General features: G+C 44.7%; 3 protein-coding genes and 1 pseudogene across 9 annotated transcripts in view; 2 read left to right on the forward strand and 2 right to left on the reverse strand.

Moving 5' to 3' along the window:
• The window catches only part of LOC4345201 (disease resistance protein RGA2), a 9,165-nt gene extending 9,054 nt beyond the window's left edge, over positions 1 to 111 (reverse strand). Inside the window, exon 1 of the mRNA XM_015795636.2 lies at positions 1 to 111. This exon is cut by the window's left edge and continues 266 nt beyond it. Coding sequence (XP_015651122.1) covers positions 1 to 34 — 34 coding nt within the window. The 5' untranslated portion in view covers positions 35 to 111.
• A 3,806-nt stretch (positions 112 to 3,917) lies between these two features.
• LOC136351541 (uncharacterized) lies at positions 3,918 to 6,756 on the forward strand (annotated as a pseudogene).
• A 2,240-nt stretch (positions 6,757 to 8,996) lies between these two features.
• LOC4345202 (putative disease resistance protein RGA3) lies at positions 8,997 to 16,206 on the forward strand. Of its 4 annotated transcripts, none has more exons than XM_066303663.1 (4): positions 8,997 to 9,427; positions 11,335 to 11,809; positions 11,929 to 15,646; positions 15,818 to 16,206. In XM_066303663.1, exons 1-3 carry the CDS (start codon positions 9,128 to 9,130, stop codon positions 11,955 to 11,957), a joined length of 804 nt encoding a protein of 267 aa, XP_066159760.1. In that variant the 5' UTR covers positions 8,997 to 9,127; the 3' UTR covers positions 11,958 to 15,646; positions 15,818 to 16,206. The 4 variants fall into 4 exon arrangements, with proteins under 4 accessions (XP_066159760.1, XP_066159758.1, XP_015650904.2 ...); XM_066303661.1 differs by having other exon boundaries at positions 11,335 to 11,481; positions 11,586 to 15,646; XM_015795418.3 differs by having other exon boundaries at positions 11,335 to 15,646.
• Positions 16,207 to 18,931: 2,725 nt separating this feature from the next.
• Positions 18,932 to 24,029, reverse strand: LOC4345203 (HSP-interacting protein). 4 transcript variants are annotated; one of them, XM_015795132.3, is made up of 4 exons: positions 21,534 to 24,029; positions 20,954 to 21,176; positions 20,367 to 20,446; positions 18,932 to 19,465 (listed from the first exon to the last, which is right to left on the reverse strand). In XM_015795132.3, the coding sequence occupies exons 1-2, from the start codon at positions 23,698 to 23,700 to the stop codon at positions 21,019 to 21,021; spliced, it is 2,325 nt and encodes a 774-aa protein (XP_015650618.1). In that variant the 5' UTR covers positions 23,701 to 24,029; the 3' UTR covers positions 18,932 to 19,465; positions 20,367 to 20,446; positions 20,954 to 21,018. The 4 variants fall into 4 exon arrangements, with proteins under 4 accessions (XP_015650618.1, XP_015650616.1, XP_025883357.1 ...); XM_015795130.3 differs by having other exon boundaries at positions 20,348 to 20,446; XM_026027572.2 differs by having other exon boundaries at positions 20,335 to 20,446.
• Positions 24,030 to 71,884: the final 47,855 nt, after the last annotated feature.

The following is a 71,884-nucleotide window of genomic DNA, read 5'->3' on the forward strand; positions in this document are numbered from 1 at the left end:
ATGTCGCCGCCGCAGAAGCAAGAGCGATATCCATCGCCGACGATTCACCAAGGAGAAGGAGGGGAGAAGGGGCAGCAGGCCTGGGCAATGATAACGCGTCGCCAACCTTCCGGCAATCCGGCGTGCTGGAGTTGGACTAATTATGGGTATTGTCGGCAGGACCAAATCCTAAATTTAATTCCAAGATGATACAGAGTGAAATCAGGAAGCAGCCTAAATTCGGTATATTATTTCATACAGCTGGAAAAGCAAAAAGTTCAACATGTCAGGTTTTATTGGATAATATCCTTTTTCGATTCTTCGACAAAAGAAAAGAGCGTACCCAAGTTACAGGTTAGACTAAGTATATTAGACATAACAAGCGAGTTATTTTACGAGAGCATTTTAGTTGGCATTTTTTTAAGTTTAGATAGAGTTAAAACTATTTAGTTGGGCTTTAGAGGTAGAGTTGAAGCTATACATCTACCAAACAGATAATAAAACAGCCACTTATCTTAATTGTCTGTGTTAGTCGTATTTTATTTGTACATTATTTTAATATTATTTTTTATAATGTTACATTTTTTGTTAAAGATTGTGTATTACCTAGTCTATGTGGGAAAATATTTTATATTTTAGAGGCATATAGTATTTGATCAGCATCCAAAGTATGTTTATCCTACCAGAGTTGTATCACTTATAAAGAATTACACAGAAATTTATGGTGTGTATATATATCTATCTTACTTTACTGAAGCCGGCGGTTTTTACCGCCAGCCGCTTGTTCCACGTGGCGCAATAATTAAATTTTTCAAATAAATCTCCAAGTTATTCATAAGAGAAAAAAGCGAATCTAGAAAAAAATATTAGCCTATTAGACATCAGAACGTTCCAAATCATACTTCTCCTTCCATTAGTCTTTCCATCTGAAGAATAGTTAGAAAGGAGATCGATTGGTGGATGTTGTGTTCAACCAGCAAGGACGACATCATAAGTATCTTCCTTCATGACCTAATTAATATATCTTTTGATTTTCATGAATTTGATGAAAAGCTATGAAAATTTGAAAAAACAAACGTGAATGGAAAATGTGATGTTTTTCATTTTCTTAAGTGCAAAAACTTTCTTGCAATGATCATTGATAAAAGAAAATCCTTTCAATTATGGGTTAAACTTTCCAACGCAATCATCATAGTATAATTATAGTATAATTATAGTGTATCTATAATATGTTATCTATATGTAACTCAGGTTTGCCATTTACGACGTGAATCTGATGGCTGACAAATCGTCCGTTTCAAAAAAAAAAAACATGCCAACAATTATTTAGCTAATCGGTTCAAATATTATGTCTTTCATGCATTCTAAAGTTAGTCTAACCAGCACACACGGGCTAAATAGTTGGCACGCCAACGTGCGTGACCAATTTTCTAGTAGAATATAAGAATAAAGGTAACTTTAAATAAATCAATCATATCCTCATATTCCTATAACTATTATATTTTATATATACTTTAACATACCATTTAACATACTAATAGTCCAAACATGATCAGCATGCCTAGACTGGAAAAATAAATCAACGAGAGAATCTGACAGCCATTTATGTTGTTGCCGAGATAGCCAAAAATAAAGGACACAATAGAGTCATACTGAAGTAACAGTGCTTAGAGTAGTCGTCGCCAATATAGCCGATGATAAGCAAGCTAGCTAAGCCGTGAGGCGTCCAAAATGCACCATGGCATGGTCGCAGGCGCGCAGGGTGGTGCCACGGATCATATTTGCACACGGACGTGCTAAGGCTGAAAACAATGATACGATCATGATAGTCATTTAGAAATATGATTTCGAAGAGCCAATGTTGTCAAACCATGGAGGACAAGATCATGTAATAGGTTTACTAGGCCTGGCAACAACACAGGATGAACACGCGTAACGATGTTTCTAATATATAGCTGGCAGGCGAGGTAGGAGACCACCATGGCAATGAGTTGTAGTAGTTGAATACGAAGGTGTAGTAGGACCAATAGTCTAGAACAACTACCACTACTGGAGAACTGATCTTTGCTGGGTCGGCCGAAAAGCACAATAGTCCCGATTCTATAAAGAACCGGTACTAAAGAGGTTTCTTTAGTCCCGGTTTATTACTCCAATGGGACTAAGTGATCTTTAGTCCCGGTTGGTAACACCAATCGTCTTTAGTCCCAGTTCGCCCCCTAACAGGGCATGCTAGACCCCTGTCAGGCGAAAAGTCTAATGCGCGATCGATCGCGGAGCGATCGGGTAGCGATCACCACCTCTCCCCCCCTCCCTCCCTCCACGTTTCCTTTTTTTGGCACCGCATTACTTTCCTATTTTAGTAAATTTATGCACCTAAAGTTTATAGACCCAAAGTTTATAAATCGAAAGTTTATATATCCTATTCAAATTTAAATTTGAATTCAAATATTTTTATAGTATTTCTATACATCTAAAGTTTATAGACCTAAATTTTATAAGTCAAAAGTTTATACACCCGTTTCAAATTTGAATTTGAATTATATCCGATTCAAATTTGAATTTGAATTGAAATATTTTCTATATATAGTATTTCTATACATCTAAAGTTTATACACCTAAAGTTTATAGATCCAAAGTTTATAAATCAAAAGTTTACATACCCGATTCAAATTTGAATTTTAATTATATCCGATTCAAATTTGAATTTGAATTCAAATATTTTCTATATATAGTATTTCTATACATCTAAAGTTTATACACCTAAAGTTTATAGACCTGAAGTTTATAAGTCAAAAGTTTACATACCCGATTCAAATTTGAATTTGAATTCAATTTTTTTATACATAGTATTTCTATACATAAATTTTTCTAACTTTTTGTATTTTAGATTTTTTTTTGTGGTTTACTGTAGTAAGAAGAGAAGAAGGGGAGGAGGAAGCGGGGAGAGAGAGGGGGGAGTAGGGGGACAGATGGGTGATCGCTGCCCGCCCATTAGGCGTGCCCCCTGTCAGGGGGCCAAGGAACCGGGACTAAAGACATTAGAGATCTTTAGACCCAACTTTATATATCCCTTCTTCCTCCTCTAGCTCGAGCCATTGCTGCAAAATGGAGCTTTGAGGGAGGGAGGTGCTACCAAAATTTTTAATGAAATTTTTATTGATAATATACAAATCGGAGGAATCGAAAAGGTTAGCAACACCATCTAATGATGTATGTTTAGCATGTTACATTTATGGCTTTGTTTGTATTCAATATTGTCTCCAATAAGGTATATGGTGGGAAATGATGAGAGAGAAAACTTGTAGAGGGAAAATTAGGTTAAAATAATTTGGATAAATATGTTATAGGAAAAAAGGAAAAATATATATAAATATTGAAAAACAATGAAAGTATGTTTAGAAATTTTAAAATAATGAAAAAATGAATACTATGTGGAATTATTATATGATTATTTATATAAAATAATTGAAAACTAAGTTAATTGGAAAATAGTTAAATCAGCTAGAAATAATTACAATAAATTAAAAATGACAAAGTAAAAAACTAGTATAGAAAATTAAGATAAAAGAATACAAATGTAAGTTAATTTAAAAATCGGCGCCTTCTTCCGTATCATACCAAATCCATTAAAAATGTGTAACGAACGTCGGTTTTGATTTTAAGGATGATGTTTTAAATTATTGTATGATTATTTAATTAGTTTGACTTTCATGGATTTTATTTTTATGATTTATATGCATTTCAGGTAGATGGATCAGCAATGGATGTGCGCGGACCGGCGGTCGAAAGAGTTTATTGACGGCATGCATTATTTTTTGAGTGTGGCCAATGCTAACAAGCGTAACGGTTTTATATGTTGTCCATGCAACAAGTGCAAAAACCAGAAGGAGTATTCCACAGCACGAACTATTCATTCCTACCTGTTTCAGTGGGGGTTCATGCGTAGCTATAATTGTTGGATCTCTCACAGAGAGCTAGGGGTTGCAAGAGAAGAAGATGAAGTAGAAGACGAGAACATTCCGGGCTGGGCTCAGTATTGGGGATTTGAAGAAAACACAACGGGCGAGGCGGACGTGGATGTTGAAGATAATGACGGTGCAGATGATCTTGGTCAAATGTTGTGGGACGTACAGGAGGACCGCGAAAGTGAAAAGGAGGTGCAGAAACAAGAGCGCATGTTAGCGGACCACATAACATCGTTGTACCCAGGTTGCGAGCAGAGGCACAAAAAGTTGGGTACCACGCTGGAATTCTAGCAATGGAAGGCTAAAAATGGTGTGAGTGACAAGGCATTTGGCGAGTTATTGAAATTCGTAAAGAACATTCTTCCGGAGGGGAATGAATTGCCCGAAACAACGTACGAAGGTAAGAAGGCAGTGTGCCCTCTAGGACCGGAAGTACAGAAGATACACGCATGTCTGAACAATTGTATCCTCTATCGCGGTGAGGAGTACGAAAACCTAGAAGCATGCCATGTTTGCAAAGCACTACGATACAAGATTAGACGAGATGATCCAGGTGATGTTGACGGATAGCCTTCAAAGAAGAGAGTTCCTGCTAAGGTGATGTGGTATTTCCCTATAATACCACGGCTGAAGCGGTTTTTCAGGAACAAATCACATGCTAGAATGATGCGGTGGCATGCAGAAGAACGTAAACAAGGCGGGATGCTAAGACACCTCACCTACGGGTCGCAGTGGTGAAATATCGACACAACATTTAAAGACTTCGGAGAGGATGCATGAACCGTGAGGTTCGATTTAAGTACAGATGGAATTAATCCTTTTGGAGAGATGAGCAGCGGCCATAGCACTTGGCCGGTCACCATGTGCATCTACAACCTCCCCCCTTGGCTATGCATGAAGCGGAAGTACATCATGATGCCGATTATTATTCAAGGCCCAAAGCAACCTGGTAACGACATTGATTTGTACCTAAGACCATTGGTTGATTTATACCTAAGGCTATTGGTTGATGATCTGAAAGTGATGTGGAGGAAAGAGGGCGTCCCTGTGTGGGATGAGGACAAACATGAGAAATTTAACCTACGAGCGTTGCTGTTCGTTACCATTAACGATTGGTCTGCACTTAGTAACCTATCCGGATAGTCAAACAAGGGGCTTACACTCACTGTATGGATGAAACTGAAAGTACGTATCTGAAGCATTGCAGGAAGGTTGTGTACATGGGCCATTGTCAATTCCTTGTTACAAACCACCCTGTACAGAAGAAAGGCAAGCACTTCAAACAGAAGGCAGACCACCGTACTAAGCCTAAACATCACAACGGGAAATCAATGTTTGCAATGGTGAAAAATCTGAAAGTAGTATTTGGAGCCAACCTACAGAGAGCGAAGATGGCTACATGGCGATGTGGAAGAAGAACTCTATTTTTTGGGAGTTACCCTATTGGGGTTTTGGGAGTTACCCTATTGGGAAATTTTGGATGTCCGCCATGCAATCAGCGTGATGCACCTCACTAAGAACTTTTTGCATAAACCTGCTGGGCTTCTTAGGTATATATGGGAAGTCCAAAGATACACTCGAAGCACGTAATGATATCAAGCATATGGAACAACGCGATGTCCTTCATTCGGAACCGATTGAGAAAGGAAGCCATTACTTGAGTCCAGCGAGCTACACCCTAAGCAAGAAAGAGAAGGAAATTATGTTTGAATGCCTAGAGAGCATCAAGGTACCGTCTAGATACTCCTCAAATATAAAGAGTATAATAAGCACAAAGGATAAGAAGTTCATAAACCTAAAATCTCATGACTACCACGTGTTGATGACACAATTGCTTCCTGTTATAACTCGTGGTTTCCTTGCTGATAATGTCCGGGCAACAACAACGAAGCTTTGTGTTTTCTTGAACGCAATTTCACAGAAGATCATCGATCTAGACAGTTTAGCAGCCCTTCAGGAGGACGTGGTGCAATGCCTTGTCAGCTTTGAGTTGATCTTTCCACTGTCATTCTTCAATATAATGACGCATATTCTATGTCACGTTGTGAAAGAGATCGATATTATTGATCCTGTGTACCTACACAACATGTTTCCTTTCGAGAGGTACATGGGCGTTCTAAAGAAGTACGTTCGTAACCGTTCTCGTCCGGAAGCAAGCATCGCCAACGGGAATGGAACAGAGGAGGTCATTGAGTTATGCATAGATTTTATTGAAGACCTCCGTCCAATCAGGGTACCCGAATCAAGCCATGAGGGGAGACTATAGGGAAAGGGCACTCTTGGAAGGAGAGCAATTATGACTACAGACAACGATTTATTCCGTAAAGTACATTTCACGGTTTTGCAACAATCTTCGTTGGTTGCTCCTTACATCGAGGAGCACCAGGCGATTGTTCGCTCAGAAAACATTGGCAAGTCCGATGCCTGGATTACATGCTATCATATTGATACTTTCCCCGCTTGGCTGCGACAACACCTCATGGGTAACGAGATGATTGACCGACAACTAGCCTTCTTGGCTAGGGGACCATCTTGCTCGGTCTCGACATTCCAAGGATATGAAATCAATGGAAACACATTTTACACAAGAGCCAAAGACAAAAAGAGCACGAACCAAAACAATGATGTTCGTATCAATGCCATAAGATATGATAGTACAACTAGCATGTATTACGGTGTCATCGACAACATATGGGAACTAGACTATGGACCCCTGAAGGTCCCTCTGTTTCGGTGCCAATGGGTTAGGCTGACTGGTGGAGGCGTAACGATTGATGACAGCGGGAGCAGTGTAGTAGGACCAATGGTCTAGAACAACTACACGTAGGTAGCCAATGCGGGAGCAGTGTTGATATTTCTTATGCCCTCACAAAAATGTTCCGCGAGTGCACATAATCATAAATATGTTTCACCTCGAAGTATTCTGGAGTATCGTATTTATATTTTCCGTAAAGGACATACTGATGGCATAAAACATTTCATTTGTTTTACCTTACATGTCTATGAAATTTATACTAAGAAAGAATGGGGCATAAAAGATCCTATATTGTCCTCAGAGATTCGTCACTTTCAATTGTTGAAAACATTGAAGATCCTACATTGTCCACGTATAACCTCACTACCGGAGGAAGGCATGCCGTCTTCGCTAGAGGAAATGGACATATATCGGTGCAGCAGTGAGTTAACTGAACTGCGCAGGAGTATGAGTGAAAATAAAACGTTCCGTATATATAATAATGCTAATTTTGAATTATAGGTTACATCATATCTGGCCTATTGATCAAGATCGATGCTAGCTACTTTCCCTTTTGTCTCTAAGTTTCGAGCTGGTAGCTAGACAACTTTTATGTTTTATTAAGATTATGTTTTTGTGCTGTTGGGCTTGGTTTCCAAGCTGGGTAATGGAAGTTGCCTGTTGTAAAAAAAAAATGCTAGCTACTTGACCAAATTAACTAGCCTTTACCGATTTGATTTACCTTTCTCATTAACTGAAAGCTGGTTCCATCAAATATAAGAAATGTCATGTCCTTTTCACCCTTGAGTTTTGCCATGCCCTGAGGAGATTAAAAATGAAAAATGAAGGACATATATAATGAAATTTTTGTACTTGAGGTACTTTCCGGTATAAATTTGGTATCTCAAGCTACTTAGTATCTGAGGTACCAAAATTCTGTGTACAAAACATGGTACCTGTAGATACCAAATGTTGGATGGTAAAATAAATCTAATATTGTATGGTAAAATTGCTCTATAAAGCTTAAGTTTGTATTGAAGGAATACTACTAAATTAAAATGCACATAAGGAATTTTCTTTTTTATTTCTGTCTGTTCCTCCGTTTAAGGGGAGCTCCAATGTCATACTAAAACCGAACACATTTTGGGAGTCGAATAGTGTGTCATTGAAAAATTGACATTCAAAAAGAAAAAAAAGGAAATATCTAAATACCCCCTACAACTCACTAGTGTTTTGTCTATTTCCCCCCTACACCTCAATCTCATACACTTCCCTGCAAATCAATTTATCTTATAACTTTCTAATACCCCGTTTTCATCTATTTTGTCTAGTTACTTCAATTTGTAAGGACCGATGGGCCTCCCGCGTCATGGGACAATAAGAACTCATATCACCTCGAGAGATTGGTATAGTATAAATTATAGCTAGCTCACAACTTAGCAAGTTGAGCCATCATGTTTTGCCATCATTACCTCGCTTGTACGGGATTTGTGAAAGGTTTCCAAAGACCCACCACAAAGGTATATGGGGTATGAAAAGTTGAAATAAGAAAGTTAAACAATGAGAATAAATCAACGAAAGCAAGATAGGGGGAAAGCTAGAAGAGAAAATGACTTGCATGGAAGAAATTAAAGTGGAAACACAAGAGATGTAGAGGATATTTGGATCTTTTTCACAAGACCCAATAAAATATTCTAGGTTCGGTTGTGCACGAGAGAGGTAGACGCGGGCGAGACTAATAGTTTCTCTGCGTGGATCCCACATATCGATTTCCACATGGACGAAGATCAAACTGAAATTTGTGCGCTTGCCAACAGTATTAGAGTTCCCCAAGAAGATATGGTAGTTAGTGCTGGGTGGATTGGCGAGTCTTCACCTTCACTTATCAACTATGCTAGCAACAGCTAGCAGCCACTACTAGCTGTAGCTAGCATGAAAAGAAACGTGACAACACGCGCGTATGTAGCTATGTGCAAGTTGGCGCATAATTTAACGTGACTACCTCTCGGCTGTGTGTTTGACCTGTCAATGCCTCACAGACCTACAGTACTCCTGTCGTAGTATCTCTCTATGGCCTTGTGTTTTCTGTACATCGCTGTCGTCTCCTCAGTCACTAGCCGCGCTCTGTGTTCTTCGGTGAGTATTCCTCAGCTTCTATACGGAAAATATAGCGATGAATTAGTGTAGGATTAATTATATATTAGTTAAAGAAACTTAATAAGTAGGTTAGTTTAATTGTTTAAAGTAATTTTTCTACAGATTTTTTTTAAGAAAATACACGGTTTAAAAACGTGCGTAGGGAAAAGGAGGAGAGGATTGTAAGTTTGCAACCAGCAGAGCTTTGCCCCGGGGCGTCGGCACGCACTGCCACCTCGCCCTCGAGGCCTCGACGGCGCCACAGTGCCACACCCATTCTCTGTTGATCCCTAGCTGTAGTTGTAGCTGGCAGATGGACAAGGCGGCGGTTGTTCCACTTCCAATCACCGGAGGAGTCAACGACGATCGTACTGCTGCGCTGCAGCAGTGGGCTTCCACCGTCGGCTTCGGAGGCGAGGTGGGGCGCCTCGTCGAAGCCCACCGACGCCTCGACTCGGTGCTCGCGGAGACGCAGGGGAAGGAGATCCGGAACAAGGAGCTCCAGCGGCGCCTCAGGGAGGCCTCGCATGATGCTGCCCGCGCCCGTGACCTCCTCGGCGAGCTCGAGTACTACCGCATCCGCGAGGAGGTGGAGCGCGACGACCACGATAAGGTCAGCGCAGGTTTTGTTTTCTGGATTTTTTTTTATTCACCTGAGGTCCTGGTTGTTTTGTTCCCCAATCCTCCTATGTACTTGTACTACAAATCGAAGGCAAATTACTGCATATTTCAACCATCACAATCCCACTAAATTTTGGCAATTTCAGAGCTTTCAACTGTTAAAATAGCAACAAATTTGATAATTGCTCAAGTCAAACATCGCCTTACCAAAATTTTTGCGGGAATGCCAAAAATTGGCTTTAGTGAAGTTTGATAAGATTTACTTTCGCAATACAAACCAAACATGCCCATGGTACCTTCGTGCACGAAGCAGGCTGTGGCATGTTCGTGGGCTCGATATGCTTTCTTTCATTTCTCACCCAATCAGAATGCAGTATCCATACTTTGGTTTTGATGTGACTAGTGAAAAATGTTATGCCGGTTACGGTGGATTACAAACCTATGCCATGAATCCATGATGAATGATCATAAGTACATGCCTCTTTTTGCGATAATTGAAATTAATCCAGCATCTGCATCAAAAGATGCATCTGACCCTAGTTTATTACAGCTTTGCAACATGAGTTGCTAAACATAACTACTGACTATATGAGAATATGAAAATCAAACACAAATCCTACTACTAAATCTCCAACCATGTGTAGAGTTTTGATGACGACCATCTCAATTTTGCTACATGCCATGATGATATCTGATTTGTCATCTTCATTTTGCAGTAGATAACAGCAATCATAATGGCACATAATCTTCGATAAAGCCTCCTCATCCTTAAAAAGGCCCTTCCTATATTTACCTCGATATTTTGTATCAAAAAATAGTCAGATTTTTCAACATGCATATGTATGAAGTAAACCACAATCAATCTTCCAGCCAACAGCACACCTGCTTGCAATCAAAATGGAACAAGGCAAAAAGATTTGAGCTCACAGGCCTGGAACCAAATGAGAAAATGGCTGGTTGGAAAACACATGTTCACACAAAATTAGCAAAACTGTCCTAAGAATGCACTAACTCACCAAATTGGTTCACTAGATTGCTCAGTGTTTAGATTCTTGTACTAAATACCCATTTGCAAATTGCTTTTGTGATGTACTCCCTCCGTTTCACAATGTAAGTCACTCTAGCATTTCCCACGTTCATATTGATATTAATGAATCTAGATAGATATAATCTAGATTCATTAATATTAATATGAACGTGGGAAATGCTAGAATGACTTACATTTTGAAACGGAGGAAGTATTGGTTAGTCCTCAAGCTCTTGCACTAAACCGTAAGCCACCTGCCATACTTGAGGCACAATTTACTCAAGTAAATTTGAAACAAATTTTAATGACAGTGTAAAACACTGATTTACTTTTTAGATACTAGAACTAATATCCTGGCCTGTGTGCCTGGAGATACACACAGCTAAAACACTGATTAACTAATTGGGGAACTTATAATTTTGTTGAGAATGATACTGCAGGGGAGGCCCTTGCAGTTAAAACTATTATTAAAACAAATAAGATACAGAATTACAACAGTTCAAGCCAGTAATCTGTATCTTTTTACCAGTAATAGGAATTGGTATTTATCCATATTTTGTTCTCTCGCTATCCGTTTACTTCAACGACTGGATTTGCAAAGTGCTGTCTTGTGCAAATGCTCTGTTTCATACATTATGATATAATAATGTATGTATTCAATGCAGACAAATTTCTATTATATGTGAAATACTTGACACTACTTTGTAGTGGACTCTTCAACTGTGACGTGTCAAACCAAAATATAAATACAACTTCTTTTAGTGACATGCTTTACAGAATTATCGTTTCTTGTGGGTACAGAGTTATACTAAATTATGATGCATAGCAACTTTTGATAGTTGTTTAAATCCACTTTTGCCCCTTTTTTTCAGCTATTGCATGACAATGCAAATGGAAATTTGCTTCTCTCCATGCCTCAAAGGGATGTTGAGTTCTTTAACAATGATGCAGCAAAAGATGACAAAGACACCACAGAAAGTTCTCTTAGCAACACAGATTCATCTGCATCTGCTCTTCAGGTTACTACGTACATTGCTAGTAGCAGTAGTCCAGTACCCTATCTGGAGACTCTTAACAAGTGCATCTCGAATGAGATAAGTAAATACACTGAAAAATGCTACAGGATAGCCAAACAGGTGAGTGAAGCTCTTGAGCTTGAAAGTCTGGATTACCTTTACGCGCACAAATACCAGAGAACAAGAACAGATCATCGGGAGACATCACCATGCCAAAGTGAACCCAAAGTTCATGGGAGGGACCAACAGCGTGACTTGATAATAAGCAAGTTAACAAGTGAGGAATGTGCTAGGAAGAAACTCTCTATCCTTGCCATCATCGGTGATGGAGGTATTGGGAAAACTACTCTGGCTAAGCTAGTCTTCAACAACTCAACAGTGTCAAAGCATTTTGACGTTCTGTTATGGGTTTATGTATCTGTTCACTTTGATCAAAATAAGATTATGCAGGAAATGTTGGACTCCTTTTGCGGGGATGAGCATGATGAAATCAAGAAATCGAAGGAGCTTCAACTCCAAGACAAACTTGACTACTTATTGAAGTCAAAACGAGTGCTACTTGTTATGGATGACATGTGGGAGGATAGCACAAAGGAAAAATGGGATGAGCTGTTAAATCCATTGCTTAAAAACGATGTTATGGGGAACAGTGTTCTTGTCACAACTCGTAAACCATCTGTGGCAACAATGATAGAAGCAGCAGATCACATCAACCTGGATGGTTTGAAAAAAGATGACTTTTGGTGTTTGTTCAAGGAATGTGTATTTGGACATGAGAACTATAAAGGAGAACCAAGACTGGAAAAAATTGGGCAGCAGATAGTTGACAAGTTAAAGGGCAATCCTTTAGCAGCAAAGACTGTAAGCAAAGTATTGAGAAGGAGCTTTGACGTTGATTACTGGAGGAGAATTCTGCATACCGGTGAATGGAAGTACAAAAATGATGAGAATGATATCATGCCGGCCTTGATGATCAGCTACAAATATCTTCCAGCTCACCTTCAAAGTTGTTTCTCGTACTGTGCTGTGTTCCCAAAGTATCATAGGTATGAGAAAGAGCGTCTGATCGATATGTGGATAGCGCAAGATTTGCTATGTTCCGCTGATATTCACACACGACCTGAGGACATTGGAAATGAATACTTTGATGATCTACTTGATTGGGGATTTTTCGAAAAACAGTTTGAGCACTCAACCTTACTCATCATGCATGATCTAATTCATGATCTGGCACAGAAGGTTTCATCTGACGAAAGCTTTACCATAGAGGGCAATGAGCCTAGGAATGCACCGCCATGTGTTCGTCATGTCAGTGTAATAACAGAGTGGGAGTACAAAACAAAATTGAATGGCACTGTGTATCCTAATGATTCTTTCCTCCAAGAGTTCTCTAATTCCTTCCGTGAGTTGCAACAAAGGAGCTTAAGCACATTGATGCTGTTTGGGCCACATGACTTGGATTTTGCAGACACGTTTCGGCAAGAACTCAATGAGGTAAGGTCAATCCGTGTGTTGAAACTGGAGATGGTCTTCTTTGACTTGGATTCATTGATAGGCAACATCTCAGCATTTGTCAATCTTCGCTATCTAGAACTGGGCTGCTTCTACAAGGGCCCCAGGCTGGAGCTACCAGAAGCTATATGCAGGCTGTATCACCTTAAAGTCCTGGATATAAAGAAGAACTGGGGTCCTAGCACATCTTTGCCAAGAGAAATGAGCAAGCTTGTTAACTTGCGGCATTTTATTGCTGAAAAGGAGTTACATGCAAAAATAGCTGGCATCGGAAAGATGGTTTCCCTGCAGGAGCTAAAGGCATTTGATGTCAAAAAGGACCATGAGTTCAGCATATCACAGCTGAGAGGACTGAATCAGCTAAGGGGATCAATAAGCATTTCTAGTCTTTACAATGCAGGGCATGAAGAGGCTAGCCAAGCAAGGCTCTGTGACAAGGATAACCTAACTTGTTTGCACCTGTCATGGCTGACTTTATCTAGGAACCGTGTTGCACGGCGTACTCTTCCTATCCTGGAGGATCTTAAACCACATTCTGGCCTTAAAAATCTGCAAGTTGTTGGATACAGGCATTCTTTACCATCATGGCTTTGCAGCACTGTCCATCTCACCTCTTTGCGGTCACTCCACCTGGATAGATGCATACGTTGGCAAACAATTCCACATCCCCAGCAGTTGCCTCTTCTCCAGGAGCTGCATTTGATTCAACTGCCTCGTGTTTACAAAATAGAGATTGGTCCTCTGAAGGTCCTTGAAATACGCTGGTTGCAAAATCTGAGGCAGTGCATACTTTTAGATAAGGAACAGTCATATGCTACCCTACAGATCCTTGAAGTGGAGGGATGCCCCAAATTGGATGAATTTCTATTGCAGATTTTCATGTCTTCGGGTGTACAAAGCACATACCAATTTCTTGGTATTCACAGGCTTAAGATACACAATGACTTCCTTCGTGCTAGCATCCCGCTCCTGCTCCTAAATTCTTTATCAGACATAGATCTGTGTGGTGAGCACTCAAAATTTACGAGGTTTCGACTAAAACCATTTGGCACATCAGATGGGTTGAGTCTACAAATCAAAGGAGATAGATATATTCAGAAGATAGAGGAAAGATTGTTCACATTAGAGAAACTCAAGGATCTGCGGGAACTTGAAATCCGGGACTATCAATCAGTGATATTCCAACGTCAATTCTGGGAAGGCTTCGAACAGTTGACATCATTGAAAAAGTTTAGAGTGATCAAGTGCCCAGAAATATTTTCTACCAACTTTGAGCTATTTCTGCCTCCGTCAGTTGAGGAACTTGAGTTGAGTGGATGCAACATTACATTGATACAACTATCACAACTCCTCGTGAACCTTCATTTACTTAAGAGTTTCAAGTTAACTAATTGCCAAGGGGTAACATCCTTACCTGTAGGGTTGTTTACAGATGAACAGAACACAATGTCAGAAGGCTCATGGCACATTCCTCCCAGATGCTTCACGAGTCTGGAAAGTTTGCAAATCTCTTTCACAACAGCTCCATCTGATGCAAATTCAATTATGCACTTTACGAGCAAGAAAGGCCTAGGAAGATTTGTATCTCTTAAGAAAATTGTTATAGAAAATTGCCCTACTCTGCTATCTAGAGCGCTTTCAGGAGGAGCATCTCATATATCTCCATCATCTTTGGATAAACTCTGCATGACTGGTATCCAAGACAGCACTCTGCAGTTCTCAGATGTCTCTTCCATCGCGGATTTAGATGTGTCTGGATGCCCGAAGTTGGCATGTCTCGACCTGAGTTCTTGTACCGCGCTAGAAAAGTTGTGTGTTATAGATTGCCGTTTGTTACAGTCAATTGAAGGTTTGCCGTCATGCTCAGCACTGAGGGATTTGAAAATTCGAAACTGTGCATTGCTGCCTTCGCTCAGCGCATCACTCCACACCCTGAAAACACTGAGCATAGAGAATAACACAAATCTAGCATCTCTGGAACTGAAATCATGCACATCATTGCAGAAACTATGCATCAAAGACTGCCCGGCACTGACATCATGGGAAGGTTTGAAATCCCTTGTTTCTCTTGAGATCTTGAAAGTTGAAGCGTCTCCTGGGTTCATAACGAGATGGATATCAGCAGCAGCTGAAGTTAATATCGAGGAGAAGAATTTCTCACTACCACTTGAAAAGCTCAACGTTGATAACATTGATGTCCTTTGTGTGCCCATATGCAGCCAGTTAACTTCTCTCAAGATATTATCCATTGAAGAGGATCGTCACGATCCAGATGGTCATGTGGAGTTTTTGACAGACAACCATGTCAAAGGACTGTCATTTCTCACCTGCTTGAGATTTCTTGATCTGGAAAACCTTGAGCAACTCCGGTCACTGCCTGCAGAACTTGGATCCCTTGCATCCCTGCAGAGACTACATGTTGGCAACTGTGGACATATTACTTCCCTGCCGGTAGGGGGTCTCCCAGCTTCGCTCAAGGACATGGAACTCTATAATTGCAGCAAAGAACTAAACGTACTGTGCCGAGATATGCTTAGACTTCGAAGAAACTTACATTTGTGGGTGGATGGCGACGAGGAGGATTTCTTTTCACAGAATTGCTCTGACGAAGAAATAAGTGAGCTTATGTTCGCATATCGTATAGCCTTTACACCAGGTATCCTTTTGTACACAGATAAACTGGTTTTCAAACTTTACTTGTGCTTCAGAATTACAATGTATGCTTGTCCTCTCTATTGATTGATGTTATTCTGGAAAAAAAACTCAGAATCTTTTTTTTTTTTTGAGAAACATCAATCACAATCTTACTCGTTCATTTTTGCACTAGGTTCTTTTTTGGAAGAACAGAACAATACGAGAACACCTTCTATTTTCGATGAAGGGAGCAAAAGAAACAAAATATCAAAATACAAGAGAAGAAAAAAGGCTACAGCCTACAGATGAAAGACTATTCTTGGAAGTGTTGAATCTAAATTGCCTACGTAACAAGAAGCTACGATTCCGGCTGACACTCTGGATTTTTTAGACAATGGAATCTTTATTATAAGACACAGCCAAATACTGTTACTGTGGATTGGTGTTGAAATACTGTCCAGTTTCAAGTGTTAAGGAAATAGAGCAGAACTTCAGACATCTTTCCTTTAAATAATGGAATTTTACACGGACATCTACCACTTTATTCATGCCAACCATTTAACAAAGGGTTAATTGGATCTATGCCATTATATTTTTTACAGTTTTGAAATATGCCACTACTATTTTTCTATTTAGATTCATGCCATTACAATTTAGGAATAAAAACGGAGCGGATACGGACAAATAATACTCATACCATATTTGTTTTCATATTTTTTTACCGGATACGAAAACGAATACGGATAGCTCGAATACGGAAACAAATACGGATTATCTCACATACGAATAAGAATCGAATATGATCGGACACGAATACAGAAACAATTTTTTCTCGGAACACGAAAACCAATTCAACTTCTAATAGAAACAAATATCAACATATATAATTAGCTCATTTTATATAAAATGAAGTATAATTTATAAATATTTTTAAAATTTTAAATAATATTAATAGTATGGACTAGTGTTATGAGATAAACTACTATTAAAATCTATAAAGGTATATTGAAGGTTATAGAGTTAGAAAGAAATGTAGTATGTCTCATGGCTTATACGGATATCCTAATAGCATTGTTCATCGGATATCCGAATTATTATCTGTATTTGACGGAAACCCCGATACCATATGCATATTCGTATCCAGGAGAAAGTATACGTATTCATATCCGTATCCAAACTATCCGAGAATTATCCGATCCGAAAGGTATCCGTATCCGTTTTTGTCCGGAGGGGTTGGAATCTATCCGCTCCGTTTTCATCCCTTTACTAACTAATATGTGAGATGTGCCACTGCTTACTCCTTCCATGCACTGAAATTTGTTTGTTTTCGGACCAAATTGACCCCATCTTCCTCCATCCCCTTCTCTCTTCGTTCCCCTTCCTCCTATCTATCTCTGTATTTGGTGCTAGACCTAGCATTGGATCCAGCGATGACCCGACTATCTATCTCCTATATATTCGTGAGGGGTGTGACCGGCGGTGGTATTGCATCACGTGAGAAACCCTAACTGCCACTCCCCTCCCCCGAGCAAAACCCTTGCCGCACGCAGACGCTAGCATGTCTGCGCGTGGCGTTTCATCCCTGTACGTGTGGATACTGGTAGAGGTGCCGCTGGTTTGCGGTACTGATCGGTGTGAGAGCACGGTGAGGAGAACACACGAGGAGGAGAATGTCGAGTTGCTGCGATCGACTACTTCCTCTATACCGATGCGTCCTATGTCCCCGACGTTCCTTCGGCTACTTAGCACTTACTTCCGCTGCACAGCGCGTTGAGTAGGGGTGGGCGTTCGGTCTACCCGAAAATTTCGGTCTCAGTCTTCGGTTTTTGAAAAGTCAGGACCAAATTTCGTCCCAAAAAAATCAGGACCGATGAATTCGGTCTCGGTTTTTTTGTCTCGGTCTCGGTCAGACCGAATTTGGAGGAGCCGAGGCGGAGTGCGGAGACGACGCCGGTGAGATGTGGAGGCGGAGGGCGGAGGTGGCGGCACGGTGCAATGGATCTGGTGGCCGGTGGCCCGCGCGACCGGCGAGGCAGCGTGGAGGCAGAGGGCGGAGACGACGCCGGCGATGTGGAGGCGAAGGGCGGAGGTGGCGGTGCGGCCCGATGGATCTGGCGGCCGGCGGCCCACGCTACCGGCGAGACGGCGTGGAGGCGGAGGGCGGAGGTGGCAGCGCGGCACGATGGACCCGGCGGCCGGCGGCCCGCGTGACCGGCGAGGAGGCGTGGAGGCGGAGACGGCGCCGGCGATATGGAGGGCGGAGGGCGGAGGTGGTGGCGCGGCGCGATGGATCCAGCGGCCGGCAGCCCGGTGCGACCGGCGAGGTGGAGTGGAGGTGGAGGGCGGAGACGGTGCCGGCGATGTGGAGGCGGCGGCGCGACGCGATGGAGGCAGCGGTGGTAGTGCGGCGCGATAGGGATGGGATGGGGATGCAGCCTGGATGGATGAGGGTGGCCTCTAGGGTTCAGTGGTGTATTAGGCTTATTGGGCCTCCTGGATCTATTGGGCCACAATTCGGTTTTCTCGGTTAATTCGGTTAACCGAGCCCAATAACCGAATTACCTGAACAAATTTTGGTCTTTGACATGCTGAGACCGAATTACTACCCGAATTTCTCGGTCTCGGTCTTTTTGGTCTCGGTCTCGGTCTTTTCGGTTCGGTTCTTCGGTTCGGTCTTATTTTGCCCACCCCTAGCGTCGAGTGATAACGATCTATGATCTAATACTTGCATGGTTCCTGGTTTACGCGGTAGAAAAATTTTGATTTATGCTATCGTAGCCTACGTGTAACCCAACAGAGAGAGAAGTGGGATGGAGGAAGAAGACGATGGGCAATTTGGTCCAAAAATATATTTAAGTGCATGGAAGGGGTATGTAGTGGCATTTCGTAAATTTCTACTCCAAATTACAATGGCGTGACTCCAAATAAGTAAATAATAATGGTATATTTCAAAACCATAAAATTTCCAATAGCATGAATCCAATTAACCTATTTTGAATAGGTATGAGATTGTAATGGCATAGATCCAAATAGGTAAATAGTAATGGCATTTTATAAAACTAGCAAATTTATAATGGCATGAATCTAATTAACCCAAATATTAAATGATGAGTTTTTTTACAAAATATCCTGACACCCATTAGGTTCCTACGGAGAAAAAGAATTGCGAACAATGAGAAATCCGTTCCCTGAGAAGAAAAACAATTGTGAAAAATGAGAAATCCAAAAACCCCTCGAGGTTTTATGAACGAAGTATTCTTCAAACCTCATTTCATGAAAGCCGATCCCGAGTAGGCAACAAACTGAATGACCAACAATCACTAGTATCTGATAACTTCTTCAATAAAAGCATCTGTTTCACACAATTAGACTACAAGCATTCTGTGCCTGCTACTTCAGCTACATGTTACACGAACTGTATTCAGCTTTCTTCATGTGTGACCTGGAGTAAAAGTGTAAAACACAGCTGGGGTGATCTTCTACACAAGTGAAATACAATTAGTGTATCCTCAGAAATTTCCTATGATGACCTAACAACTTGAAGCACTTCCATGACTGAAATATGAGGAAGTGCAACATCAAAATATCCACAGTATCTCTTGAAAGGAAATATAGCATCAAGCAGAAGGTTGCGTGAAGCACCAAATATAACAGCAAACGCAAGCCACATTGTTAGCACTTTCTTTTTGTCTTTTCAGTTGAGGAAACCCCTACACACTACTCTCAACCAATCTGTAGCTTGAAGTTGAAGAGAATATTTCCTTTTCTTTTCCTCTTTTTCTTATATTTTTTTCTTTTGGCGGGACGAGTAAGTGCAGTACAGCTCCCAGAATAAACAAACCTGCAACCATTAGAGAGAAGGTCAGAAAAATAAAATAGGATCCAAGGGGATAAAATACTGGTATTGCACATGGAGATATGTAAGCAGAGACAGTAAACAATAGCAGTAAGGAAACAAAAATGACTACTGCCTGTATCATTTGTTGGTCACTGTATTTCTCCTAATGACAGAGGGCTATATTTCCTAATGTTACAGTTCCGCAAAATATTCAATTAAATGTTTAGTGACAAGCATAATCATTCTCCAGAAATTACAACTGTATTTCAATACAAATTATATTACTATGTAGAAGAACTGCATAGAAATTAGACAAGTTAATGCTATCTCACAGTGTAGATCAGGAGCAAAAGCAATTAAAGCGGATGAGATTACATTGAGTGCAATATTGTACAATATAAGCTAGTGGTCCTTCAAACCAATCAGGTTAAATTTGTATTCCTAATAAAAAGAAAAATTAGAGACCTAAAAAATAGTTATGTATAAATTGGTTTTTTACATCTTCAAAAAATTGCAATCGTTTCCTCGAAAAAAAACAAAATCATTTATAATGCCATATCATGCAGAAAATATATTATATAACAGTGCAAATAATATTCCAAATTCTTCTTTGTTCATGTTTTTTTTCTCCTGATATGAAGAAAAAGAGCACCTGGTAGAGGTGTAATCTGGAGGAGTTTTTCCTAGTTGTCACTGTATGCAAGTTATGTTGGAATTTTAATGCATATGTTGGACCTTTTCTAAAGTATTCCTCCATTAGGTCATGTTACTGGATGCAAATATCCATGACTTCACAGCTAAGGATTTACTTTGTCACTAATAGTCTGATGATTGAAATTCGACAAAATATGACAACAATCTAGTTTCAGTACATTCAATCAACACCTGAGGGGTGGCTGACTACCGTTAGCTCCTTTAGTTCAACAGCTGTAGGAGTAACAGATAAAAACAACTGAGTATAAGATCCCTTGATACCCTAGTGCCCTGCATTTGTATTTCACAGATGGTGTATTAGGTGAAGCTGTAATGTTGTGTAAACGGACTGTGCTTTCTGAGAGAAGGGAGACACACACACACACAAGATGTAGTAGTTGTAGAACATGAGTGCTTTAATATATCATACTTTGGCACTTGCATTCCTCATTTAACAAATTATTAGACATTTATTTTCTATTATTCTATCAAAGTAAGTTTTAACCAATTCACAAGGATAAAAGTACAGGTTGAAGTAAAAATCCTGGACACCAACTGATAACAAGTCAATTTCCAGGTACATAAGGATAGACATTTTTTCCCGCTTACTTGTTCTAAGCTAATATTTTTAGTTTTCACCTTGACATGAAAAGTAGTCTAAGATACTAAATTACTTCAAACCAGGACCAATTATCTAAAAAGAGGGACATCATCATAAATTTTCTGGTATAATTGGCCTTGGTGAAGCTCTGTTTGCAGCCTGTCAATGCCGATAATATTTGCAAGGCAAGACATTACCTGATAAAATCATGAAATAACTTCTCCATGATGACAAACCAGAGCCTCTTATATATATTAGAGGGTCAAGCATAGTGTATATGCTCCAGCATATGATGCAACTTTGGAGCTCTACGTCGGAATATTGGCTCAAGTCGGAAAGATGGCACTCCATTTCTCCACTTCTTTGCATCATACATTTCATTCCATGCTTGAACTATTTCTTCAACCTTAAAACTCAGTCCTAAATATAAAAGAGGTAAATCTTGTAAGAACTTGGTATCAAAACTATGTTCTTAGGATCGGCACACACAAAAAACACAATGTTCTATACACAGTTCACACGAAATCTGAAGCTTATCACAGCGGCTACTAGTTAGCAGCTAAATACTGGTACATCAACATTTATTAAGCATACGGCATACCATATTTCTTTATCTATATAGGAGAACGACCTTGTCCTAATAGAGGGCTCTAAGTGTTAAAAAAATTGCATCTTGCTTTTCGAAGTTGCAAAATAGAACAAAAAAATTGGGCAAATAAACAATATAAAGCAAACTGAGAAATTGCAAACAAAATGCTGCAGGAAAGTTATTCTAACCTTCTTGAGTAGTTTCATTAGCAGAATGGTTTTTTACCATCACATTGATGTCTGCGGGAGAAGCACCTCCAGTCTTAAATTTTTCTATAGCAACCGTTAGAGACTCCTCCCAACTAGGAAGTCCCAAGATAAATTCCACTACAGAACGTTCATAAAGAATGGTGCCCCACAAAATATTTACATGCGATCGGATACTAGAAGCCTGTTCAAATGCTTCATCGGAAGACATATCCTTCATGTACCCATCTATGCCCATCTTCTCAAATATGATCTTCTCCTTACTTGGTTTTGAGAGCCCCCTCAAGCGTGTATTTTCCATTCCCTCCCACATCCCCATTCCCTTTTCCATATTATCCTCTGCATGGTTAAATAATCCCAAAACCTCAGTTCCCATGTCTATCTTACATGCAAGAGCATAATACCAACAGAGCTTGGCCTGCTCAAACTGCTGCTGCCCAAGTGCAATAAGACCTTCAAAAAAATCTGGTTTTGTTTTCACAGCTTCTCCATACTTCGCGCCCGCTTTGGCATATTCCGCACAAGCCCATTCATAAGCAACCTTAACCTGCTCAAGTATACATTCCATTGAAGCATCGTCTGACAAGGGAGGCCTTTTTCTCGCAGAAGCCATGTGAACATTGCCCCAGTTGAACAGAGCCAATGCTGCCATTTCCTGGAATTTTAGCTCTGCAACTTGAAATATTTCCTGTGCTTCTTCACTTGCAACAGTGTCTTCCATAGCTTCATAGTACAATCTCATGCCAAGGTCGTGGAGATCCAAATACGAGTCGGAATCAAAACCAAGATGGTTCTTGAATAGCCGAGCAAATTGTATCATCCAGTCATCAATAGAGCAGTTGTGATCATCATCATGCCTACTGCTCCCATTCTCCGACATGCTATAATAAGCTTTCTCTAATGAGGCAAATGAAGAGCGTCTCCTGACCACATCCACACCTAGCTCTTGTGCAGGATCAACCGCTACAATGTACAGTCGAATTGGCCCTTCCAGATCTGCCAAGCTGTAGGCCCATCTAAGCTCATCCGATGAAGTGATCGTCACCAAGTCACCTTCCTTGTCCTTATATTTAATAAGCAACGCTTTCAACGATGGAAACTTGTTTTGAACTATGTCTCTCAATTGTGACAGATTGCAGTTAGCTGGCATTTGAGCACATCTAATGTCCTCCCCAAAGACCAGCTTCAGATCCTTCATTGCTTCCTTGACATGGACACTGGTCTCCGTGTAACGCTCATGACGATTTTCCTCAGCATGATGCACTGGCTCCATAGCGGAATGCTTTTGCTTCTTGGCGTCAGCACGCCTAATTTTCTTTCCTGCACTGTGCTTCCCTGGTTTGCCATTCTTTCCTTCCTTATCTAAACCCTTGTTTTCCTTATCGTCCATATGATATTGATGTTTTCCTACTCCATTTGCTTCCGGCTGGTCGGTTCGAATTTCTTGCTTGACAGGTACATTACAATCAAATTGCTCCTTCCCGGCACGATTTTCTCCATTCTCCTGACCATTAATCTTCAGCTCTGTTTTCTCACTTTGCTCATAATCTTCGACATGAATCAGCTCCTGCCCCTCAATAGCAGAATCACACTGTTTATGAGATTTCTTCAACTTCCCCTGTCCCTTCGCACTAACAGCCTTGTGCTCCGGCGGCGGCGGCACGGGTTCCTTCTCCAAGACAAGAACGCCCTTCTCCTCCAATGCCGCCCTGACCTTGTCGGAGATCTCCCGCGCGGCGCGGTTAGCCGGCTCCCAGGCAAGCACGGTCCGGACGTCCTCCCAAGCCAGGTCCGGCCGGTCCAGCGCCTGGAAGCAGGCGGCCCGCCGCAGCAGCGCCCTGCTGTACCTGGGCGCCGCCTCCAGCGCGAGGTTGCACTCGTGGATGGCGCGGTGGTGCTCGGCGGGGGCCATCCGCATGTAGCACTGCGCGACGCAGGTCCGGAGGTGTGCCGCCGCGTCGGCATGGCCGCCGCTGGGGAGGAGCTGGACCGCCTTGTCGTACTTGAAGGCGGCGCCCTCGTAGTCCCTCCGGTTGAACAGCCTGCCGCCCTCCTCCTTGAGCTCCCGCGACAGCTCCAGGAACACCTCCTCGTCGCCGTCGACCGCCGCGCTCGCCGGCGGCTTCTTGGCTGCCGCCGGCTTCCCCATGGGCCCCGGCGCCCAGGCCCGGCCGCCCCGCGGCTTCCCCTTCAAATCCCGCACCTCTCGCTCCCTGATGAACCCAAGAACTACTTCCTCAGCAAATCTGCACGGACAGAGAACCAGAAATGGAGAAACAGGGGCTTGACCAAAGGACTCCTCCTCTCCCCCTTGCGAATCTCACAAAGAAACTCCAATGAGGCGCCCGAGAAGTTACAAAGCTGTTGGCAAGAACCGAATCAAGAACGGGGGCAAAGGTATGGTATAAGGAACCGATGCTTCGACCGCACGGAAAAAACCGAGAAGACGAGGCGGGGAAGCAAACAGCGGAGGAGAGCAAGGGAAAAAGAAAAAAAAAAGGAGGGATAAGCCGCGGGTGGAGTCGGACAAATGGCGGAAAAGTGCGAGGCGGTGGTGGTGTACGCGGCAACCAAGGTCACGCTCACGCACGAAATGGAGGAAAAGACGAGGCGCGATGGTTTTTTTTTCTGGTGGTGGGTTGGTGACGGCAGCAACGAGGCGGTGGTGTGGTGGTGGCGGCGACAGGCGGCAGCGGCTGGCTGTGTGGGCCGTGCAGATTCGTGCTCCTTTTGAGGGGGAGTAGAGATGGCAATGGGGCTGTTCACCGTTTCCCCGTAGTGAATTCACCTATTAGGTGACGGGGATGGTTAATATCTACTCACCATGGGGAATAAAATGGTTAAAAACCTCTCACCATCGGGGATGATGGGGGCGGGGACGGTGAACCATTCACCGTCCCCGCCCCCCACGGTGACCCGACTGTACTGTACAAGGGAGGAATTCTAGACTTTTTAGATGTATTGGCCCATAATATTGAAGCCCATTTAACAGACATATATAATCTAACCCTAAGTCAACAGGTCAATCTCCAAATTTTCCACCCATCCAGATCTAGATCCACACTAGCCACCCGACCGAGTCATGCGCGCCGCCGGTCGCCAGTCCACCGGGAGCCGCGCCGCCGTTCGCCAGCCACCTCCGGCGCCGTTCGCCAGCCACCACGCGCACCGCCACTCGCTGCCTTCTCGCCAGGAGACTGAAGCTGCCCGTCACCGGCCGCCTTCGTCGACGCGGCGCCGGGCCGCGCGGCGCCTGAAGCCGTCTTTACCAGGAGCGGCCGGCAGGCTCCGTCGATGCACCGCCAGCCTGCAGCCATCTTCAACGGGAGCCGTCATCGCCGTGCCGTCGGGAGTCGCCGCCGCCATCTGTCGTCGCCGCCGCCATCTGCCGACCATGGCTTCAACCTTCGGCCACCTCCCTCCTAAAGCTACAACAGTGACGATGCAAGGTGAGCATACTACAATCTGTGACTGTGAATATATTGTTTAACTGGGGACGGGTTCACCACGGGGAAAAATTCACCGCGTGGTGATCGGGGTTGGAGAAATTATAGCCTCGTCGTGGTTGACGGGGGCGGGGACAGTGAAATATTTTCACCGCGGTGACGGGGACGCGGGCATGACCCCCAACGGTGAATTCACCGTTGCCATCTCTAGGGGGGAGGTGGTGGTGGTGGGCCGGGTGGGCGTCATCCAATCCAATCCAACGGCCAGCAAGCGAGGTTGGTGTGGGCGCAGTAACGCTTTTTTGTTGTTTGTCGGTTGGGCATTCATGGGGGGCTAGGCGTACCCGGAGTTTCACGTGGTACTACACCGTAACATAAATCAATGCGTCGTTTTGGTACAGGAAGACTCGTGAGCACGGAGCAGCTGCAGAATCGTTGAATGTTCTCCCTTCGGTTAAAATTAAACCATCAACAATTTTAAAAATATTTATAGCATGTTTTATTCTCTAAGGCTGTGTCTGCCATTCCATGTTCCCAACCGAAACAATATACACGGAAAATGGAGCGGTTAATTAGTATATAATTAATTAAGTATTAGCTATTTTTTTATCAAAAATGGATTAGTTTCATTTTTAAGCAACTTTTATATAGAAACTTTTTGCAAAAAACACACCGTTTAACAGTTTCTAAAGTGTGCGCGTGAAAAATAAGAGATAGGGGTTGGGAAAAGGGGTGCCGAACACAGCCTAGTGTCTTTGATATCGATTTGGTTTCCAATATATATTTCTAATCATTACTATTTGTTAGCACTATGTTTTAAACTATGAATATCATAATTAGATAAAATTATTTTCTCAAAGCAAATTTACCTAGCAACTCTATGACCCAATTATCGTTGTTCTTAGTCGGATCGGTTGCATTAGTTGTTTTGTCTGGTCACAACTCACAAGCTTATGGTCACAACTACTTTTGCTATCTCTAAGATGGAAACATAAACATAATTATTTCTACAATTGATGGATATCGTTTATAATGTTTGTGCTACTGTTATCATGGAGGACTATGATAATCTTCTTTGGTATATCTGTCATTGGAGATCTTGATATGTGTCAGATTGGGAAGGATCCCCGTCTAAAACTCAGCTAATATGACCAAAAATTTCAGCTGGCTGTCCTATAGAAAGTCCTTAAAAATATTTAAACACTAGTGAATTTAATAAACTTAATTTGCACCAGTGAATTTGAATAAAATTAATTTGATGTTATAGATGTTGTCACATTTTTTCTATAAATTTGATCAAACTCTAAAAAAAATTAACTTATGATATCCTAAAATGTCTCGCGATATGTATTTGAGCTAATACATATGACAAGGAAGATTAAAAGCATACAGCTCTACGAGAATAATACGATAATCGGGCAAATGAGCATGTGCTGAAATGCAAACATTATTTTTAATCATACAATGCAGACTCATTTCGAGGAAAATTATGTGCTGCATTTTTTCTTTCTCCTAATGCCGAATACCACCTAGGTACCCAATTTGTAGCTGGAAGGTTCGTGGTGCAACTTAAGTGTAGATGTAGCATTGCGATAATTGTTTCACGTGAATGGAGGGATCCATGAGCGGGAGCGTTACCAAAATGACAAGGAGTGGACGATTTTCCTTGTACTTTTATTACAAAATCCTGGTGCTTAGGAAACATAATAAAAAAAAGCCAAAGAAGTTAGGACAAACAGGAAAACGGTTGGTGTCTCCACACCGAACTAGATGGCCTTTTCCTTTCCTGGACGCCCTTTCTCGTGACAAACTGCAATCTGTTGGGCCTAGGAGTTTCCTCTCACATATCTTTTTTTTTTTAGGAAAAACCTCTCGCATATCCTTCGCAGCGGAAGGATAAGATATTTTAGTAAAACCTATTTTAGCATCCAAAATTCCATCTGCTGACATAAGACCCAACAACTATCCCCTTCTATAGTTCTATTGACACAAAACATCAAAGACCCAAAAATTCAGAACTTGCAGTCTATTTTAAGGAGTTGTGATGCTGGCCGTGCAAAGGAAGTGGCTCCTCAGTGGCTTGGCTGATGTCCATTGTTGGATGTTCGAGCTGTTTTTCGCTTTGGCGACTTTCGTGGCTTCAGTGTCGCTGCGATTGTGAAGTCGGCGCTATTGGGTCGCTTGGGCGGCTAGCTAGGGAATGATAACACCTCTTCTGCGATGTCGGAGCTGTTGTGTCGCATTTATGTTTAGCATAGCAGCGATGTTTTGCGTTTGGGCTCCACCGTCATTGTTAGTTGTGTAGCGGTGGGTTTGAGCCGGTTTCATGTAATTAACCGTGCAGTTGTTTGGTTTTTTACCTGATTTTCCTTATAAACTGGGTCATTTCTCTTCTTCCAAATATAAAAGCTGGAACAAAGTTCCCCCTCGGTTAAAAAAAAATCAGAACACAAGCTTCATACCAAAATTTAAAATCCCCATACAAAAGTTCCTTCGAGCAACTCCCAAAACTTCCCCATTTTACCTCAAATTTATACTTCAATTCATTGAAGAAAATGTAAAACTCATCTCCAAACCCATCTTTTGAGAATTCCCCAAAATGTCCAGAAGTCAAAGTCAAATAATACAGAGAGAATATATTGTGGACTAGTTGATTGTAACGAGCTTTGAGAGATATGTATAGATATAAGATACTCCCTCCATCTCTAAATATTTGACACCGTTGACTTTTTAAACATGTTTGACTATTTGTCTTATTCAAAAAACTTAAGTAATCATTAATTCTTTTCCTATCATTTGATTCATTGTTAAATATACTTTTATGTATACATATAGTTTTACATATTTCACGAAAGTTTTTAATAAGACGAACGATCAAACATGTTTAAAAAAAGTCAACAGCGTCAAATATTTAGAGACGGAGGGAGTACATGGGTAGAGAGAAGGAGGAATTAGAAATATGAAAAACAACCATACAAATCAATCCCATCTTAATATATCTCTAACTACCATATACTTCATTTCCCCTGCAATCCAAGTGTGAATAGCATAAACGCTTAAACTAAAGAAGAAATAGGTCAGAGTGCTCAACACAGATAATAGACATTTGTGCCATTATCGAGGTCAGGGTCGGATCTACAGTGTTAGCATCGGTGTCAGGCGATATCGATGACTTTCGGTAAAACCTATGATTAAACTGCTTATCCATAAATTATAACACTATAGTCTAAATATAATTAGCATGCTATGACACCAATGAATCATTTTTCTAGATCCGCCACTGGTCGAGGTAGCTAAAGTGAAGGGGCAAAGGGACCATGGTCGAGGTAGCCTGAACGCGCAGAGATGTAGCCTAGAGGGGGGGGGTGAATAGGCTTTCCTGAAAATCACAAACAAATCACAGCGATAAAATTCAACAGGCCCGGTACCTCCTGGTGTAGAACACCGGAACTTTCGGTCTGCTCAGACAGTCCATAACTTCCGGTGTTCTTGTATCGGAACTTCCGGGCAACAGAAAAAAACTAGGAAATTCTAACAGGGACAAAGCTAAATTTCACGAGATGGATCATAGGTAAACAGAGCAGTTGAGGTGCTCTAACACATGCACAGAAACATCACAGAAGAGACAAAGACGATTTGTCCCGAAATTCTTATCTTGCAATCCTACTCTCCGTTGAGGTGCTCCAAAGAGTTGGGTCTCGATTAACCCCTTGCCTCACTTGTGCAAAAATCTCAGAGCAAATCTACAGCTTTCAACCCCAACACCTCTAGGTCATTTTCTAGAATTTGAGTGACCACCAAGATCCAACTCAACCTTGTCACATCCCAAAACGACTCTAAAATATATCCTTTAAATTATGCCTAGAATAATTAAAATCCGTGTGAAAGCCTCCAACAATTAAAATGTGCAAAGTTAAAAGTCAAATAAGGCTTAGAGGATTTTTGTATATTTCCTAAAAGCCTAAAATGTGTAAATAAATTTTAGTGGAATTTTCAAAGCACAAATAATAATTATTAAGAAATAAACAAAGTTGAAAAAGTTTTATAAAAAGAAAAACCCTAAAAGTCCCCCTTTCCTCCCTTGGGCCGGCCCGGCCCATCTCTCCTCCCTCCCCCCTCCCCCCTCTCTCTCCTCTCCCCGCGGCCCACTCGGCCTCTCCCCGCGCGCGCGCCGCTGACGGGCGGGCCCACCCGCCACTCTCGCTGACGGGTGGGGCCCACCCGTCATCCCCGACCTCCCGCCGCTCCCGCCGCCTCGCCCGCGCCCTAGCGCCGCCGCCGCCGCGAATCCCGCCGCCTCCCGTCATCCCCGCGTGCAATAAAGTGGGGGGAAATACTCCCCGTGATTCCCTCTCCCTTTCCCCCCATTTTTCCCTCTCTCCCTCGCGTTCAAACGGGCGGATTTGCCCCCGCAAATCTTGCCGGCGCCATTGATGGCGGCCGACCTCCCGCGCCGGTTTCCTTCCCCTCCGGCCGCTCTCTCCCCCTTCCAACCCCATTTAAACCCTCCCCGCACTTCCTTCGCCCGTTTCCACCCTTTGCCGTGCCTTCTCCTCACCGGAATCGAGCTCGCGCTGTCGCTCTCTCTCTCCGCCGTCGCCGCCGAGCTCCGGTCCGCCGCCGTCGTCGCCCCGGACCGCCTCCCACCTCGGCGCCGCCTCCTTCGGCTTCGCCGCATCCTCGCCGACCTCGTCCACCCCTCCGTTTCGGTCGCTGACCGCCGGAGCGCCGCCGTCCCCGTCGACCCGAGCCGCGCCACCGCCTCCCTCCGCTCCGGCCGCCTCCTCCGTCGCCGCCGTCGCCCCGGGGTGAGCCGTGGACCGTCGCCTCCTTTCCCCCTTCCCTCCCCTCTCTCGGCCGCTGCTCCACCGCGCCGCCTCCCGCCGACCGCGCCGGCGTGGCCGCCCTCGGGCGCGCCGAGTGGCTGCCGCGTGGGGCCCGGCCGTCAGCCGCCCGCGCCCTCGGGTGCGGCTGACGTGTGGGGCCCACGGCGCCGGCCGGTGTGAGCCCGGGTGCACCCGGTCCACCGTGGACCGTGAGGCTGCCGCGTGGGCCCCACTCCCGTGGACCCGGTCCGCGCACCCCTCCCGCTCGGCTGACGCAATAAACCCTTTTTAAATTAAAATTTAAATGAAGAAATTCGCAAAAATTCATTTAAAGAGCATATAAACTTCAAATGGCCATAACTTGGCCATTTGAACTCGGAATTGGACCGTTCAAGTCTCTAATTTTTCCTTAAGAAGTCAAGAACCCATTTTTGTGCTTTGTTCCTGCTTATTATATGGAGTTTATTAGAGTAAAAGCCTTTTCTTTTCCGTTGGTCGTGTAGACGCTGCAGCTTCGGAAGATCCGCTCTTCGTGGAGGTTGAAGCCGATGTTTGGGAAAGCGAGCAAGGCAAGTCACATCATCCTTGAACATATTGGATCCCATTTTATAAAATTATTTTGATTTAAATTATTGCATTATCGCTTTACTTAAATTCCCGCGTTATCACTGTTTTATTTAGCTATGCCTATTTACCTTTGTTATGACCTTATTATTATTGTTATTGATATTATTACCTTGTTCACCCTAGATTAAACAAAACCCCAACTAGTGGACACTCTACTCATGGTACCACTAGTATGAATTTAGGTAGATGTTTCGCTAGTTAATTAGGCAACATTAGGTGGTTTTACAATTCTAGACTTTGGGAATATTCTCATCACCTGGACACTATGGAATGGATGGATTATTGTGGAATTGGATTCACACCTCCCCCTCTATTCAAAATCCTCAAAATGGTTTTAGGCTAGGCTCGGGGTGCATGGTTTTGATAGTAGCACCTCGGCCATATAAGGACCAGTCTTCGGGCCTCTGTTGCAAAGCACTACCGTACTTCCACATGTCTAGTGGGTAAGGCTTAGTTTGTGGCTCAGTCTGGTTATAAACAAAAGTACACGGATGGAGATGGACGAAGTCGGGGGTCGATGGACATCTCTAGGGCAAATGAAGGCTACACGAGCTGCGGCCCGGTAGTCGAGATGTCATGGCACAGGGCCGGTGTCCTGCTGCTAGGGGCTCAGTCCTGCCTACCTGTCCCGGAGGTTCCGGCCGTAGGTGGGGTTGGGTCAGTACTCTTGTCTATGGCTAGGATGGGTTGGAAACTATGTCACGTCTTCCGTCCATATACAGTTGTGGTATGTGGCACGTGGTTACACGTGAGAAAGATGTGTCTTGTGGGTAAAGATGTACACCTCTGATCAGAGTATAACCTATTCGAATAGCCGCGCCCTCGATTATGGGCAAGCCTAGCAATGTACCCAAGTTAGTGTTTTAATTCTTAAAACCTGCTTAACAACTAAAATGTGGAATGGTTGGCCTGGGTTGGCTTGGGACGAGCTGGGACCCAGGGTCGGGTTGCCAGTTCGGTCTGAATCGTCGTAGGCCTTGGGTTAAAGCAGGTTCGTGTGGGTTCACGGCCTTGATTAATAATATTGTATAGCTCTAGAATCGTGTTTACAAAATAGCTTTGAGCAACTAAGTGTCTTTTAATGCTGTTTACTGCAAACCCTAACCCCCTATATTATGGCTCCCTTGTACTCCCTTGCATTTATTCTGTAATTGTGGGTGTGTCTTGTTGAGTACGGTGGTTGTACTCAGTCTTGCTCAATTTTTCCCAATCCCAGAAGTGGAGTTCCTGGAAGATGAAGGCTTTGGTGTCTAGCTCGTGCCTGCCGTCAAGCGCCTGTGGTCGTCGCCCTAGTCTTCCGCTGTTTCCCGTTTGTCTTTGTGTGTGCTGGGCTTTCGCCGCCCATGTAATAAATTAATTATTTACGCTTCCGCTTGATAAACTCTGAAATGTATCAACTTTTGGTGTACCTTGCCTCCTGGGACAAGGAATAATACACGCACGTAAGGAACGCCCGTTGGGTTATTTCCGGTCGTGACAAGTTGGTATCAGAGCCCCCTTGACCCTAGAACGAGCTTTAGATCCCAAGCCTTAGCAATATTTTCGAAATAAAAATCCTTTCTTATTTGTGAAAATCCTTTAGTCTCTCTCTGTCCTGCTGCTTCATTTATTGTCAAAAGCTGGTCTCTAAAATGTTTATTTCTTTTTCTCTTTTGTCCTTGCTTGTAGATGGCCGGCAGCATCAACCGTCGTGGCCTGGACCTTACTGGCTTTGTTTTGGAGCTGCGGGGCATGTGCGTTGTCCTGGGGTATCCGCATGGAGTGGACTACCAGGGCAAGCAGCTCCTGGAGCAGGAGGGTGATGATGTAGAGCCCCACGCTGCCTGGGAGGTCACTGTAGTGGTCCTCACTGGCTCTCCCGAGAGGACTTCGTTGGCAGTCACCGCGGGTGGAGATTCTTTCTCCGCCGCTTGCCAGAACGCTGCACTCCTCGCCATCGGCACTCTTCACCAGCGCTACCCGGACGAGTTGCAGCACTCGCCCTACCGCTACCACCCTCGTCGCGGAGGAGCCCGCGACTACGCCACCTTCAGGGATGCTAGCTCGGAGGATGACGCTACCATCATGCACCTGGCGCGCATGGTGCAGGCGTACAACGCGACCCGTATCAACTTCCATCATATGGTGCGCCGTGGGTTGGTCGAGAACAACATGAAGATCCTGGAGCTGCGTCAGGAGAATCTGCAGCTAAAGAAGGACTTGGACGCAGTAGAGGCGCAGCTGTGTCAGCTCAAGATCGCCCAGGGAGAGGTCTGTCGCCCCAAGCGCCGCCGCGTCTGCCGCAGCCTGAAGATCACCGCCCGCAAGAGTACCTCCAGGCCCGAGCTTGTTCGTCAGTCCTTGGCATGGACCTGTTTCGTCGAGACCCCTCGTGCCGAGCCCGCGCCCGTGGTTCCTCAGGAGGAGGGAGCCTCTGGCGTTGGTAGCATGGAGGATGCGCTGCTGCTCACCTTCCGCCCTGGCCCGTCGCAGAAGTAGACGAGCAGTTAGTAGGCTTGCGCGTGTGTTTTTCTCGTTTGTTTTTCTGCTTGAGTCATGTGGGGCATGGTTATACCGGTGTGTGGTATAACTGTGTCGGAGCCTGTCTTTATTTTATTTGCTTAACCAACTTGAACCTTAATGAACCAATTTAATAGCAGAAATAAATTCAAGAATTATGGTAGTCGTGGGTGGTTAGTTTTAATAGTCAGCTCTCTCTGTTTGCTGGTTCTGTGTGGGATTTTCAGATGGTGACAACCAGGAGAAGTGCTGCTTTCCTCCATCACATCCAAAATCCGCCACAGCATAATGCTCCACCTCTACCACCACCCCCGCAACATTCTAAACTCGCAGAGTTCCTCCGCATCCGCCCGCCTATCTTCTCTAGCTCCAATAACCCCGTGGATGCTTTGGATTGGTTGCATGCTGTGGGGAAAAAGTTGGATACCGTGCAGTGCAATGATGAGGAGAAAGTCATCTTCGCCGCCCATCAACTGCAGGGGCCCGCATCTCTATGGTGGGACCACTTCCAGGCTACGCAGCCAGAAGGACAGCCTATTACTTGGGCCCGCTTCACCGCCGCTTTCCGGAGGACCCATGTGCCGGCCGGAGTCATGGCCCTTAAGAAAAGGGAATTCCGAGAGTTGAAGCAAGGCAACCGCTCTGTGATGGAGTATTTGCATGAGTTTAACAACCTGGCCCGGTACGCCCCGGAGGATGTTCGTGAAGATGAGGAAAAGTAGGAGAAGTTCTTGGCAGGAATGGACCCTGAGCTGTCCGTGCGTCTAGTCTCCGGGGATTATCCGGATTTCCAGCGTTTGGTGGACAAGAGCATCCGCTTGGAAGCCAAGCACAAGGAACTGGAGTCGCACAAGCGTCGCTTGGCAAATTTCCGCAATCAACAGGGGGCTAACTAAAGGGTCCGCTACACCATTCCCTATCCAGGGGGATCCTCCTCGCAGCAGCAGCAGCAGCAGCAACCACGCTCCGCGCCCCGACCTCAATTTGTGGTGCGCGTCCCACAGCCACAGCAACAGCAGAGTCAGCAAGGGACCCGTGCGCCCCGTCCTCCTGCGCCTGTTGTGCAGCCTGGTCAAGGCCGCAGAGACGCTCAAGGTCAGCAGCGTCTGTGCTTCAACTGCTTCGAGTCCGGGCACTTTGCGGATAAATGCCCAAAGCCGAGGCGCCAGCAAGGCCAAGCGCCTCCCCGCCCCAACAACGGTGGTAAGGATGTCATTCGGGGTCGTGTGAACCACGTGACTGCCGAGGATGTGCTGACAACTCCAGACGTCATCGTTGGTACGTTCCTCATTCATTCCATCTCTGCTACCATTTTGTTCGACTCTGGAGCTTCCCACTCATTTATATCTGTGCCATTCGTGGGGAGAAATCAGTTGGGGGTAGAAAGGCTTAGGAACCCTCTGCTCATCACCACCCCTGGAGGGGTTATGACAGCAAAGTATTATAGCCCTGCCGTTCCTATAGGAATCCAGGGAATTCCTTTCCCCTCGGATTTGATCCTTCTAGACACCAAGAACTTGGATGTGATCCTTGGGATGAATTGATTGGCTCAATTCCAAGGAGTAGTGGATTGCGCAAGGCGCACTGTCACTCTGTATCGGGGGCTGGAACAACCGGTTGTTTTCTTTGCACCCCCAACCTCTGTCGGCAGTTCAGAACTTCATCAGATAGGACTGTCGGAAATCCCCATCGTCAGAGAGTTCGGAGACGTGTTTCCGGAAGAACTACCCGGTATGTCGCCCAAGCGAGAGATTGAGTTCCGGATAGATCTCGCTCCAGGAACCACTCCTCTGTACAAGCGACCCTACCGTATGGCAGCAAATGAACTAGCCGAAGTAGAGAGACAGTTGGAAGAGTTGAAAGAAAAGGGATATATATGGCCGAGCACTTCCCCCTGGGGTGCTCCTGTGATTTTTGTGGAAAAGAAAGACAAGACAAAGAGGATGTGCGTTGACTACAGAGCTCTCAATGAAGTTACTATCAAAAACAGGTACCCTCTTCCCCGGATTGATGATCTGTTCGATCAGCTTAAAGGTGCCACTGTCTTTTCTAAAATCGATCTTCGTTCTGGATATCACCAATTGCGTATTCGTGAAGAAGATATCCCGAAGACCGCATTCACCACGCGATACGGACTGTATGAATTCACGGTGATGTCGTTCGGTCTAACCAATGATCCTGCCTTCTTCATGAACTTAATGAACAAAGTGTTCATGGAATACTTGGATAAGTTTGTTGTGGTTTTCATTGACGACATTCTGGTGTACTCACAATCAGAGGAAGACCATCAGCAGCATCTCCGTCTGGTGTTGGGAAAGTTGCGGGAACACCAATTGTATGCCAAGCTCAGCAAGTGTGAGTTCTGGTTGTCCGAAGTCAAGTTCTTAGGGCACGTGATATCTGCTAAAGGAGTTGCGGTGGATCCCGACACGGTGACCGCCGTCACTGATTGGAAGCAACCCAAGACAGTCACTCAAGTCCGCAGCTTTTTGGGTTTGGCCGGGTACTACCGAAGATTCATCGAGAACTTCTCCAAAATCGCTCGACCCATGACATAGTTGCTGAAGAAAGAAGAAAAATTTGTGTGGAGCCCGCAATGCGAGAAGGCGTTCCAAACTCTCAAAGAAAAGCTGGTTTCCTCGCCAGTGTTGATCTTACCGGATACTCGCAAGGACTTCCTGGTGTACTGTGACGCTTCGCGCCAAGGATTGGGGTGCGTATTAATGCAGGAAGGTCATGTGGTAGCCTATGCCTCACGCCAGCTACGGCCCCATGAAGGCAACTACCCTACCCATGATTTGGAGTTGGCCGCTGTGGTTCATGCTCTAAAGATCTGGCGGCACTATCTCATTGGGAATCGCTGTGAAATATATACTGATCATAAGAGTTTGAAATACATCTTCACTCAGTCGGATCTGAATCTTCGGCAGAGGAGATGGTTAGAACTCATAAACGATTATGATGTGGGAATTCACTATCATCCTGGTAAGGCCAACGTGGTCGCCGACGCTCTAAGTCGAAAAAGCCGTTGCAACACTCTTGGCGTCCGTGACATTCCACCGGAACTTAATCAACAGATGGAAGCCCTGAACCTAAGCATAGTTGGTCATGGATTCTTGGCTACGCTGGAAGCCAAGCCTACCTTGCTCGATCAAATCCGCGAGGCTCAGAAGAATGATCTAGATATGCATGGGATCCTCAAGAATATGAAACAGGGTAAAGCCGCTGGTTTCACAGAGGATGAACACGGAACCCTATGGAACGGAAATCGGGTATGCGTTCCAGACGACAGGGAACTTAAAAAGTTGATACTTCAGGAAGCTCATGAAAGTCCCTATTCCATCCATCCTGGCAGCACGAAGACGTACTTGGACTTGAAAGAAAAATATTGGTGGGTTAGTATGAAGCGGGAAATTGCAGAGTTCGTGGCCCTTTGTGATGTGTGCCAGCGTGTCAAGGCAGAGCACCAACGACCGGCCGGACTTCTCCAACCTCTCCAAGTACCAGAATGGAAATGGGATGAAATTGGGATGGATTTCATCACCGGACTTCCAAAAACCCAGGGTGGTTATGATTCTATATGGGTAGTCGTGGATCGACTAACCAAGGTAGCTCGGTTTATTCCTGTGAAGACCACCTATGGAGGGAACAAACTAGCTGAACTCTACTTCGCTAGGATCGTGAGTCTCCATGGCGTTCCTAAGAAAATTGTATCTGATAGGGGAAGCCAATTCACCTCTCACTTCTGGAAGAAGCTCCAAGAAGAGTTGGGTACCCGATTAAATTTCAGCACCGCGTATCACCCGCAGACAGATGGACAGACCGAGCGTCTAAATCAGATCCTGGAAGATATGCTCTGTGCCTGTGTTCTAGATTTCGGGAAGACCTGGGATAAGAGTCTCCCCTATGCCGAGTTCTCCTACAATAACAGCTACCAAGCCAGCATACAAATGGCACCCTATGAAGCGTTGTATGGCCGCAAATGCCGGACACCGCTATTGTGGGACCAAGTTGGGGAAAGCCAAGTGTTCGGGACTGATATCCTGAGAGAAGCTGAAGCTAAAGTCAAAACCATTCGGGATAATCTAAAGGTGGCACAGTCCCGGCAGAAGAGCTATGCAGATAACCGACGCCGTAACCTGGAATTTGCAGTGGATGACTTTGTGTACCTTAGGGTCACGCCATTGCGGGGTGTACACAGGTTCCAGACGAAAGGGAAGCTCGCACCTCGGTTCGTGGGTCCTTTCTGTATCATTGCTCGACGCGGAGAAGTCGCTTACCAGTTGGAGCTGCCCGCATCCTTGGGCAACGTGCATGATGTTTCCATGTGTCGCAACTCAAGAAATGTCTTCGAGTGCCATCCGAGCAGGCCGATTCAGAGCAAATTGAAGTTCGCGAAGACTTGACCTACGTGCAGAGGCCAGTGAAAATCCTGGACACCATGGAGCGCAGGACCAGGAACCGGGTAATCCGTTTTTGCAAGGTCCAATGGAGCAACCACGCTGAGGAAGAGGCTACTTGGGAACGTGAAGACGAGCTGAAGGCAGCCCATCCCGATCACTTCGCCAGTTCTTCCGAATCTCGGGGTCGAGATTCCGTTTAAGGGGGGTAGGTTTGTCACGTCCCAAAACGACTCTAAAATATATCCTTTAAATTATGCCTAGAATAATTAAACTCCGTGTGAAAGCCTCCAACAATTAAAATGTGCAAAGTTAAAAGTCAAATAAGGCTTAGAGGATTTTTGTATATTTCCTAAAAGCCTAAAATGTGTAAATAAATTTTAGTGGAATTTTCAGAGCACAAATAATAATTATTAAGAAATAAACAAAGTTGAGAAAGTTTTATAAAAAGAAAAACCCTAAAAGTCCCCCTTCCCTCCCTTGGGCCGGCCCGGCCCATCTCTCCTCCCCCCTCTCTCTCTCCTCTCCCCGCGGCCCACTCGGCCTTTCCCCGCGCGCGCGCCGCTGACGGGCGGGCCCGCCCGCCACCCTCGCTGACGGGTAGGGCCCACCCGTCATCCACGACCTCCCGCCGCTCCCGCCGCCTCGCCCGCGCCCTAGCGCCGCCGCCGCCGCGAATCCCGCCGCCTCCCGTCGTCCCCGCGTGCAATAAAGTGGGGGGAAATACTCTCCGTGATTCCCTCTCCCTTTTCCCCCATTTTTCCCTCTCTCTCTCGCGTTCAAACGGGCGGATTTGCCCCCGCAAATCTCGTCGGTGCCATTGATGGCGGCCGACCTCCCGCGCCGGTTTCCTTCCCCTCCGGCCGCTCTCTCCCCCTTCCAACCCTATTTAAACCCTCCCCGCACTTCCTTCGCCCGTTTCCACCCTTTGCCGCGCCTTCTCCTCGCCGGAATCGAGCTCGCGCCATCGCTCTCTCTCTCCACCGTCGCAGCCGAGCTCCGGTCCGCCGCCGTCGTCGCCCTGGACCGCCTCCCACCTCGGCGCCGCCTCCTTCGGCTTCGCCGCATCGTCGCTGACCTCGTCCACCCCTCCGTTTCGGTCGCCGACCGCCGGAGCGCCGCCGTCCCCGTCGACCCGAGCCGCGCCACCGCCTCCCTCCGCTCCGGCCGCCTCCTCCGTCGCCGCCGTCGCCCCGGGGTGAGCCGTGGACCGTCGCCTCCTTTCCCCCTTCCCTCCCCTCTCTCAGCCGCCGCTCCGCCGCGCTGGTGGTCGCCGGCGGCGACCATCGGGGCGCGGGCGCGCCGCCTCCCGCCGACCGCGCCAGCGTGGCCGCCCTCGGGCGCGCCGAGTGGCTGCCGCGTGGGGCCCGGCCGTCAGCCGCCCGCGTCCTCGGGTGCGGCTGATGTGTGGGGCCCACGGCGCCGGCCGGTGTGAGCCCGGGTGCACCCGGTCCACCGTGGACCGTGAGGCTGCCGCGTGGGCCCCACTCCCGTGGACACGGTCCGCGCGCCCCTCCCCCTCGGCTGACGCAATAAACCCTTTTTAAATTAAAATTTAAATGAAGAAATTCGCAAATATTCATTTAAAGAGCATATAAACTTCAAATGGCCATAACTTGGCCATTTGAACTCGGAGTTGGACCGTTCAAGTCTCTAATTTTTCCTTAAGAAGTCAAGAACCCATTTTTGTGCTTTGTTCCTGCTTGTTATATGGAGTTTATTAGAGTAAAAGCCTTTTCTTTTCCGTTGGTCGTGTAGATGCTGCAGCTTCGGAAGATCCGCTCTTCGTGGAGGTTGAAGCCGACGTTTGGGAAAGCGAGCAAGGCAAGTCACATCATCCTTGAACATATTGGATCCCATTTTATAAAATTATTTTGATTTAAATTATTGCATTATCGCTTTACTTAAATTCCCGAGTTATCAATGTTTTATTTAGCCATGCCTATTTACCTTTGTTATGACTTTATTATTATTGTTATTGATATTATTACCTTGTTCACCCTAGATTAAACAAAACCCCAACTAGTGGACACTCTACTCATGGTACCACTAGTATGAATTTAGGTAGATGTTTCGCTGGTTAATTAGGCAACATTAGGTGGTTTTACAACTCTAGACTTTGGGAATATTCTCATCACCTGGACACTATGGAATGGATGGATTATTGTGGAATTGGATTCACACCTCCCCCTCTATTCAAAATCCTCAAAATGGTTTTAGGCTGGGCTCGGGGTGCATGGTTTTGATAGTAGCACCTCGGCCATATAAGGACCGGTCTTCGGGCCTCTGTTGCAAAGCACTACCATACTTCCACATGTCTAGTGGGTAAGGCTTAGTTTGTGGCTCAGTCTGGTTATAAATAAAAGTACACAAATGGAGATGGATGAAGTCGGGGGTCGATGGACATCTCTAGGGCAAATGAAGGCTACACGAGCTGCGGTCCAGTAGTCGAGATGTCATGGCACAAGGCCGGTGTCCTGCTGCTAGGGGCTCAGTCCTGCCTACCTGTCCCGGAGGTTCCGGCCATAGGTGGGGTTGGGTTGGTACTCTTGTCTATGGCTAGGATGGGTTGGAAACTATGTCACGTCTTCCGTCCGTATACCGTGGTGGTATGTGGCACGTGGTTACACGTGAGAAAGATGTGTCTTGTGGGTAAAGATGTACACCTCTGATCAGAGTATAACCTATTCGAATAGCCGCGCCCTCGGTTATGGGCAAGCCTAGCAATGTACCCAAGTTAGTGTTTTAATTCTTAAAACCTGCTTAACAACTAAAATGTGGAATGGTTGGCCTGGGTTGGCTTGGGACGAGCTAGGACCCATGGTCGGGTTGCCAGTTCGGTCTGAATCGTCGTAGGCCTTGGGTTAAAGCAGGTTCGTGTGGGTTCACGGCCTTGATTAATAATATTGTATAGCTCTAGAATCATGTTTACAAAATAGCTTTGAGCAACTAAGTGTCTTTTAATGCTGTTTACTGCAAACCCTAACCCCCTATATTATGGCTCCCTTGTACTCCCTTGCATTTATTCTGCACTTGTGGGTGTGTCTTGTTGAGTACGGTGGTTGTACTCAGTCTTGCTCAATTTTTCCCAAACCCAGAAGAGGAGTTCCTGGAAGATGAAGGCTTTAGTGTCTAGCTCGTGCCTGCCGTCAAGCGCCTGTGGTCGTCGCCCTAGTCTTCCGCTGTTTCCCGTTTGTCTTTGTGTGTGCTGGGCCTTCGCCGCCCATGTAATAAATTAATTATTTACGCTTCCGCTTGATAAACTCTGAAATGTATCAACTTTTGGTGTACCTTGCCTCCTGGGACAAGGAATAATACACGCACGTAAGGAACGCCCGTTGGGTTATTTCCGGTCGTGACAAACCTCCGTCTAGAAAACACCACAAGTGTGAGTTGCTCTACTAGGAAAACCTCTAGGGCTTCAGCACAAGGTTCTTTACTCACTTACCTCGTTTCGTTGCAGAGGTGAGAAATACCTTCACAAACTTTTCTGGGACATCCACAGTTGCTAAGAAGCTCGCGGGTGACACCTAACCGTCTAGGAGATGATCTCCAAGAGTAATAAGCACCGAGATGTCAACCCACAAGATACCCCAAGTGGTCACACCAATCCTAGTCTTCAAACCTTCTCCAAAACTTCTCCTTCACCCTCAAAATCTCACTCTCTCTCAAGAATGGCTCAAGATTGGGTGGAGGAAGCAAAGAAACTTTTGGGAGAGGCTTGCAACAGCTATAGAGTGGAGAAACAAAAGTGAAATGGCCAAAGAGTGAGCTGGGGACGTTTTGGATATATATATATATATAACGGCTAGGTGACGTCTTCTAGCCGTTACTCACATTTTTGAACTGGAATGGGTCTGGAACTTCCTGACCACCGGAAGTTCCGGACAACACTTGGGAAAATTTTCACCTTTCAAGGTCTGGAACTTCCGGGTCCATAGGACCGGAACTTCCGGCCGGCCTGATCTATCCTGGTAGGGCCATTTTCCAACAAAGCTCCCAAAAATATTTTGACACTTGGGTCTCACAAAGAGCACTTGTTATATCCTAGAACCACACCTGGAACCCCTCTTAATAGTACGGTTTTTCCTAAAATTCGATTGCAAGAAATAAACTATCCTATGCACCCTTCGAGTTCCAATTCCGCTTGAATATAAGTTGTGGGGGTTCTCCAAGCATCTCTTGACCACACAATATCATCTTGGGATTAAACACCTGAGAATGGTCAATAAAACTCATTAGTCCCTTAACCCTATTTGTCATTAATCACCAAAACCCACTAGGGGGATAAATGCAACTTCATAGCCATGTGTAGAGTAGCCATGGTTGATATAGCCAAAGTCGGATATGTTGATGTCGAGGTAGCTGTTGGCAGCTGTTAAATGCCGATTCTATACCGCCAACATCTGCATAAAGATCAGATAATAAAACATCCAACATAGTGATAAGTGCTTAATCTCACATATTCTACAAGTGTTGGTGTATATTTGTATGCAGATGATAAACCCCGATGTTGGGAGGAAAGTCAGACTAAAGTGAGGAGAATTATGTATTCATACAAGGAGTGGTTGTGAACTTCATCAAAACATCAATGAATCAACCCAAAACTCCGAGAAATGGACAGAGGAGAGCCCAGGGAGTTCACTGACTGAAGGCCAGACCAGGAAGGCCCAGCCCAGGTTCGGCCGAACCCCCTGGTTCGGCTGAACCCCCCTGATCACTGTTGATCCTAGGGTTTGGCGTGGACGTTCCAGATGTTCTCCCAATGACGGTTGCGGGGCAGTTCGGACATTTCCCCTTCTCACAACCGTCATAACTACCCTATAAAAGGACCTCACTTCATTCACTCTCACACACACTTCCAAGCTTGAGCTGAATTATAAGAGGCTCTATTGTACTATATTGTATACTAGAATAGGAAGAGAGTAGAGTAGAAGAAGTCGGAAGAATTCCGGAGTTGTCGGTAATCTTCTCCTATTTTTTTTATTCTGTTTATTACTCTGAATTCAATATAATATTCTTCTTGAGTAATTTAGATTTATCTTGTGAGAATTATCTCTTGGTTAGTTCCTAAATAGCATACGGGATTATTGTTCACTATAATCAACTAAAATATAGTGATTGCTTTGGTGAGTTATAAACACTAAAGTAGATATTAATTGCTTAGACGTGGTGTTTAGGTAATTGTTATCCAGTAATTGCTGCGTATCCCACAGTACGTTTGAGGTAGGTGTAGAGGTGGTAACAGCCCTTGCAATCGCTTAAGTCCTCCCTGTCCGGGTACGTAGTAGAGCGACATCTGGGAACGGCTGGTTGCCAGTGCCTGAAGTATTGCGTTAGGATTAAAATTAAGCTTTCCCTAGACACTGTTTCTCACTAGTAAATCCTCTCTATCCTGGCCTATCATTTGCTTGGTGTCCTTGGATGAACCGGAGGAAGCTCTGTTCACACACGTTCCCTTGGATTCGATACCCTTGGAATACTCCGTAGGGGAAGTGCTACATCGGTATATCCGTGCGCTTGCGGATTTTATCTGTGATCGTAAGAAATACCAACAAGCATTTCTGGCGCCGTTGCCGGGGAACGGTTGCTGATCATTTCCGAACCCAGTTCATCCTCGTATCCTTTTTCACTTTTTTATTCTACCTTCACCCCTGCTATCCTAGAGAAGTATTCCTGTCAAACTCTTCTCACCATGGAGCAATCTCTTTTTGAGCTGTCTGCTCCTCAGGGCGAATTCTATGAGCCAACTCCTTCATCGGAGCCCATTTATACAACTGGCTATGAAATTCGTCCCGAGCTAATCAGTATGTTCAGGGAAAATCCTTTTTTTGGCTTTGATCTAGAAAATCCCTACCATCATCTATGAGACTTTGAACAAGTCTGCTCATGCCTTAAGATTCGTGTCATGAGACAAGAAACTGTGCCGTGGAAATTGTTCCCGTTCTCTCTTCAAGAGAGAGCAAAGCAATGGTACACCTCTACCGTTGGATGTGTAAGCGGTAGCCGGGAAAAGTTGACAGATTCTGCCTTGCCTTCTCTCCAGTTACTCGTATTACTGCCCTTCGAGTAGAAATTCTCAGTTTTAAGCAGATCGAAAATGAATTATTCGGTGTAGCTTGGTCCAGATTCACTAATTTAGTGCAGTCCGGACCAACCCTGTCCTTACCCGAGTATGTGCTTCTCCAACATTTCCATACGGGTTTGGATAAGGAGTCTGCATTCTATTTGGACATAACCGCTGGAGGATCATTCATGCACAAATGCCGTCAGAAGGAAGAATAATTTTGGATCGCGTCCTAGAAAATACTTCCTTCATGACGCAACCCAATAAACCCCAGCCGGAGGTATCGTGTCCAAGATTGAGGAACCTCTAACGATCGAGCCACTCGCTGAACCATCCACTTATGCTAGCTCGATTGATGAGAAGGTTCCTGAGCAGCCGTCCGTCGAGAATGAAGAAATTCAGACTCCGGATTGTGCCGCAATTCTGCTCAGGGACTGTTTTGATGAAGACTACGGCAATACCCTGAACTATTTTAGCAAGAGGAAACCACCCATTCCTTTGTCACCTCCCGATCCTATGGAACTCGGGCTCCTACGAGAAACTGTCCGGGAGTTGACATCCATAATGAGCGATGAATGGCTAAGGGAGGCAGAGCTTTCATCCGAAGTAATTCGGATAAATACCGCTCCCCGAATCATTCCTTGCCATCTGGAAGGGAACAACATCGGTATTCTCTACAGTCCAACTATCGGGGCCAATCTCGTTTCGGAATCTTTTGCATTCGCTTAGTTAAGTGGTAAGGCAGTGACCCTGACAAACAAATTTTTTAAGCATCCAAACGGAAATATCATTGAAGGATTTGGGATTGTACAAGATGTGCCTATCTGCTTTGAAGACAGGGAGGCGATCTTGGATTTCCACATCTTTGAAATCCAAGACTTTGATATCCTAATTGGGGTACCCATTGAGCAACTTCTCATCAACACACCCTGATTAGATAGCCTCAAAATAACACTGGGAGGGAATGAATTCTCAATTCCATTCTCGCGGGCAAGGATCACCTTGACAGACCCTCTCCTCGAAATTAAGTCAGCGGAAGAGGTTACCGCAGTTCCTCCTCATGAGTCTCCCGAAGCCCTTCTGGAAGATGAGGTCCCCCGACTTCATCAAGGAAGAAGTAGATCCCGGTGAGACTCTCGACCTGCCAATCATGGAACCACCACCTCGACCTCCGCTTGAGCTTAAACTTCTACCTCCAGGCCTACGATATGCCTTCCTATACAATGACGGAGAGGCCCCTGTCATAATTAGTGACAAGCTCTCTGAAGACGAGACTCAACGTCTTCTCACCGTGTTAGAGAAGCATCGTTCTGTTCTTGGCTACTCTCTCCAAGATCTTAGGGGGATTAATCTCGCGCTTTGCACCCATCGTATTCCTATTGACCCTGAGAGTACTCCCTCCAGGGAACCTCAATGACGGCTCAATAAAGCAATGCGAGAGGTTGTAAAGAAAGAGGTCTTGAAACTCCTCCATGCCGGGATTATTTATCCCGTACCATACAGTGAGTGGGTTAGCCCAGTCTAGGTTGTGCCAAAGAAGGGAGGAATGACGGTCGTTGCAAATGCTCAAAATGAACTAATTCCGCAACGAACCGTAACCGAATGGAGGATGTGCATCGTTTACACGAAACTTAACAAGGCTAAAAAAAGGATCATTTCCCGCTACCCTTCATTGATGAAATGTTGGAACGGCTGGCAAATCATTCCTTTTTCTGTTTCCTTGATAGGTATTCTGGATATCATCAAATTCCTATCCATCCGGAGGACCAAAGTTAGACTACATTCACATGTCCATACGGCACCTATGCAACGCTCCTGCATCTTTCCAAAGATGTATGATGTCTATTTTCTCAGACATGATCGAAGACATCATGGAAGTCTTCATGGATGACTTCTCAGTTTATGGAAAGACTTTCGGTCATTGTTTGCAGAATCTAGACAAAGTCTTACAACGATGCCAAGAAAATGACCTGGTGCTTAATTGGGAAAAGTGCCATTTCATGGTCCGTGAAGGGATAGTTCTTGGTCATCGGGTGTCCGAACGATGAATCGAAGTTGATCGTGCTAAAATTGATGTTATAGATCAGCTTCCTCCTCCCTTGAACATCAAAGGAATCCACAGTTTCTTGGGACATGTCGGCTTTTATAGAAGGTTCATCGAGGACTTTTCTACAATCACCCGACCTCTGACCAATCTGCTCACCAAGGATGTGCCCTTTGAGTTCGATGACGCTGTTTACACCCAAATTTAGCACCTATGGACGAAACAGGGGAAAATTGCCAAAGTTTGGAAAGTGACGGGTTTCCTTTTCACAGAGCCGGTCAGACCACAGGTGTGTGGGTGGTCTGACCGGCTAGTAGGGCCGGTCTGACCGCAGGTATGTGGGCGGTTAGACCGTCAGGGTCCGAGTCCGAGTCTGTTTTCGTCGGGTCTCGGGTTTTCTTGCTCGGGAAGGCATGTTTCGTGTTTCCTTTGGTTTTTATCCCGAGTTGGACATGGAGAAGGGCCTGTAGAGGGCAAGACCAACCCCTATTTAAGAGACAAGGCAGGTTCATTGTAAAACCCCCGAATACAATTTACTTTAATTGTTATTTTACCATGTTTTTCTATTTTACCCTAGTTTAGTCCATCTTTGTCGGTTTGCACCCTAAACTGTCCGTCATCGCTGCGAGAGTGCGACACCTCTTTGTAGGTTTGTCCTGAAAACCTTCCGTTTTTCCCATGAGACGGGTAGTTATCCTCATATCGATCTAAATCGGCCTAGAGGCTGATTTTGATCTCTAAATCGGCTCCGCTAGCTGGTTTAGTTGCTTTTCTACAAAACCCATCTTGATTTGGCCCTTTGGTTAGATTAAGGTGGTTGGCAACTCTATATCACCGTAAGGCGTTTAGGTGTTGCGATCGTGCTTGTCGACTTGTCAAAAAAGTTGCCAACAGACGCGTGCCTAAAATCTTTTGAAATTCTCAAAAAGGCACTCGTCGCTGCTCAAACCATTCAATCCCCTGATTGGACTCTGCCCTTCGAGATTATGTGTGATGCAAGTGACTTTGCTGTTGGAGCGGTCTTGGGCTAAACCAAAGATAAAAAACATCATGCAATCTGTTACGCTAGCAAAACTCTAACCGGAGCTCAGTTGAATTATACAACTACTGAAAAAGAGCTGCTCGCGGTTGTTTTTGCTATCGATAAGTTTAGATCTTACTTAGTGGGAGCCAAGGTGATAATTTATACTGATCATGCTGCTTTGACATACCTGCTCACTAAGAAAGGTGCTAAACCTCGCCTCTTAAGATGGATTTTGCTGCCCCAAGAATTTGACTTAGAAATTAAAGATAAAAAGGGAGTACAAAATTCCGTAGCAGATCATTTGTCCAGGCTGCAGATCACTAACATGTAGGAACAACCAATAAATGATTTCTTAAGAGATGACATGCTGATGACGGTTCGCGACTCCAACCCGTGATATGCCAACATAGTGAATTACATGGTATCCAAATACATACCACTAGGGGAAAATCATCGAAAGCTGAAGTATGAAAGTCGCCGTCATATATGGGCTGAGCCATACCTATATCGGGTCTGCTCCGATGGCTTACTACAAAGATGTGTGCCAACTGAAGAAGGACTTAAGATCATAGAACGATGCCATGCCTCACCCTATGGTGGCCATTATGGTGCATTCCGCACCCAGGCCAAGATTTGGCAAAGTGGTTTCTTCTGGCCAACAATGTACGAAGATTCAAAAGAATTTGCCAGAAGATGCACAAGCTACCAGAGGCAAGGAGGAATCACTGCTCGCGATGCAATGCCCCTTACATACAATTTGCAAGTCGAGATATTCGATGTTTGGGGTATAGACTTCATAGGACCTTTCCCTAAGTCTCGCAACTGCGAGTACATTCTAGTGGCAGTCGACTATGTCTCCAAGTGGGATGAGGCTATGCCGTGCAGCGCATGCGGATGCGAGGCATGCCAAGAAGATGTTCACAGAAATCATCTTCCCAAGATTTGGTACCCCCAGGATGGTCATAAGTGACGGAGGCTCTCACTTCATTGACAAAACCTTCTGAGACCTCCTACGAGAGATGGGAGCCAAACACAATGTGGCCACTCCTTACCATCCACAGACCAGCGGTCAAGCAGAAACATCAAACTAACAAATTAAGAATATTCTGCAAAAGACAGTCAACAAAATGGGAACAAGATGGAAGGATAGATTGCCGGACGCACGTGGGCATACCGGACAGCATACAAGACACCCATTGGAATGTCCCCATATCAGATAGTCTACGGGAAGTCATGTCGACTACTCGTAGAACTTGAGCACAGAGCATACTGGGCCATCAGGAATTGGAACATGGATTTTGAGGGAGCAGGAGAATGGAGAAAAATGCAGATTGCTGAACTTGAGGAATGGAGAGAAAGGGCTTACCACAACGTGAGGATATGTAAAGAAAGGAAGAAGCGTTGGCATGACAAAAGGATAAAAATCAAGAAATTCAAGCCAGGAGACAAAGTACTGATGTTCAACTCCAGGGTTAAGCTTTTCGGCCACAGAAAATTATGCAGTAAATGGGAAGGACCGTTCGACGTCATCGACACCTCTTCGCACGGGGCAATCACACTCCGTGACAAATTAGTTAACATATTTAAGGTAAACGGTCAACACCTAAAGATTTTCCTTGAGCTAAATGAAACTTTAGATGAAGTGGATGTCATTGAATTAATCGATTATGAACCATGATGATCTTATCTAATGCATGCTTAAAACTCTGTATAGTTGTCGTTTTTGTGCTTAGAATAGGTTTTAGTGGGCCTAGGAAAAATTTGGTGGCCTGCCGGACCCACCAGGGTTCAGCCGAACCAAAACCAGGGCGCGCCCGTTCAGCCCCATTTTTGAACAGTAGTCTCCCCCACTCGTCTTGAGTCTGTTTAGATGCGAGTTCGGAGGTAGATCAGTCGTACCAGAACAAGAGCCCCTGTTCTTCCTCCTATCTCCCACATTTTGCAACCCTTCTCTCCATCTCAACCCAATTCCCTTGCTCCATCATCTCCAATTCACCAATGGCTGGCAAATCCTTGATTCCATTCGTCGGCACTTCATCCAATTCCACATACAACCTCACCGGAGAGCCGACACCGGTAAACCAATTGATTCCGATCGAATAATACACGATGGAAGGGGTGAACACTGTATGGGCTCAACCCCTTGCAGCTGTCCCAGGCTCCCCTGCAATTTTGGAGCCAATCGACGAGCTCCCTGGTTCGGCCGAACCCTTCTCGGCCCCATTCGGCCCCCCGTTCGGCAGCGCGATCCCTCTCCCCTCGCCATGTCACAAGGTCAAAAATCCAGGGGGATTCGCCTGCAAGATGGCAGACTACGGGAGAGCTCGGCTTGTTAAAGGCACAACGCCTTTTCCAAGATGACGGGAATGCCGCGGCGCCTCTCGCCGAGCGTTATGTGGGCACCCTGTTCACCAAGGCAGGGGATGAGGTGCTCCACAAGTACACCACACCCACCGCTACTCCATCTACTCAGAAGGAGGAGCGATTCCGTATTCAGGGAGTGCGAACTCCCGGCGGTGGGTATGGTAAGGGTTTACTCCGGCCTTTGACGGCATCGGAGAAGGAGGGGGCAGCGGTATCCTGTAGCCCTCCACCTAGGAAGGTGAAGCATCACTTGACGCCCCCTCCAATTGTGAGGGCTCCCGGCCAATTCCAAGAAGACGAGGTGAAATCGCCGGAGCCCTCGATCCATAAGCTCGCTGCGCAAGTAAAGAAACTCCGCAAGGAGAACATAGAGCTTAGGGATCGCAATGCGGAGCTAGGGGTAGAGCTTGCTGAAATTAGAAATAATTTTGATACCCTTAGTCGCGGTTTGTGCGCTAAGATCAAGCGTGCATTCATAGAGATGGGAAAGGAAAATAAGTATTATGCTAATTAGATATTTCCTGTCCCATGAATAAAATAGTAGTAGGTGCTTGGTTTTATCTTTCCAATCATGTAAGCACTTGCTATGAATAATGTGGCTCATTGGTGTTAACCCCAATGTTTGCCAAAAATTTGTTTTGTTTAATAAAGTTCAGGTTTTGAATAAGTGTGGGGGAGATATCCCAGCTTCTGACGTGCATATACTCTGAAAATTGCTGAATATATGAACACCTGGAAGGCACTAAACTCTACAGAAAATTGCAGAGGGATCGGGCACCAGAGTGGTTCGGCCGAACCAAAGCTGGCTCCAATCCCTCTCAATTTTTACAGGTAAGCAGGTGAGCACGTCTTTTATCTGTATATCTCCACCATGGTATAGTACTAGAGCTGAAAATTCAGAAAACAATTGGTTAAGGATAAGTATGAGATAAAATTTCCAACTAATGAAATTCTTCATGTGATTGATCTTGTATATTTATTATTCTCAGCTGAACTTGAGCTTGTGAACACCCATCCATATTTAGGGAACCTTATATATCTAAGTGATTGCTTTATGAGAGATGATTAAAGATGAAAGGAATTCTTGCAACTCCTGTTATGACCAAGGCCATATGAAAGTACATTAATGATCAACCTTATCATGCATATGACTGCTTGACATTATATTGAGCTTTGTCAAATTTGTGTGACTTTTGTTAGATATCTTTCATACTCTCATGATCAAGGGGTCATTATCATTTCCACTTTCCATTTCCACATATAAAATTAAGCTAATCTTCTACACTGGAAGTTGGTTTTCCACAAAAATATACATTCAAATAAACTCCTATAGTGAACTATGCTTTCTTCTCTTGGAAAAGTTCTTGGCAAAAAGAAAATGAGAAAAGGAGGGAAATGCATGGCTAGAAAAAAAAAGAAGACGGAAATAAAGTTTGCTCTCAAAACATTGAGCGAAGTTGAAAAGAAAATATAGCCATGCCCCTTCCATGATCATGCCAAGAGAACAAAATGGAGAGAAAGTATAGGAAAAAAGGAGAATAAATTTTTCCATCATTCCACAATATATTTTACGTTTTCATTTTCCACCACAAATAAAAACCCTTGATCTAAGAGCATGATTGATGATCTTCTTGAGTCCACATTTTTGGTTTTGCAATATATATGATGCAGGTATGTTACAGTTTATCCCTACCAAGCTCCACATATCAGCCTTAGAATAGGGGTAAATTCTGGCACACTTTGCCTTGGTGAGGATCCAAAAGAAAATATACATCTTTGAGAGACAAGAGAGAAAGTCAATATGAGGAAAAGAGCTAGTTTGCGAAAATTCATAAAAATCCCATGAGTCTGGCAGAGAAGCAAGAAGGACTGGAATCAAGATTGTTCCATTTATCAATTACTCAAGATGGTAAGATAGCCACTGATAAAGTTCACAGGTGCATGTATGGTTGTGAATGATTTATATGCTTGATTCATCTCTTGAAGAAATTCATTCTACACTAACCTTTACTCAGGGACGAGCAAAAGGCTAAGTGTGGGGGGTTTTGTTGGCGGTTGTTAAATGCCGATTCTATACAGCCAACATCTGCATGCTTACTCTCACATATTCAACAAGTGTTGATGTATATTTGTATGCAGATGATAAACCCCGATGTTGGGAGGAAAATCAGACTAATGTGAGGAGAATTATGTATTCATACAAGGAGGGGTTGTGAACTTCATCAAAACATCAGTGAATCAACCCAAAACTCCGAGAAATGGACAGAGGAGAGCCCAGGGAGTTCACCGACTGAAGGCCAGGCTACGAAGGCCCAGCCCAGGTTCGGCCGAACCCCCTGGTTCGGCTGAACCCCCCTGATCACCGTTGATCCTGGGGTTTGGCATGGACGTTCCAGATGTTCTCCCAATGACGGTTGCGGGGCAGTTCGGACATTTCCCCTTCTCACAACCGTCATAACTGCCCTATAAAAGGACCTCACTTCATTCACTCTCACACACACTTCCAAGCTTGAGCTGAATTATAAGAGGCTCTATTGTACTATATTGTATACTAGAATAGGAAGAGAGTAGAGTAGAAGAAGTCGGAAGAATTCCGGAGTTGTCGGTAATCTTCTCCTATTTCTTTTATTCTGTTTATTACTCTGAATTCAATATAATATTCTTTTTGAGTAATTTAGATTTATCTTGTGAGAATTATCTCTTGTTAGTTCCTAAATAGCATACGGGATTATTGTTCACTATAATCAACTTAAATATAGTGATTGCTTTGGTGAGTTATAAACACTAAAGTAGATATTAATTGCTTAGACATGGTGTTTAGGTAATTGTTATCCAGTAATTGCTGCGTATCGCACAGTACGTTTGAGGTAGATGTAGAGGTGGTGACAGCCCTCGCGATCACTTAAGTCCTCCCTGTCCGGGTACATAGTAGAGCGACATCTGGGAACAGCAGGTTGACAGTGCCTGAAGTATTGCGTTAGGATTAGAATTAAGCTTTCCCTAGACACTGTTTCTCACTAGTAAATCATCTGTATCCTGGCCTATCATTTGCTTGGTGTCCTCGGATGAACCGGAGGAAGCTCTGATCACACACGTTCCCTTGGATTCGATACCCTTGGAATACTCCGTAGGGGAAGTGCTACATTGGTATATCCGTGCGCTTGCGGATTTTATCTGTGATCGTAAGAAATACCAATAGTAGCCAAGTCGTGTGGCATGCAAGGGGTGCCAAGTAGTGTTTACGGATGCATGGAATGCGTCGTGGTTGTGAGACGACCCACTAAAGTTGAAAACAGTGACACGATCATAACTATCATTGGGGAAGATGATACCGAAGAGCCGATGTTGTCGAACCGTAAAGGACGAGATATCATGTCGGATTTGCCAGGCTCAATGATAACTCAAGGTGAATGTGTGCAACGGTGTTGCCAATACCGCGCTGGTGAAGGTAGATGAAAACAAAAGTGAAGCAGCAAGACCAACAACATAGAACAATAAGGTCGGTAGCCTAACCTATGGTACCTAAACCACTGGCTTAGACCAGCAATATTGGTATCTTGAGAAGACGTGGTGGCGATGCTCGATGTTGGCGAAGAAGAACCCAATAGCTAATGATGACCAACGCGGACGATGAGGATGTCAATGCGTGGACGGTGGTGGGTAACGCAAATCCAGTCATGATTGACCGGGAAAAATATAAAAAAAAGTAAATGGCACTTTGGGTTGCAAATTCTTACCAAAGTTTCACTTTGGACCACCGTTGTAATGCTTTTTTTTTGCTTTGGACTATGTATTCTTGTCAAATGCTACACTTTGAATCGAGTGGTCCACGTGTAAGCGACACATAATAGAGGTGGTTAGTTTCATTGACATGTGAGGCACTTGGTCCAATGTACAACATTTGGTAACAATAGGTAGTTCAAAGTGAAAATAAAAACATTTCAAGACGGGTCTAATATTATCACGCCCTGAAGTTTTCCCATTTCTAGCTTTAAATTCATCAAATAAAACGCCTAAAGAAATTGTTCAATTTAACCTTGAGCTGAACCCTAATTAATGAATGCATTTGATATTTGGAAATGGCATGGTGGAATTTTTCTTGAGTTCCCGATGTTTAATGCATTAACAAGATTTTTAATGGAATTTTCATAGCCTTGAAAATAATTTTATCCAATTAAAATCAATTATCTTCAATAAATAAATCCTAGGAAAATCCTTTTCCTTTTTTTCTCTTTTTCTTTTCCTCCTTTTTTTTTCCTTTCTTGGGCCGTCGGTCCAATCCGCCTTCCACGCCAGCCCTCCTAACTGGGCCGGCCAGTGGCCGTGGCCTGGCTGGCGCCCGCCTCCTCCCCTCTCAGAATCACCGACAAGTGGGGCCCACCTGTCGGCCCCTTCTTCAACCTCCGGCCACCGGAGCCCTAGCTCCAACCATCGTCGCCCACCTTCTCCGCTCCATTCCACACCCCACGTCGCACGCGCGCACGCTCACAAATGGCGGGGATTCGAAATCCTCCTTTTTTTTCCTTTCTTGGGCCGTCGGCCCAATACGCCTTCCGCGCCAGTCCTCCTTACTGGGCCGGCCCGTGGCCGTGGCCTGGCTGGCGCCCGCCTCCTCCCCTCTCAAAATCACCGACAAGTGGGGCCCACCTGTCGGCCCCTTCTTCAACCTCCGGCCGCCGGAGCCCTAGCTCCAACCATCGTCGCCCACCTTCTCCGCTCCATTCCACACCCCACGTCGCGCGCGCGCGCACACGCTCGCAAATGGCGGGGATTCGAAATCCTCCATCTCTCTCTCTCTCTCCACCTCCCCACGTCGCCGGCGAAATAGAGCCACGTCCCGGCCACGTCCGAACTCTCCGCCCCTATAAAAACCATCCCCGCATCCTCCTCCACCTTTTTCCTTCTTTCGCCGTCCTCTCCCACGCTGCCTACCGCCGCCGCACTACTCCTTCCTAGCGCCGCCGCCTACCGCCGCCTCTGGCCGCCGCTAGTGCCACCATCGCGCCGCTTCGTTGCCGCCGTTGGCTTTGTGAGGTCGGGGCCATCTTGTCCGCCGTTCACCCGTCGCCAACCGCCGTCGAAAATCGCCCTTCCCCGCACGCTGGTGAGCCCCTCCATTTCCGCCGCCTTCAGCCGGCATTGCCGCTCGCCGCAGACCTCCTCTCTCCCTCTAATTCCTCTTATTTGCTCCCCTAGATTGCTCCGGACGCCATCCGCGGCTCGTCTTGCCGTCTACCGCCCGTCGTCGCCGTTCGCCGTCATCTTTCCCCGCGCCGGCTGAACCCCTCGGTGAGGACCCCCTTTGTTTCCTTTTCCCCCTCTCCCTCCTAGCACCGAGCTACGCCGGTGCTCCCGCGCCACGCGCCACCGACCTGTGCCGCCAGTGGCCGCTCGTGCCACCGTGTGCCATGGCCGGTGGGGCGGTCTAGTGCCGTGCCCGAGCCAGGCAGCCGCTTCCGCCGCCGTCAGATCAGCCTTGAGGCTGATCTGGACCATTGGTCCCATGGGCTGGCGGTGGACCACCCGCGTGGTCCAGTCACCCCTGGGTTTATTTCGCAATAAATCATTAAGGACTTTTCTACACAAAGAATCTTTTAAAAATCATAACTATTCATGCAAGCTCCATTTGAGTCCATTCAAATTGTAGTAAATCCATACAAATCCCTAGAATCCATTAAAAGTGGTTTTGTTTCCTGTTTCGGTAGACTCATTGCCTGTTTTGCTTGTGTGCTTTGTTTATCGCGTAGATTTCGGTTGTTCCGATGCACCGCTGTTCTGCGAAGTCGTTGCGGAGGTCCCAACAACATGAGAGCAAGGCAAGTCATGCATTACAATTGATCATATTGTACCTAATTTATAAATGCCTCGTCTTCTATTAAATGTTGCATTATTTTACAATGTCATGTGGGATGGTTCATTTTGCTTAGCCATATATAGTTCACCTCATGCCTGTTGGTATTTCTTATGACCACAGATAAATCCGCAAGCGCACGGAATACCGCTGTAGCATTTCACCTTTGGGTGAGCCCTAAAGGATATCGAACTCAGGGAACATGTGTAATCTATCTAAGGCTAAGACTATCCAAGGATAACAACTATAGGTAGGCAGGCTAGACAGGACTCTCTATATGTTTTAATTATCTAAGCTAAGCAAAACATAATTTCCTATCTGCTGCTTCGGGCACCGACCCCTGCTGGTCTGCCAGCGTGGTTCCGGCTATAGCTCTATGATGTATCCGAACGTGGAGGATTACTAGGACGGGATTTAGGGCTGTCACCACCTGCCGCCTATCTCTGACAAATCCGTGGGATACACAACAAACAAAGGTAATCTCTAATCTAGACACCACGTCTAAGTTATTAGTTACTACTCTAATACATTCGCAGGAACTTCCTTCTCTATCCGGAGTCCTAGTACTAGAGCACTTAGTATAAATACTAAACAATGAACCCAAAAAGATGGAAGTCTATCTTACTCAGATTAAATAATTAAATAAGATAAGAAAGGAACACGAATGCTTACTTTATAGAAGAAGTTCTCCGAACCCGGAGCAGAGTGTACTGACAGCTCTGGTACTCCTCCAGAATTCTTCCTAGGAAGCTACACTCGTCGAGGTAGAAGTCGGATGAGTGCCAAACTTCCAGGCACTCCTCCAGAGCTTCCCCTCACTCTCTACCTTATTCTAATGTACAAAAGATACAATAAGGCCTCTTGTAATTCAGTTCAAAATTGTGTGTGTTGGAATGAGAGTGAACTACTCCTTATATAGGCTCCAAATTACGGTTAGGGGCATGGGAAATGACCAAAACACCCTGCAACCGCCTTAGGGAAGGAATCCAAGCCATCTACGTGTCACAGCCAGATTTTCGTTTTAGGGTTTATAAATTATCTAATAAATTATTAATAGAATTTATATTAAATGTTCTTTAATTTATAAGTGAAGTTAAATGTGGGAAATAAAAATTTCCTAAATTTAAAGCATGGATGGATTTAATTTTTATTAAATTCTCCATGATTAATTATACTCTCTGAAATTTTCTCGGATTTTTCGGAGCTCAATTTCTAAATGATACAAAGAACAGTTCAGTAATTATTTAATCATTAATAATCTAATTATAATTATGTTAAGTGCTTTTCTTGTTTAAAAATCCTTAATTTATAAATTGTTGTCTAAAAGGGAATTATTAGAAATGATCTTAAAAGCTTAGAAGAGAAGATCTAATTTTAATTTGTTAAATCTCAATATAAAAGTGGGCTAGATAAAATTTTGTTAAATACTTCTCTTGTTTCTATAGTTCCTAGATTTTTCTGGGATTTATTTGAGCCAAGGAAGTATTTTTAATAAATGGAATTGCATTTCATGAATAATTTAAATGGAAAAAGGTTTTTAAAAGTCCCTTTTGGTTTTGGGCCGAAAGCCGGCCCAAACCACTCTCTCTCTCCCTTGGCCCAGTCAGCCGCCCGCGCGCGCGCGTTCGCCCGCTGACAGGTGGGGCCCACCTGTCAGGCTCGTCGTCTTCCTCTCGCCGAAACCCTAGCCGAGCTGCGCCGCCGCCGCCATTCCAAATCCGGCCGTTCCTTTCCGTTTCCGGTGAAATCAATAGAGGGGAAATGATCTTCTCGATCTCCTCTATCTTTTCTCTTTTGGAATCACCGGCTAAAATCGCTTGGAAAGTGTTGGATTTGAGTTCGATTCGGATCGATCTCTCTCCTCCAAACCCTAAACCTTCCTTCTCGTCGCCGGTCGCCGTGGGCCTTCGCCGCCGCTCCCTAGCCCTATATATAGGACCCCCTAGTCCTCTTCTTTCGTTTGCCCCCTCTCCCGTGATCTCCCGTGCCTCGTAGCGCCGCCGCCACGTGCTCCACCCCGCTATCGTCGCCGGCCGAGCTCCATCCGCGTCGCGCCGCCGCCTCCGTCGTCGCCGCCGGTCGCCGTCACCACCGTTAGGTGTGCGGGAGGGTGGAGAAGCCCGGCCGCCTGACCCCCGAAGCCGCCGACCACCGCAGCTCCGACGCCACCGCCGACCGAAGCCGCCGCCGCCGTCCACCTCGCCGCCGGCCGTCGTCCGTCGTCGTTTGTCGTATCGGTGAGCACCGGTGAGTTCGCCGTGCCGTCCGCTACGTGTAGGTGTCCTCCGTTTGCGCCGCCGCGCCGTCGTTCGCCGACGAGCACGCGAGGCCGAGCCATCGCCGGTGATGACGTCATCGCCGACGTCATCATTGCCGTCCGCCGTGGTCCGGTCGTGGACCGATGGATCTTGGCCGTCCGTTTTGGATGGATGAATCTCGGCCGTTCGTTTTCGTGAACCGTCGCCATGCACCTGGTCCTCCGTGAGCCGAGCCCGCTGACGCAATAATCCTCTTTTCCTTTTCAAAAATAATTCATTATTGCGTCATAATTCAATTAAAATCCATAAAAATGCGTTAATCCGGTTTAATCTTTAAAAATTCATAACTAATTCTTTGTAACTCAGTTTAATGTGGTTCAAGTTGCAAAAGTTGTATAAAATAAAGATCTACATATTAAAATTATACATAAATTGAATTAAATTTATTTAATCCTTTTTAAATAGGTTTTAATTAGATTTAATCTTGTAAAATTTGTAATAAATTCATATGAAGTCCGAATAAGGCCGTTCAAGTCTCATAATTCATCTAAAATTATGATCTACATGTTTGTTTACTTTTTATGTATTGTCTATTTGGTTTTTATTAGTCTTTTTCCTCGTTTTGCGTGTTAGCTTGTCGTTTCCGTCGTTTCGAAGGTTCGTGAGTGCGCCGGAAGTGTTAAGAAGATTAATTGAAGACCCTTTATTGCAAGGCAAGTCACACAGATCCCAAACACAGTTCCTTTGAGCATGTTGATCCTATATTTAAATTCTCTATTTATTTCAACTGTGCATTTATTTTCGAATGTCACTGGGTGGTGTGAATCTATTCCTTTGTTATGGCCTGTTTGCATTGATTACTCTATTCCTTGATACCTTGGGATATTATAATTTGACTAGTTGAGCTTTATATATATTGGTTCAGCTAGATGTTAGACATAATTACTTATCCATGCTTAGAAACATTAGCATACAATTGGGATAACTAATGTTTCACTATTACTTAATGATGGATATTTAATGATAGCTCACGATGGTCAATCGTGATTGGTTAATTAATTAATGTGTCAACTAAAACTTGATAATGGTGGGTTGTGAGCACATGGTTTTGATGGTCGTGCTCATGACAATTAAGGACCGGTTCACGATTTTCGGTTGTGAAACATTAACCGTGCCAACCACAAGCCAGAATGGGCAACGGCTGGACACTTTGTATAACAAGGCTCACTGCGGAGCACCAGACTGAGAAGTGGCGGAGATAAGCCCACGGGGGTCACTGGGGAGTCCATGCCTTGTTTATAAGGGGGTCACTATGATCCGGGAACGGTGCACTGCTTTGGGTTGAGTTATGCGAGGGGTCTTGTCACAACTACACAAATGGTGACATGTTCAGCATGGGCACATGATGATATGGTGACATGTTCAGCATGGGCACATGATGATATGGTGACATATTGTGGAGTTGTGTCTTGTGGGTACAGTGGTACACCTCTAGCCAGAGTAAAACTATTCGAATAGCCGTGCCCACGGTTATGGGCGGGTTGAGCAATGTTTTTCGTGATTAGTCTCACAGCTCTCACAATAATTATTGATGCTATAACTGGTAATAATTTGCTTAGCTCCTGGTTTGGAGTTAGATCTGTACAGCCGGGTATGGTTGTTCAGGATGGTTGGGCCTGTGCAGCATGGGTGTGCTGTTCAGTGTTGATTAAAATTTCTAATTAATTACTCCACTGTTTTACTTCTCTTAAATGTTTGCTAAATGCTGCTTTTGCAAATGAGCCTATATTATGCCATCCTTTGGTATCCTTGTGCACTTGCATATTTGCTGTGTGGCTTGTTGAGTATGTCATATGCTCATTCTTGCAATAATCAATCAACCTCAGTTGAAGAAAAAGGATCCAGAAGGAGAAGACGTTTGGCTTATACCCCAGTTGAGCTGCCTGTGGGAGTGGAGCTGAAGCCATCGCTAGACCGTTATTCCGCTGCTGTTTTCTTTTCTTTTGTAAGTGTGTAACGTTATTATTATGATGGATTTGTATATTAAATTGTCAGTTTGTGTACCTCGGCTGATTCCTGGATGAGGATTTTATGCACAAATAAGTTCAGAAATTACTAGTGAATTTCCGAGCATGACACCCTGCAACCGCCTTAGGGAAATGACCAAAACACCCTGCAACCGCCTTAGGGAAGGAATCCAAGCCATCTACGTGAAGCCAGATGGCAGGAGGCGCCAGGATTGGTTCGGCCGAACTGGCGGTTCGGCCGAACCAAAAATCCGACCTCCCGGCCTCTCATTTGGCCGGTAGATAGCTTATTGGGCCGCCAACATCTTGCACAATGTTTTGGCCCGATTCTAAGTGGTTTTGGTTGACATATGGGCCCTCCAATCTGTGTAAATGCGTCCTGAATGCGCGGAGGTTCATTTTGTTATTTTCAGGGAGACCATGAACTCTAATTGTACCATCCCTAGCTTGGGTTCAATTATCTTCGACATTTTAGAATTGATAATCAAATTGATCTCAAGATAAAATGGATGTCCAAAGGAAAAATTGTGCAAACCTGCGCTTTGTATAAAACAGAGGACGATTCATGGTAGAGGTGGTTCAGCCGAATTGGTGGTTCGACTGACCCCTCATTGGGTTTGACTGCGTCAATTTCCCTTGTGTTTTCTCCTCAAATTACATGCATACACATATTTCACCAACACTAATGGAAATGATTAGTAATAACACCTACCACTAAGTTGAATACCATGTTTTATTTCATTATATGCAGGTATTGTCAGTCAGATATTATAATTTAAGAACCGTCAACAACACCCCCACACTTAACCTTTGCTCGTCCCGAGTGAAGGCTATGGACTCTACAAAAGAGTTATGACTTCCTTACTAACAATCATGCAAACAAATTATTCAAAGTCATACCTGTACTTGTGGGTCTTTGTAGTGTCTACCATGCGATCCTGAGCAATTGAGAAATGGAACAATCTTGACTCAAGTCACCCTAACTTTTCATGAAGAACAACTTGGATTTTTTTTTCAAGTAACACAAAACTATAACTTTGCTTAGCTACTCAATTGATTCTCTCGATCACTCATGGTGTATGATTCCTCACAAAGGCATATGATTGCGCCTTTTCTTTTCCTACCATCTAATAAGGCTTATGTGGAGCTCAGGGTATGGAAAAGAGTAGAGCATTACTTGCATCACATATATTGCAAAGTCAAATAATGGATCCACGGAAATACAAGACATACTTTCTGGTCAAGAATGTGCATGTGTATGTGTATGGTGAATTTGTCGGTGGAAAAAGGAAAAATAAAAATAACTCCTTTTGTATACCTCCTCCTTCATTTATTTTCTCTTTTGAAATTTGGGAGAGTGCATGTTTATCTTTTTTTTCTTTTTTTTTCACCATCATGCTCCATACTTGTTTGAGCATTTTTTTTCTTTTCCTTTTGCATAGCCATGCCTCTCTCTTTCTTTCTTTTTTTTTGAAAGAACTTTGGAGGAAGAGGCATAAATAACATGGAGTATTTATTTGATAGATGAAATGAATGACAAATGAGAAATGCTAACTTCCAGTGTAGAAGTCAAGCATATGTGCATGCATGCGGAATGTATGTGATCTTGACCATGAAAGTATGAAACACATTTCACTAGGGTCACAAAACTTGACAACGCTTGATGTAATGACAAGCAGCGTATGTAGCAAGCTAATCATAACCGATCAACCTATGGCTCTAGTGGGAATAAAAATATGAATGAGGAGTTTAGCATCATTATATATTTTTTTCATTTTATAAAATTCCCAAGTGTGCAACATGAAGAGCGGGATTTCTATCATCAGACTATATCACATTCATCAGTTACCTAGATAGCATGGGGTCCCTATTAGATATATCCCCACAAGCAACAAGTAATGAGCAAAGAATAATAGGCACGCATGTTATTTTCAGGGAGACCATGAACTCTAATTGTACCATCCCTAGCTTGGGTTCAATTATCTTCGACATTTTAGAATTGATAATCAAATTGAACTCAAGATAAAATGGATGTCCAAAGGAAAAATTGTGCAAACCTGCGCTTTGTATAAAACAGAGGACGATTCATGGTAGAGGTGGTTCAGCCGAATTGGTGGTTCGACTGACCCCTCATTGGGTTTGACTGCGTCAATTTCCCTTGTGTGGTTTGTCATGGCTCATCACTTCTGGGGTGATCTTGCTTTGGTTACGACATTGATGTGCAAGATCATCCCCACACTTGTTTTTGTACATAGGGCTCTTTATTGGACACAAAAAGAAAAAGAAAGACAAGAGTGAAGCACAAAGGACTCACTCGGTTGGAAAACCAAGGAGCCAACTTTATTTTATTTTATTTTATTTTATTTTATTCATGAAAGCTAGACCTGAGATAACTAGAGGGAGGCCTAAGGACTCGTGGTGCTGAAAACTAACGGATCAAGGGGGACCTAAAGACTCCGGGTAGAAGCTAAAAGAGACTAGATTCACAACATCTAAGTCACGATCAACTTCTATCGGATCAAGGAAAACTTTTAATCGATGGCCATTTACCTTAAAGATGTTACCTTCATTGTTGCGCAGTGTGACGGCTCCATGTGGTGAAGCGTCGACGACGGTATATGGACCCATCCATTTACTTCGAAGTTTTCCATGTCCGAAAAGCTTCACCTAGGAGATGAACAGCAGCACCTTGTCCCCTGCTTTGAAATCCTTTTGCTTGATCCGTTTATCATGCCATCTTTTGGTTTTGTCCTTATAAATCTTGGCATTGTGGTAGGCCTTGTCCCTCCATTCCTCCAGCTCAGAGAGCTACATCTTCCTGTGCTATCCGGCTCCCTTCAAATCCATGTTTCATGTCCGGATAGCCCAGTGCGCCCTGTGTTCCAACTCGACTGGAAGGTGACAAGTCTTCTCGTAGACAGGTTGGTGTGGTGACATGCTGATGGGCGTCTTATAAGCAGTCCTATATGCCCAAAATGCATCAGGTAGCTTGTTCTTCCATGTCTTCCCCATCTCATTGACAGTTTTCTACAGAATGTTCTTGATTTGTTTGTTGCTCGTTTCTGCTTGTCCACTTGTCTGGGGATGATACGGAGTGGCAATGTTGTGCTGAGCTCCGAGCTCTTGCAAAAAATTTCGGAAGGTCTTATCGATGAAATGAGACCCTCCGTCACTTATCACCATCCGTGGAGTTCCAAAACAAGGGAAGATAATCTCATGAAACATCCGGCGGGCGTGCTTGGCGTCTGTGGCCCTGCATGGCATTGTCTCTACCCACTTCGACACATAGTCAACGGCCACCAGGATATACTCGCAGTCATCGGACTTTGGGAAAGGTCCCATGAAGTCGATGCCCCATACATCAAATAGCTTGACTTGAAGATTGTATGTCAGTGGCATCGCATCTCGAGCAGTGATCCCTCCATGCTTCTGGCATCTAGTGCATCTTCGAACGAATTCCTTTGTGTCATCATACATTGATGGCCAAAGGAATCCACTCTCCCAGATCTTTGCGTGTGTCCTGAATGCTCCATAGTGACCTCCATATGGGGCAGCATGACACTTCTCAATGATCTTCATGCCTTCATCTACCGGAACGCATCTTCGTAGTAGACCATCTGAACAGACTCTGTACAGGTAAGGTGCATCCCACAAGTGCCTGCGGCTCTCGTAGATCAACCTCTTCTTATTTTCTCCCGTTGGCACACGCCCCGCAACCATAAAGTTGACAATGGTTGCATACCACAGGTTAGAGTCTGTGACTTTCAGCAGCATGTCGTCTCGCAGATAGTCATTTATCGCTGCATGTTAGTGATTTGCATACACGACAAATGATCTGCAACAAAATTCTCTACTCCTTTTTTATCCTTAATTTCAATGTCAAATTCTTGGAGTAGAAGAATCCACCTAATCAGCCGAGGTTTTGCATCTTTTTTACTGAGCAGGTATTTTAGTGCAGCATGATCAATGTAAACAATCACCTTAGCTCCCACTAAATATGACCTGAACTTATCAATGGCAAAAACTACGGCTAGGAGCTCCTTTTCAGTTGTGGCATAGTTAAGCTGAGCTCCAGTCAACGTTTTACTAGCATATGCGATAGCATGATGTTTTCTATCCTTAGTTTGCCCAAGAACAGCTCCCAGAGCAAAATCACTAGCATCGCACATGATTTCAAACGGCAGCGACCAATCAGGGGGTTGGATGATTGGTGCTGAGATGAGTGATTCCTTAAGGATTTTAAAGGATTTCATACGCTCATCATCAAAGTCAAACGGAACATCCTTAGCTAGCAAGGCAGTTAGGGGTCTAGCGACACTACTAGAAAATTCATTTGTTGCCATGAAAAAAATCGTGGCATCAATACTAAAATTGTAGCAATAGATACATGTTGCCACAATTTTAAAATCATTGCTAGCCGTGGTAATAAATAGCGTAGCAATAGGTTATTGCAATGATTTTTATTTAGTGGTAATAAATTTAGATGTTGCCACGGAATGGATGTGGCAAAAAGTCATATTGCAACACTTCGCATCGTTGTAATAAAAATTATTGCCACCATTCCATATGTGGCATTAGTTTTATGTACCAAAATAAAAGTTCAAATATTAATCTATCATCCTATCTATTTATCTATTTGTTTTTTTATATCAAATTCATTTGTTGCCACGAAAAAAATCGTGGCATCAATACTAAAATTGTAGCAATAGATACATGTTGCCACAATTTTAAAATCATTGCTAGCCGTGGTAATAAATAGCGTAGCAATAGGTTATTGCAATGATTTTTATTTAGTGGTAATAAATTTAGATGTTGCCACGGAATGGATGTGGCAAAAAGTCATATTGCAACACTTCGCATCGTTGTAATAAAAATTATTGCCACCATTCCATATGTGGCATTAGTTTTATGTACCAAAATAAAAGTTCAAATATTAATCTATCATCCTATCTATTTATCTATTTGGTTTTTTATATCATGTCTTGGCTAGGATTCGAACCCAAGACCTATCCTTCACGCGTGCTCTCCTTTACCAACTCACCTACACATCAATTCTATTGAAAAATGCATATCGTTCCATTTGAGCCTATCTAATTGAGATTTGAATCATAGATATGAATATCTAAAAGGTTTCAAATGAAAAGGTTATCACCTATAAAATTGTAGATCTCGTCGAGAGCTATAATTTCCATATAAAATTTGTCTCAATCCGTGTCCATCTGAAAAAAATAAGTTAAATTATAAGACGACAATTTTTTTATTGCAACGAATTTGTTGATCGTGGCAACAAAAAATAGTGAAAAGTACCATGTACTATGTAAATTGCCACAAAAATTAAAATTGCGGCGATAGAACATGTTTTTTGCAACAGTACGATTTTTTGTGGTGATATCTCATTTTCTATTGCAACAAAAGTACTAAATAAAACAACGATTGTAGATCGTTGCAATAAAATATAATTATTTGCTACAGAAAAATTATCATTGCAATAGTACAATATATTGCTACGAATTATTTTTTGTTGTAATAATTTGGTGTCAATAGCTCAATTATCTTGTAGTGCGATTTTGGAGAAATCTTTTATGAAGCGCCTATAGAACCCCACGTGACCCAAGAAGCTACGGACTCCCTTGACATTGACAGGAGGTGGAAGCTGTCAAATTACTTTGATTTTTGCTCTGTCCACCTCAATTCCCCTTTCGGAGATTTGATATCCCAGGACTATTCCTTCACGAACCATGAAGTGGCACTTTTCCCAATTAAGTACCAAGTCCTTTTCTTAACATCTTTGTAAGACCCTGTCTAAGCTCTCCAGACATTGATCGAAAGATTTACCATAGACTAAAAAATCATCCATGAAGACTTCCATGATATCCTCGATCATGTCAGAGAAAATAGACATCATGCATCTTAGAAATGACGCGGGTGCATTGCACAACCCGAACGAAATTCTTCGATATGCATACATTCCGTATGGGCACGTGAACGTGGTCTTACTTTGATCATCGGGATGGATAGGGATTTGGTGATAACCAGAATACCCATCAAGGAAACAAAAGAAGGAATGGTTCGCCAACTGCTCAAGCATTTCATCAATGAAAGGCAGCGGAAAGTGATCCTTCTTAGTAGCCTTGTTGAGCTTCTTATAGTCAATGCACATTCTCCATCTCGTGATGGTTCGTTGTGGGATTAACTCGTTGTTCGAGTTTTCAACGACCGTCATGCCTCCCTTCTTAGGCACTACTTGGATAGGGCTAACCCACTCGCTATATGGCACGGGATAGATAATCCCGGCATGTAGGAGTTTCAAGACTTCCTTTTTGACGACCTCCCTCATCGCATTATTTAACCTCCTTTGGGGTTCCCTAGATGGTGTGCAAGATGGTTCTAAGGGAATGCGATGAGTGCAAAGGGCCAGACTGATGCCTTTTAAGTCATGGAGGGAATAGCCAAAAGCAGCACGATGCTTTTCTAAAACAGCGATAAGTCGGGTCGTCTCCCACTCAGAGAGTTTGTCACTTATAATGATAGGAGACTCCGCATCGTCATTCAGAAATGCATAGCATAGGCCTGAAGGTAAGGGCTTTAGCTCAATTGGGGCTCGTGACGGCAGATCCATTTTTGGCAGATCCATCGTTTCTCCAATTTCATCCTCCCCTTAATTGAATTCTTCGATGGATTCATCGAAAATAGACTCCGGGGCCTCGAATGGAGAAATGGCCATCACTTTCTCAATTGGCTCAGGAACAGGAAGAGGCTCCGTCAAAGAATTGGTTGATTGCAACATAGGGACGGAGGTGGCGATTCTTCCTATTTTCAGGTTGAGGACACCGGTTTCAGGCACATCTAAGATTTTATCTATGGGATGGCCTATAAGTATGTCGAAATCAGAGATGTCGAACAGATGGAAATCTAAGATGACCTCAACGCTGTTGTGCCATACGGGCACTCCAGAGATAATCCCTAAACCTACGATAGTAGAGTTTGTTGAAATTCGGAAGGTTTTGACGGTTGGTTCCAACAGTCTGTCCCCTAAGCAATCGAATGTAAAGGTTGCGGACATAATATTGGCACCAACAGAGGGATTATACAAAGCACGGACCAAATTACCTCCAATGAGATACGTAATGGTTGAGGAGGGGCATCGGATCTGAATCGATTCAGATGAGAGCTCTCCTTCCCTTAACCATTCGTTACTCATGATGGTGGTCAACTTCTTCACCGTCTCTTTAAGCATAGCTTTATTGAGAGGATCATTAGAGTTGACCTTGGTCGGTGGTCTCTTCTCGTAGGAATAATTCGAGGTGTTTCCATAATCTTTGAAAAGATCCTTCTCGAATTGGAATGGATTTTCCGTAGGATAAATTTCTTCTTCCTCCGGCTCCTACGACTGGGATAAGGATTCGGCAGATGAGTCGGGTTCCGACTCCACGTGCAGAGGTTCCTCATGGATAATCTCGACCTCCGAGACAGCTTCGCTTCGGCCGAAAGAATCGTTCTCTAAGATCAGATCTAAGAGTTCTCTTCCTTCGGCGGTTGTCTTGTGTGCGAACGATCCTCCGGCGGAAATATCAAGATTTTCAGCAGACTCCTTGTCTAACCCGTACTGAAAATGTTGTAACAACACATGGTCAGGTAAAGACAAGTCTGGGCCAGACTGAGTTAACAGTGAGAACCTGGTCCAAGCTGCACCAAGAGATTCCTTCTCATTCTGTCGGAAAAAAAAGGATGTCTAATCGAAGATTGATTACACGGGTTAATGGAAAGAAAATAAGGCAAAAATTGCACTTTAGCTCCTCCCATTCACCGTGGAATTTCTTGACAGACAGAGTGTACCATTGTTTCACTTCTTCTCTAAGAGAAAAGGGAAACAATTTCCAGTTAAGAGTTTCATGTGCCATGCCTACGATGGATAGGCGCGAACACACAAGCTCAAAGTCCCGAAGATAGAGGTATAGGTTTTCACCGATACTACCAGAGAAGGTTTTCTCTCGAACCATGGCTATAAAGCCAGGACTGATTTCATAGCCATTCGAAAAGATTGGTCTTGAAGAACAGGACGGCTCACAAAGATCAGCCCAAGGAGCAAAAAGGTTTTGAATTGTGGGTTGCTCCATTAAGGAAAGGAATAAAATAAGAAGAAATAAAAATAAAGATACAAGGATGACCTAGACTCGGATAAATTAGCAACCGTTCCCCGGCAACGGCGCCAAAAATGCTTGTTGGTATTTCTTACGATCACAGATAAATTCGCAAGTGCATGGAATACCGCTGTAGCACTTCACCTTTGGGTGACCCCTAAAGGATATCGAATTCAGGGAACGTGTGTAATCTACCTAAGGCTAAGACTATCCAAGGAGAACAACTATATGTAGGCAGGCTAGAGAGGACTCTCTATGTGTTTTAATTATCTAAGCTAAGCAAAAGGTAATTTCCTATCTGCTGCTTCGGGCACCGATCCCTGCTGGTCTGCCAGCGTGGTTCCGGCTATAGCTCTATGATGTATCCGAACGTGGAGGATTACTAGGACGGGATTCACGGCTGTCACCACCTGCCGCCTACCTTTGACAAATCCGTGAGATACACAACAAACAAAGGTAATCTCTAACCTAGACACCACGTCTAAGTTATTAATTACTGTAACGCCCCGATTTTCGTTCGGGATTAAAAATCATTTAATAATGCATTTCCTAGAAATTAAATAAAAATTTAAGCAATTTAATCAAGTGAAATAATGGGAGAATTAAATTTTTCCCTTAAAAATCATTGGCCGGAAATATTTTGTAATATTCTCTGTGCCCTAATATAGTCTCCGGATTTTTGCGTGAATTTTCGGAGCTCAAGAAATAATTATAACAATACAAAGTTCATATAATCAATTTAAATAGAAAGAAAAGCAAATAAATTCCCCTTCGCTCCTTTCGGGCTTGGCCCAAGTCCTCCCCTCCATCAGCCCGCTCGGTCCCCTTTCCCCCTAAAGTCTATTTGTCCTCCCCTAACCGGCTTGCTCTCTCCCTCTCGCCGACAGGTGGGCCCGTGGGTCCCACCTGTCATCCCCTTCCTCCAGCCCGGGCCGGCAACCGCCATGGCCGCCCGAGCCACCCATGTCGCCGCCTCCTCTGGCAGCCCGCACCCTCTCCCGTGTGGGCCCGAACCGCGCCGCCCCTCTCCTCCACCTCGCCGCTCGCGTCGCCCCACTCTCCTCCCCCACTCCCCCGCGGAATCCGGCACCTCTCACTCTCTCTCTTTCCCACGTCGCCGTCGGTTGCCGCCCCAAATCAGCAACGATACCGTCGCCCCGACCCTATAAAAAGGATGCTCGGACCTCCCTCTCCATTTTCCCCTCTCTCCCGAGCCTTCCCGTGCCCGAAATCCTCCGCGCCACCGCGCTCCCACTCCGCTGCCCGCCGGCGATCTTCAGCCGCCAACCGCCGCCGCCCTAGCCACCGCCAAGCTGCGCCGCCGCTGCCGTCGGCATCGCCGTGATCCACCCTGGCCTCCACTCCTTTTTCCCCTTCCACCCCCGCAGCGCCATTCCCACCGCGAGGCCGAGCCATCGTCTCAGTTACCGCCTCCAGCCACCACTTCCCACCGCTCCCGTCGCCGCCGCACTGTGCCTCCACCACCGCTAGCCTCACCGCCTCAAGGGCAAGCTCGACCCCCGCTCGGTTGCCGCCTCCCGCTGCCCAAGCACCACCTTCACCACCAACCCGAGATCACCACGGTGGTTACTGTCTCCAGCCGCGTCGCACCGCCTCCTCGATTGACGCCGACCTGCGCCGTCGCTTTCCCCGGCACTGCAGCCCTCGTGGGTAGCTCGGCCACCCCTCTGTCTCCGCGAATCGTCGCCGGACTCGTCTCCCCGCGCCTCCCGGTGAGCTCCGTCGCAATTGTCCACTCTGGCCGGCGTTTCTCGCCGCGCCGCAACTCCCATCCCTACCCTAACCTTTCCTCCTTGTTCCCTAGGTCCTTCCGACCGCCGTCCGCTGGTTCCCGCTCGTGGAACACCGCTGGACCACCGTTGCCGTGCCACCCCGAGGAGCCCGCCACCAGCCGCCTCCTTCCGCCGTACCGCCCGGTGAGCCCCCATCTCCTCTCCCTTTTTCCCTTGCACCGGCCACCTCCCGTGCCCGCCGCCGTGCTGCATCGTGTCGCCGGTGGCCGCGCCCAGCCAGTGGCGAAGCTAGAGCAAAATAGAGGGGGTTCGAGATTTTGCCACAAGTATATCAATATACATAACTTCAAGCTACATTTTCAATGGAACTGTTGATCGATAATTTTTTAATCAACAGTACAGAGACTCACATGCATCAATAAAATAAAAAAAGTGAAAAACATTGTTTTTCAAAATTAAGAAAACCACTAATAACATTGATAATTGATAATTGGTTACTAACCCATGAGCAGAAGATGATCTGCATAAGCAAACAATATCCTCGACGATGATTTGATAACCTAAAACAAGTTAACATCAAAATCAGTTCTCATTTTTCAAATAAAAAAAATCCAACGCACTTAGATACAATCATTATCTTCAATCATCATCAAATCTGTGTCCTTGCATTTTCATGAAGCGACGAACAAGGGCCTCATTGGTGACTTTCTTCATTTCTTCTTTCTCCACGTAACCTATCATTAGATGATTTAGGAGGATGTAAATGTATACTGATTTTATCATTCATTCAAGTACAGAAGTAGAATGAAAATTGACATGACTTACATCCAAATAGCACCTTCAATTCTCAAATTTTCCCCCAATCTGCAATTTTATTCCAATTATGAAGGATTCCAAATTGAAGCCTACTGGCCTCCTAATCCTACAATGTAAAAAAAAAAACAACCAATAAAAATTTTAGGCCTTTGTATCTAATAAATCAAATTGATTGAAAAAGAAATAGATGAAGCATGCTTTCTTACCTTGTCTCTACTAACGCACAATGTGGCTGTGTGCTGGTCAGATGATGGAGATGGATGATGTCGTTGTTGGCTTGAGAAAGTGTGGTATGACGCTTGCTCCTGGTTAGCTGGTAGCCTGGCGACCGGCTTCCTGCCTTTCTGGCTCCTGCGGGCTGCGGCTGGAGCAATGCAGGTGCTAAGCAAGCAGGGGCAACGCCGACGGCGAGCTGTCTCGGAGACTGGGATTGGCTGATTGTAGAGCAGCGGCGTGGAAGCCAAACAGACGCGAGGCGGAGTCGTCAAGATTGGCGGCGACGTGACGCGACATACAAGAAGTCGAGAACAGAAAAGATTGATCTCGCTTCTACTCTCCTCATGGGCTTACAACGCTAACTGGACTGTTGTTTGGGCTGTGGGTGCACTATATTGGGCCGAGGGGGGTGCATATAGGGCCGAGATATGGGGGTAATAACTATTTTTTTTGGGGGGGGGGGGTTCATCTGCACCCACGGGCCTCCACTGGGCTTCGCCCCTGATTCTAATTCAAGACAAGACCGTTTCCCACAAAAAGAATCGGTCTGGTGGATCAAAGGTGAAAAAGGTGAAGAAGGTGTCGGTGAGAAAAGAAGCCAAAACTCCGGAGGTCGTTACTATCAAGGAGGAGTCTCAAGATGTTCGAGTACCTACTGGAGATGCGGCGAAAACTATACAAGCGGAGAAGACCGAAGGTGACATCACGACTGTCAACAATGGTGGTCTGACCGGGACATCTGGCCGGTCTGACCGGTGGCTTACTGCCGGTCCGACCGACTCTCCTGGCCGGTCTAACCGCCAGTCTATGGCCGGTCTGACCGACTCTCCTGGCAGGTCTAACCGACGGCTTGTAGCCGGTCTGACTGGGCCTAGAGGCCGATCTGACCTGGGGGCATTAGAGATGAGTAGGAAAATTGAGAGCGACACAGTAACTTCCACTTCAAACAAAAATATCAAGAATCATTGCTTAGTTCCTGGAAAACAACAGCAGCCGAAGTGGATACCTTCCAGCTTATCTCGCTCTCAAAAGAGGAGGCTACAACGTTTTCGGGCCATAGGTCAAAAAGAAAAGGAGGCCGAAAACATAAGGGACCAAACATGTAAAGATTTAGAGCCTCGAACAGTACATAAGCAAGTGTGGAGACCTAAGGAGGTAAAAGTCCAAAGACCGGTGATTTCCTATAGTAGTGATAAATCCAATTTGATGAAAGAAAAATCATCGGTCATTAGAGAAAAGTCTCCTTCACATGATGCTATGGATGTTGGTGCGGTATTCGTCTTGCCTTCGAAATCGTGAAGTCAAGAAAGACGATTTTGCTTGGGGGGGCAAGACATCAATATGCTTATGGGGAAATCAAGAGAGATGAATGGCGAAGGATACAACGTCACATCTTTGAGCCACCGTTTGTTGGATGCTAAGGCAAGGCATGGGTTTATGGTGTTCATCTTTATATTATATGCCTATGACATGTTAGAACATTGCTTGCTATCTAGCACATGTGTTTGCTCATTAAATTGATATTATACATGCATGTTGCAAATGCCAGTTCTAAGTGGTGGAATTGTCAAGTTGGCATATAAATTATTTGAAGTATGATTTGGCTAGTGAGTCTTTGATATTTATTAAAAGCCAAATCATGTGTGTTTTTATGGATCACCATATAAGATATAGATTTCATAATTATTGCACCAAGAAAGTTTTGCTTATTAGTAATTTGGCTAATGTCAATGGCCAATGTGATGATTTGTTCTAGAGTTGTCTTCTTTAGGATCATTGGCATTGTTAATATTTTGCATACATGCTCAAGCCGATTACTTACATTTGTAGTTTATTGGAATTCATGTGTGTGAGGCTTATGACTTTGGTGATTCATTATTGATCATACTTCAAGTGGCTAAGTGTTTTGATACCTTGATTATTGTTTCAAAAGCCACTTGAATTGGTATTCATCTAGACATATTAGTTGGGTG

Source organism: Oryza sativa, chromosome 8 (genome assembly GCF_034140825.1).
Source record: "Oryza sativa Japonica Group chromosome 8, ASM3414082v1".
Classification (NCBI taxonomy): domain Eukaryota; kingdom Viridiplantae; phylum Streptophyta; class Magnoliopsida; order Poales; family Poaceae; genus Oryza; species Oryza sativa.

What these genes read in the sequence shown, in the direction of transcription:
- LOC4345202 (XM_015795418.3), top strand. Translation starts at nt 9,128, where the DNA reads ATGGACAAGGCGGCGGTTGTTCCACTTCCAATCACCGGAGGAGTCAAC. An exon ending in AGCGCGACGACCACGATAAG is followed by an intron (nt 9,428 to 11,334) that starts GTCAGCGCAGGT and finishes CCTTTTTTTCAG; the next exon opens with CTATTGCATGACAATGCAAA. An exon ending in TCGTATAGCCTTTACACCAG is followed by an intron (nt 15,647 to 15,817) that starts GTATCCTTTTGT and finishes TTTTTGCACTAG; the next exon opens with GTTCTTTTTTGGAAGAACAG.
- LOC4345203 (XM_015795131.3), bottom strand. Translation starts at nt 23,700, where the DNA reads ATGGGGAAGCCGGCGGCAGCCAAGAAGCCGCCGGCGAGCGCGGCGGTC. An exon ending in TAATGAAACTACTCAAGAAG is followed by an intron (nt 21,177 to 21,533) that starts GTTAGAATAACT and finishes TTTTATATTTAG; the next exon opens with GACTGAGTTTTAAGGTTGAA.